Consider the following 60,948-nt stretch of genomic DNA (forward strand, 5'->3'; position numbering starts at 1 on the left):
GCTTTAATTTTGAGGCTTTACTGATTTGTTTCATTCAAAGTTTAAATTTATTATGGATGCTCTTAATCCACATGGTGAAAAAAAAAACATGCAAGCGAAATGTTCAAACCAAAATATAGGGAAAACATGCTTTTTGTTGCATACATATTTCTCGCTGGATACCTGACCACTCTTCTTTCTTCACTGATATAAGAAAGGCCATTGAAATTAGTTTATCTGGCACAGACTGGGGTGAGGACACCAAATTGTGTACTCATGCTATAAAACTCAAAAATGCATGTGCTTATATGTTGGGGTCCATTGACCTTTTTAGTTTCATAAATCATGTTCCACAGAAACAGTACATTTTAAATATATTATTTCCTACGCTGTTATGTAAGCATCATATATTGAACATAGCTGGAGTTTAAAATCTTCAAACTACAGGAGAACATAGAAATAGTACTTTTATTTTAAATTCAGCCACCTTTTTTTCCCCCATTTGTCACATTATCATATTATACTTAATTGTAAAACAGGCATGTTCCGGGGTTGTTTTGAACAACAGTCTGATGATGGTGCAATCTCACTGCACATTCATTTTTCATAAAAAAACAAAACATTTTATGCAGGAATAGGGAGATCTGTTTTTGTTTTTTTCTGTATTTTTTAAGTTCCTGTGTTATTTATGCATCTTGCCTCAGGTATCTGACACACAAACATTAGGAAGATGAAGCTTTGCATCTTTAAAGCTGAATTACAAGACTTGTTTATCTTGCATGTATTGCTGGAGGAAAAAATAAAAACAGACCTTCTTAGTGGATTCAGATCAGGGAAGTGAATATATGTTTAAGGGACTTTTGCCTTTTTTGCCCTTAGAGCTGAGATCATGTTAACGTCTGTTGCATCCAGTGAGTCGTAAACCAGATAATAATGCACGACTGTTTCTTGCATGAAAAGCGCCTCAGCCATGTTTCTTTTTCTGTGCCTGACACCTTTTATTCAGATTTTGCATCTCAGTCAGGGGGGACCAAAGTGCAGCTCGACAGCCACTAGCTGTTCACTCAGTGATTCTGTGCTGCTACTGTTTAAGAACGGTACAAATTTGTCACACCAGCACAGGCGATTGGAAACTGGACAGATGGAAATCTTTAAAAAGTCAAATGTTAGGTGGAAAAAAATAATAATAATCTAGCCTGTTTTACTCGTGTTTTTTTGTTTTTTCTTTTTTTGTAATTCCATAGTCGGTGTCCATCAACTTTTACTGAAAATCTCATTCTTTTAGCTGAGAATACATGCAAAAAACATAGCCCTGTCGTCTTGCAGGAAGACGGCGCTGGGTTCGAATTCAGGTCTGGGGGGTTTTCTGCAGAGGGTTTTGCATGTTCTCCCCTTTCATGTGTGGGTGCTAATCAGGTACACCAGCTTCCTCCAATAATCCAAAATAATAACTTTTATGGTGAATTATCACTCTGATTTGCCCTTTGTTTCTGTGAGTCTCTCTGGTCCCCTTTGATGGACTCACAACTTGTCCAGGATATGAAAAAGATGTGATGAAATCTTGAAAACATAAGCTTTGAAATTTTGAGGAGTTTGCTTCTTCTTTTATTTTCCAATAATTTACAATCGTTTTTATCCATTGCGCTGGATGAAAAGTTAGAGTTTATCTCAGGATAAACTTTTTATGTTACAGTACGCCTGAGTAGCAAAGTCATTGTCCTTTAAAGGTGGACTTTATTGTTATTACTTCCTATTTTATGTAATTTGATTATGGTCTTTTGAAAAAAAAAAAAAAAAAAAAAAAAACTTTATTGCTTTTTATATGCAGAGACATATTTTCATGCGTCTCTTCTTGACAAGGTCATAACTGTCAGGAGCTTTTGGCAGCCTGCATCGAGAAATGAAATATGACTTCAAGCCTAATCCCGGAAATCTCTTCAATGGTATTTTTCTCCGACAGTGAAAAAAGCCCTTTGAGCATATTGAAGGCTAAATAGGCTTTCACACCTTTTAGCCATTAGCATTCATCAACCTTGGATAATGCTTACATGTCTTTACAGTCTGCCACTGTCTTTAGCTCTGTCCCAAATTGATTTACATCCTCTTTGCAGCGAAGTGTCTCTTTGCATACAGTCACAACTGGAGTTGTGGAATTCCCACAATCTACAGATTGCGTATAAGACTGAGCCTTTCATCATTTGAGGCGGGATATTTCATTATTTTTTTCTTCCCTTTTTGATTCCTACTTTATTTCTTTTCTTTCCCCTCAGGGATTTAAGGACATCTCCCTGGAAAGATTCATGCACGGTGGCGCCAATGTGACTGGTTTCCAGCTGGTGGACTTCAGCAAAGATATTGTCATAAAGCTCATGCAGAGGTGGAACAAACTGGACCAGCGAGAATATCCTGGATCTGAAAGCCCACCTAAGGTAATTAAATGTATATAAAATATAATGCAGTGCTCAAATGACCTCAGGGTTGTAATAGGCAGCCCAAGAAGTACCAAGAAAGAAAGTCCTTGGTGACTGTGTGTGTTTGTGTGGCACCCTTCTGTTAACAATAGTTACAATTAACCCCGATATTTTTGATACCCTTGGAAGATTTAGATTTAAAATTATTTTAATAGTTCTTTAGTAGTAAGACAGGCATTCCTACCTTGTGTCTTATTGCAGCAGGATGTCATGGTTTTTACTTTTCATATACTTTTTTCTGCATAATTTTATAGCTTCGCCAAAAAAAGCATCATGCTTCCTTTAAAAAAAGTTGCATTTCTTCCTCTCCCACATCAGTATTTCTATATTTAGATGCAAACAGCTCCTTTCTCTCTTTCCCTTTTCTATTACAGAATAGACCTCTTTAGATGGGTTAGTGACCGGGAGACAAGTGGAAATGCTTATGTTAACTGGGAATATGTCCACTTACTCATCAAAAATACTTCATAACAGCTTTTACTTACCTCCTGCCCTGCAACACATTAACATCCTGTAGTATCAGTAAAAAAATAAAAATAAAACTGTACAGATCTGACATGATGACACCTGTCAATAAATCCAGGGGTTTGTCAGCGACTGACCAATTGTTGATCGCAATTTGTCCGAAGCGAATTCTTCTTATCTGAACTTCTGGGAAAGTGGCCGGGTTTTTCAGTAGGAATGCACTGTGGTCATTTGGTGACCACAGTAATCAGAAAATATGGTTAAACATCATCAGTGGGAAACATACAATTAAGGCACTGTACCAGGGCATTTATAGGGCGGGGAAGAGTTTATTCCATTTCCATAACCCAAAAGGCGTCTGGAAAAATGTACGGTATGGATAAATGCTTGTGGCTGCAGCTGAGTACTACAGTGATCGATGGTATAACCAGAACATGCTCATCTTTATGAAGGTTTTTGTCATAATTACATTGTGTGCTTAGTCTTTAATCAAAGATTAATGTGTCAAACTGCGTCCAAAACAATAAATGTGTGAAGTTTTTTTGTAAATCAGTAACTTTTCAGACAGGTGATCTATTTTATTTTATTTTTTATTTTTTTACCTGTCTTCTTTGCCTTCATGTTGGCTGATATTAATTTCATGGTGATATATTGTGTTTGAAATGTTTTTGTCACTGGTGGCTGTTGTTAATCAGCTAATAATTACTCTCATTTACCAAATTAATTATCATTTGCCAGTGCTGACTGCATAATTTGCGCTGTTGAAATTAAACAATATTTTGTGCACAGAGGTAAATGAATTATGATGGATGGTAACAGAGGAACACGATCATCCGATTTAAATGAACAAAAAAGACTTGCAGTTTGTTTGAGAACTACAAACAAGGGGCATGCAAAGGTTTTCTTTTTCAACATAGCCAGAAAAAAATATTCATTCCGTTGCTCTGCAAATGCAAACAAAAGAAATTTGATTGAACATAAATACAGAAAACCCAATAGTGACAACGGTTGCCTTAAAATTGCCCCTGGCTTTGAAGCTGCTGCTTTAAACCTGAACTCAGTTTGCCTTGGGCCAAAAGCAAAAAGTTCCAGACCCAGTAAAAGTCTGGTGTAGTAATGTCAGCATCTCTGTAACTTTTTTTTTTTACTCTGTGGCATAGATTAGATTTTGTTGAGCTACTTTAAACCATGAAATAAACTGGCTATGTGTCTTGAAATGGGATTTGTGTGCATGGAGGTTTATATGTAATAAAAATGATCTGTATCTTTGCTGCAAATTGCTATATAAGGTATTTCAAAAGAGCAGAATAAATCTTTTTTGAACAATAACAATATTTGTTGTTAATCTGTTGCTATGAGATGAGCGAGTTTTCTGGTAACCAAGTACCACGAAGTAAACATCTTATTTTTACCTTTGCAAAATTTACCAACTATAAATTTGTTTTGTCTAAGCAGATAAGCAGTATTTAAAAGAGCTTGTGTTTTATAAACAATAATATTACATATTAATTTGGTATTAAGAGAGGAGCTTTTTTTTCTGGTAACGAACTGCCATGAAGTGTAACATCAGACTTTTACTTTTGAATTGAATGTCTGTTTTATAATATATTATAATATATTCACCACCAATGACAAAAAAGAAAATAAAAACATTTTAACTTTTCTGAAGAATTCTCCAAATACACAATTCTTGTTAAACAGCAAACAGTATAAGATAAGTAGTATTTCAAAAGGGTAGAGAAAATCTTATGTTTTTTGAACAATAACAATATTTGTTGTCAATCTGTTGCTAAGAGATGAGGGAGTTTCCTGGTAACCAAGAAGTAAACAAATGATTTTTGCTTTTGCATAAGTTTTATAAACAATAATTAATTTGGGGTTAAGAGATGAACGTTTTTTTTTTGTGTTTTTTTTCTGGTAACGAACTGCCACAAAGTTTAAATAAGATTTTTACTTGTGTGTTCAATGTCTGTTTTATATTTACCATCAATGACAAAAAAAACAACTTTTCTGCCAAATTCACCAACTGCACAATTCTTGTTTAAGAAATATAAAATAAATAGTATTTCAAAAGAGCAGAATAAATATGTTTTTTGAACAATAACCATATTTGTTGTCAAACTGTTGCTAAGAGATGAGGGGGATTTCTTGTAACCAAGTGCCACGAAGTAAACATCTGATTTTTACTTTTGCAAAATTTACCAAATGTAAATTTCTTGTGTCTAAGCAGATGAGCAGTATTTCAAAAGAGCTTAAGTTTTATAAACAATAATTAATTTGGGGTTAAGAGATGAGCGTTTTTTTCTGGTAATGAACTGCCACAAAGTTTAAATCACATTTTTACTTTTGTGTTCAATATCTGTTTTATAATACATTATGACAAAAAAAAGAAACCATGTTCAATTTCTTGAAAAATTCCCCAAATGCACTAAGCAATTCCACAATTTCCCTGAGGGTAAATCTTAAAGGGATGAATAAAGTTTCTATCTATTTTAAAGCAATTCTGCTATTTAATAGCTTGTGGTGTTAAATACATCCATAAATCCAAAATAAATCATCAGCTCGTATTGCAGCTAGTAATAGCACAATATCATCACCTTCCTAAAATAATGTCCAAATGCACAATATAACTTTGGCAAAAAAGAGAAAATTATTTTTGACCAAAAATGACTTGGCCATTATGTTAGTAGTTAACTGGTCTCTGAGAACACAAATGTGCAATTCCTGTTGGGACTCATGAGGCAAATACATTCGAATGCAAACTTAAATGGTTAGATGCCAGCATCTACTTCCTAGAAATTGTACAGTTTTGGGTTTTTTTGTCACAAGTGTGATATACATTAAGTCGACTGACTTTAGCTGAAAGCAGAGCTCCGACTGCCGCTCCTTGTCTAATCCTAGGTAAGAACTATTCTCCTTGGTTTTTCTGTCCTGCCACTGACAGGAACAGCAAAGATAGTGTGCTACTATTCCCAGTCTAGATGTTTTCTCTTCATAGTCATCATTTGTCAGTCACTTTCTTAAAGTCCTTTTCAATTTCAAACACATGAAAATAGGCCAACATGGTAGCGGAGCCCTGCAAAGTAGGCATAGTAAAGTCAAAATCAAGGGATGTCAGCCAGTGAGAGAAACTACCCACAGAGAGACAGAGAGGATCTCAGCTGACTTTGGTCTTTTTTTCCTCACTTTCATCTCTTCCTTGTTTCCACCGTGACGTGAAGAGAGCCTGCTGTGTGTTTGACTGCCTCTGTCTGTGCAGCACTGAGAGTCCATGTGTGTTCTTGTTGTGCAACAGCATCTGTGTAACTGCTTCCTTTAACTCTGTCGCCTTTCTACGATGACTTTGTTGATCAATGTGAATGACCTGTAAATGGCTGTACTTGTACGGAGCTTTATCAAGTCCAGAGGACCACAGTGTGATTCAAACTGCACTCAGTCATTCTTGAACATGGGGGTCCTTGTTCATAAGACATTCATGCACAAACACACACCGATGGTGGTAAACTAGATTGTAGCCACAGCTGCCCTGGGACAGTCTGACAGAGGCACCATTTGGCACTCTGACCTCTGACCCACTAAGAGGTATTAAGGTTTTAGGTTGTAACGTGAAAAGCTGAATAAGTTCAAAGCAAGTAATTTTTAACAAGTCACTGTAAGTTTACAGTATTTTAATGTTTTATTGTACTGTACTTGAAATGTAAAAGCTTGTTTAAAGCTGAACAGCAAACAAAGTAAACACAAAACACCTAAAGTGACAGTTTTTTTCTCCTCTCCGTGTTTCTTTGCTATTCCCAGTATACCTCATCTCTAACGTATGATGGTGTTCTTGTAATGGCCGAGGCCTTCCGCACCCTCCGCCGTCAGAAAATCGACATCAGTCGCCGTGGCAATGCCGGGGACTGCCTTGCTAATCCAGCGGCTCCCTGGAACCAAGGGATAGATATGGAGCGAGCCCTGAAACAGGTTGGGACAATTTATTCAATTGTAAACGGGTAAAAGTCAAGAGACACAGGCTATCACCTTTTACTTTTTATATGTTTGGAGTCATTAATATATTTATATTCCCTGGTCACAAATCTTAATAGGTTTAAATATTTTGGATATATCTAGGAACATTGCATATATGATTAAAAAGAAAGAGAATGAAAATGTGACCATTCATACGATTCCTTTTTTTTTTTTTTTTCTCATTGCTCTATTTAAAAATCGGATCTGTGATAGGATCCAGCTGCTGGCTTTGAGCACAGTTGCAGCTGCTCTCCCTGGCTCTGATCCCGATGCTGAAGCTTAGTGGTTTTTGTTTGGACTTTGGCTGCTGCTGTGAATCAAACCAGCTCTTTTTTTAGAAGAAAAAACAAAAAGAAAACGCAGATTTTCTGTGTGATATGCGTTTAAAATACTTCACAAGGATTTAGAAGAAAAACAGGCAAACAGCATCACTGTTCATCCACCGTACTGAACATCAGACATGTGGTTTCTTTCTACACATTTATTCTTTGTTGCAGACTGATGGGGGGGTGTTTCCTGCCTGAAGGCTCCATCATATCTAAAAATGAGACAGAGCCTTACAATTACAGTCTCATTAACCTCTAGAAAACATATCTTTACATGGGTGGTCGTAGGACAGAAATACTTTTCTTTAGTTGGCATCTGATGGTTGCTATGGAAACCTGGTAACTCCTATGTTCTAGTGTCCAGTTCTGTAATTGAAAGCTTTTCCTTTATTCCTCATCATCATTGCGTTTCGGGGCAAGAAAAGCATGGGGGTCCTGGTTCATCTTCGTTTGTCAACTTTATAATTAGTGCCTTCAGTGTAACTAACAGCAAGAATAGGATTAGTTTAAGCCCTGTCATCAAGAAGGAATTTACATTTAGATATTTTTACCCATACTTGTATTTAATTTAAAGGTTAGATTTGTCTCTTAAGATGTCTGTATAAGATATATATATATATATATATATATATATATATATATATATATATATATATATATATATATATATATATATATATATATATATATATATATATATATATATATATATATATATATATATATATATATACGACTGGCTCAAGGTCATAAAATAGGAGACCATGCAGGGGTTAAAGTGCATTTAAATTAATATTTATTAACAAAAACAACAATGGATTGTGGATATCAGTATCAGTGGTGTAATGCAAATGCTTGGATGTGTTGTATGATGCATATGGGAGTGTCAGCAGAGTGGACGCTGACGGCGACACAGAAGACGGAGACAGCCAGGTTAAAGTACTCTATGCTCCAAATTAGCAAATCAGAAGCACCTGTAAAGGGGAGGAATATATATATATAATACTATGCTGCAAAATAAAAATGACTTTATATTAAGAAAGTGAACCCAGATGGTTTAGGAATGTGTGTATGGCAACAGTTGTCATCTGTTGAAAATGCTTCATTTTCTAAGATGTTATTTTGCCATTACCAGTACCAACCTTTATTTCTGCTTTAAATCTAGGTGCGCATTCAGGGCCTTACTGGAAATATTCAGTTTGATCACTACGGTCGGAGGATCAATTACACTATGGCCGTCTTTGAACTGAAAAGCAATGGACCACTAAAGGTAAGCTCTCATTTTGTGTCCTATGGAATAAGGTTTAAAACAGTTGGATTGTTTTATTCTGTGTTTAGGTACTTGCTTTGGAGAAATACACATTACTTGTCATCATATCGAGCTTTGTTTAAAAAAATGTAAAACAGCAAAGTCTTTTTAGAACAAATGTAATAAAAAAAAAGTTGACTTTTACATATTAATTTATGTTTCCTAATAAGTTCGGCAGAATTTAATGTGCTAATGTTTTTTTTTATTTCAGGACCAATATTTTATTTTAATAGTCCTTCATGATTACCTGTTCTACTGAGATGAAATATCATTCTAATCTAACTATCCATCGCAGTGTGGTGGGCTTCACGAGGATTTCGGAGCTCATATTTATACCTTACAGGGAAGCAGGGAACATCAAAAGTTTACAATTTTCTAACTAATGCAAATGTGAACAAAATCTGTCTTCATCACGGCAAAATGTAGGAGGAAAGCACAGAAGCAGACATTTCCTATAAATGATCTTTATTAAAACAAACACACATGTAGGAGGTAGAATAACAAAATTACATGACATTCAAGCTACATAATTATCCCTTTGGCAGCAATGTGCAGTTATTGGAAATTTTTGGCTCATGTTCAATATCATCTATTGCTCTAATGGGAAATTTACAGGAGCAAATCGAATGGCTAACTTTTTGTTGTTCACTTTTCTTTCTCTCCTTAAGGTTTGTACTACGTTTCTACATTAGTCAATTTCTGTTCTCCTTTGGCCTCCTCAGATCGGCTACTGGAATGACATCGACAAGCTTGTGTTGGAACAGGATGGAAATGGTCTTTCCGGCGAAGGCTCACTGACGGAGAATCAGACGGTTGTCGTGACAACAATCATGGTAATGTACCCTGCCACTGCGTCTTATTCCACTTAGGCTTGTTAATGTTTGATATTTTAAGAAAAGCGGTAACCTACTCTGATAATCTTCTGCTGAAAACCCACAACATAAATGTGTTGGTTCCTCCCAACTTGCCTCATATAAAGGGATCAAAAGTGATTTACAGACATGGACAAATTTGGGGTACCCTCAAGCAATAAACACAAAGTACATTTTATATTTTAAATAACTTGAAATTGGCAAACGTTTAACTGGATCTCGTACAGTTTGTCGCTGCAAGTTTTGCCACAATCACTCCCAGTTCTGTAGTAGTTGTATGGTGAAATGCAACCAGTGATTTCTGTATTTCACCATAATGCAATGAGACCTTCACATTGAGAAAGTCAATGTCAGCATGTTGATAGTTTGAACTGCTGATTGCTCAAGCTGTGTCGGGTTTGAAGATAGCATCAGAAATGGAGAACAGAGTGGGAAACTAGTTAAAAACTCCTCTAGCACTAAAATTGAAAAACAAACTATAAGACTCTATCTATGCATAAGATGAGAAACCTTCAACACTGACTTTGGGACAGACAGCGCTATTACAGTTTTTCTCAGGCGCTTTGGTTCATTTCTCGAACCATCCTCAACATTTGCAAAAGAATAAGTGCATTTCTTAAAACAATTTGTACAGAAAACAAAACACAGTGGATTACCTGCACAAACTTGACTCTTTCTCAGAATCTTAAGTTCATCTCTCAAAAACAGATGCTTGTGTCAATGAACATGTCATTGCCTCTGTGTGACACGTCCTGGTTTCGCTGCGTACGGATAAGACGGCCCATTTAATTAGTCATGTTGTCACTGAAACGGTGTGCTCTGTTGTAAACTATGGCTAAATATTTGAAGAAATGCAAATTGTAATTGTGGGAGATCAATGACAAGAGACTGCACGAGACTCACATTTACGCTTTTTACTGTAATTTATTTACACACCAGGTCATTGTGATACAGAAAGGAAAATGCAACACTGCAAACAACAAAGGGGAACGAAAAAATAATGTTGGCGTTCCTGTGGTTTTGTTTTCCCAGACACTTTTGGTCTTACTTTTATTAAGTCCAGTCTAGCTTTTTTGTTTGGCATTTTTCAATCTATAGTAGAGATCCCCCAGATCTTAAAAAATATAGCCAATAAAAATTTAAAATGTGAATGATTTTTCAGTCAGAAGTCATGTACCTTGAACTTGCACTTCAGTTTTAATTGTAATTGCTTTTTGATGGTTTCCTTAGATCTATTTCTGTAAGTCGGATGAAGCTGTGGTAAAATTTCCTGTTGCTTACAGTCCCATGAACCTCCTACATTTAATTAGATAGGCAGTTGTGTTCACAGGAACATGAAATTTCTCGATAAGGGTGTTCTAGCCTCTACTTTTAGCATAATTGTCTGTAATCATTTTTTTGTGAACTCTCCAAAAGCTCTCACATTTGCTTGTTCTGGACCATGTTCAGTGTGGTGCATACGAAAACACCAAACTATACAGCATGGTGTTCATGCCATATACATACATGTGGACGGGGGTAGACTTAACACGTCATTTGAAACATGACTTTACTGCAAGAATTAATTGTCTCTTTTGGGGCACTTAACAAAACAATTCATGCTTTATTGCCATATCTCTGTAAAATAAACAGCATACCTTTATTCAAAAATGTGTATGTTTTTTCCTGTCACACACTAAAGGAATGAGGGGTATACAGAATGACTTTTTGGAGCAATCAAGCATTGTTTCAATACGTTTCAAGGGTACCAGCAAACTTGTCTGTGTCTGTATATTCAAGTTAAGAAGAGGAAAAAGCTATATAAGTACAGTTAATGTACTTGTAGTACTTAAAGTTAAGGTTATCATAAAACAATGCACATTTAAGATTACATCCAACTTTAAAAGACTGTGCCTTTTCGACAAATAATAGAGAGAAACTAACTTGCATTAATGGTTCTACACTGAATAAAAACAAGAAAGATCTGAAAGTACAGTAGAAATATGACTAAAAGGAACCATCTTTCAAGAACATTTCTAAGGCAGCAAAGCCCAAATGAATAAAAAGAGAAATTTTATTGAAAGGATAAACCAACAGAAAATCTACCAGTGCTGAGAGAAGGCGAAGAGACGGCACAAAGATACCAATCTGAGCAGAAAAACAAAAATACAAATGTGGGTCTACAACATACAGATGGAACCCAATATAAAAGTTGTGCAAAAATCCCCCTAAAGGTGGGGATTTTTCAAATGAATGATACCCTAATTGTGTGTCATTCATTTGAAAGTAAAATCCTGAGCTTAGGTCAGTGGCCTGGTCAATTAATGTGACAGAAATAGCAACCACCCATTTAGCCCTCTCCCAACCATGATCTATGATATACATCAAGCCGTGTCAGATACTTTCTGGGAATATCTTTTGGTTAGACTGCTGCTACAGCCGATGTATAAATGTCTCCAGCCGTCTTTTTTCTAACATCCCTTCTCCATTTTTTTTCCCAGCGTCTGACTCCAATAATAAGCACATTAATACCTGTAACTTTGTTCTCATATATTGTTGGGCTTATATGTATGTGACCTTTGTAAGGTAATCCTGCTGTAGCACCAAATTGTGCAGCAGTAAAAGAAGTCACTATCGCATCGAACTTGCACATTGTAAAATGTCAAAGTCTGGAAGAACTTTTTTTTTTTTTTTTTAATCTCACAGTGTGTGTTAGGGTAAAGACAGTGAATTTAATAATATCTAGGTGTAAAATGCAGGTACATTACGCACCAAACACCAAAACCAGTGAGTTGGAAAGGTTACAGAAAAATATATACAAAGAAACCCAAAGTCAAAAAAAGAATGACAAGGACAAAAAAAAAAAGAATAAGGACACTATGAAACTTTCAAATACAAACTGAAAACAGGGTCTGGCTTGCCAACCAGATATTGTGATGGTGGAATAAAAAGGAAAATTTCAAACATTTTCAAATGTCACTGGTATCAAACAAATGAATTAGAAGAAAAGTTGATTAGTAAGATCTCATTCACGCTCTAAAAGTAGCTCCAGTAGATCCCAAAGAATCTATTTTTACCTGCAATGTAAAATATTTCCATCATGGCTTCTTTCCAGAAGAGAATAGTCATAGGAACAACAATTATTCTGCTGAATCCTAAAAAGAACCTCACCTTGAAGGTCAACGGGCCACACGGGGAGAGCAAGTGTGCCGTTGTCGCACCGTAATTTGGCGAGATAAAATTATTGTGTCTGAGCCGTTAAACTCTTTTTATGACCAATCTAGACGCATCTGTCAGCATGAAGGACACACCTACAGATAAAATGTGATAAAATGTCTCTCATACAGCCACACGAAAGTGCAATAGTATGGAAAAAGAAGTATAATAAATAAAATCTACTCTTTATGGGCATCACTACCATTCCATAAATTATCCAGTGCAGTAAATTAACAGTTTATCTCATTGCAACCGCATACTTCATGTATTTTATTGGGATTAAATGTGTTATACCAACACAACTGCAGAATAAAAAGTAAAGGATTCATGTGTTTCAAATTGAAAAAGACTAAAAAGTGTGCCACGCATTTATCCTCTTCAGAAGTCGTCTACTTGGAAGTAGAGACCACTTGTGTGTACTGCATCCTCAGGATAAAAACAGCTGTTCAGAGAAGACTTCAGAGTTTGGTAGAAAACCTTGAAGAACAAACAGTATCATAAAGACGGGGGGGGAAAAAAAGAGAATGCCCTCTGACTAAAAATAAAATCAATCTTTTTGGCTTAGATGAAAAACACTACATCCCCTTTCAGGTCAACTTGATGTTTCATTACGAATCACGATTGCCTGAAATGTCTTTAAAAAAAATCTGATGTTGAAATTTTTCCACTAATATCATGCACCTTATCCACCTTGGGTGCTAGTAAAAACCTGTGAGCACCATCAACTATAATAGGGTAACTTGGGTTTAAAGTAAAAATAACAAGCAAAGACAGCAGGACTGCTGGTTCAGTCTGACCAGTGTCCACCTATCTGATCGCAGAAAAAGGGAGATCAGCTGAATCTGGCTCTGGATGGTGGGCAGCAGCATCACGTGCAAATATGTCACTGAAAAAGTTTTGAACAGTGTGAAGACAGAGCTAAATGCTGCTGGAATCCCCAACGGGAAACGACCCACAGATGAAAGCTGAGTTGAAAGCGATGCCCGTATCATTCTGCTGAAGCAGGACTATTGGCAGAAAGCTCAAAATGTCCATTATCTCAGCCGATTGCATTATATGACGTGAAAGGACAAAGTGACTCATAAGGGTTCATGTTGCTTGTCTATTGCAGAGCTGTGATACGAACAGGATATGTCTGTGACAGAGTGTTAGCACTGCAGCTCACATTAAGCACACAATCTCTACGTTGAAACATGGTGGTGGCAGCCTCATAATGTGGAGATGCTTTTCATCAGCTGGGACAGGGAACTGGTTGACTGTGAAATGACTAAATACGAGTGCCACCCTAGAAGAAATGGCTCTAACCCTGCAGCTAGAATGTAGGTGGAATGGCTCGACTCAAACTCTTCATCTTTTGCCCCCATTGAAGGCCAGACTTGCATCCAATTGAAAATCTCGAGTAAGACTTGAATATTGATATTTCCAGATGCTGTCCATTCATTCTGACTGAGCTTTAGCTATATCGCATAAAACATATAGTACTTTTAGTAGGGCTGCACCATATATCACACTTTATTGGACCCTCAGTGCTATTATACGCAACAGGCATACCACAATGAACCGCTTAGAGTGCAATAAATTACAGTTAATTATTCAGATACGATGAATTGAGGTTGTTTGTCTCTGTAATGTATTGTGACACTTGGTTTTAAATGGAGCAGAGATTTTAAAGGGAAGAGGGCGGTAACATCATTAAAAATGTGCAACTAAGATATTGCAAAGCCAAAACAGCAAGATGTCAGTCAGAAACTACTTTTTAAATAAAACCTTGTTGTTGAGATACAAATCACGTTTTATCCAGAAGGTTCACAGAATCATTATGGGATAATGTTTGCTTTTAGCCCTAAACAAAGTCATTAGGCAATTAATTTGCTTATTGCATATTAATTTATTTTTTACTCGCTCTGGCCTGTGCAGTTCTCATGCGGCCCTAAACTGATTAAAGTCATGGCCCACAAAGGTTGCAGCTGTAATTTCAGTAAAAGTTAGCTTTGTTAAATGAATCAGGAGTCTTGAATTCTTATGGAAGTCGCACTTTTTTTTTCAAAATTCAGTTTCCCAGTCCGCACACTGGCACAGTTGGTAAAACTGTTGCTTTGAAGCAAGAAGGGCCTTGAGGTTTGAGGTTGAGGTTTTTCTGCATGGAGTTTGTATGTTCTCCCTTTGCATGTGCCGCTTCTCTCTGGGTACTCTGGATTCCTCCCACAGTTCAAAAACATGACTGGTGAATGAATTAATGTGCGTGCGTGTGTGTATCTGTGTGCGCATTGTTGTTTGTCCTGTATGTGTCTATGAGTGCTGGAGAGCCCCATGTGACCTGCAGTTCACAATCAGGAACGCCATTGTGTTGCTCTAACACACAAAATTCTAATAACGTACATGGCAAAACACGAACAAGTTCAAAAGATGTGGCAAGTTTTGAAAATGTCTTAGCCTTAAAAGTGACAGGGATTCAAATCAATATACAATCTGAATTTTATTGCCCTCCGTGACGTGTTGGAGCAGATTCAGAGTCTAAAATTCATAGGGAGATGTACTGTGGAGAGAGCTGCAAGGAGACTTGTTAACAGCAAGGGGAAATCAGATCGGGGATAATGGGTTATACGAGCTGGAAAGAGCTGCCAGAGCACAGCCAGGAGGGGGTGGCACTTGTTCAGTTGGAAGATTAAGCTAATGTCTCATTAGTAGGCAAATCTAAAACTGACCTCAGATCACCATTTAGAAATGACCTCCGTCCAGTCCGTTCTAATGGCTTTCGCATAGACACGGTTCCTCTCCACACAGTTTAATTATCCCTCTTTCGTCTATAAATAAAAATAAAAAAAGACTAATTGTTGGATGTGCGCTCATCCTCTGCTTACATTTGATTTCACTTGACCCATCTGCTGCCTTTTATGGTGGCCATCTCCTTCCTGTAAATGCATTCAGTCTTGACTCAATTAGGCATGCAAAGTGATGCAAATGTAAACAACTCAAAAGACGAAGTTTAGTGCAGAGATCAATCTGTAGTTGCTTGAGCTGTTCTATTTGGATATTTTGTTTAATTTAAGATGATTGCAAATGTGACCAAAATGTCGGCACTTTGGGTTTCTGCAAATACACATTAAAGGACACGTGTACAAAGATACTGAGGTGATAAATTTTCATAGCCTCTGTTGATCAGAAAATCTAAAACTGACCTCAGCTACAACCTGCCAAAGCTAGGGGGGAAATCAGAGCGGGGATATATCATCCTGTCAAAGCTACAGAGCTGGAAACCAGCACACTATATGTAGTGGATTTTAAAAGCATTATTATCACCAAATTATAACTACAAACATAATTTGTTGGCAAGTTTTAATCTTTCTATTAACTCTGACCATATTTTTTGTCCCTTCAAAAACATCCCCACAGCATGATATTGCCAACACCATGTTACAGAGTGGTGATGGTGTGTTCAGGGTGCTGCACAGAGTTGTCAAAATAGGCTTTAGCATTTTATACATATAATTTGGTCTCATCTGAAAATTACACTTTCTTGTCCAAGTTTCTGTCTTCATGATTTCGGGCAAACTGCAACTTCTGATGGCCTCGTTTAAGCAATTGCTTTCACCGACCCACTCGTCCATAAGGCCTAGATTTGTGTGTACAACTAATAATTATCATGTCAAGTGTCTTCGTCTACAGCTGTGAATCTTTGCAGTTCCTCTGGAGTTACCATAAGGTTCTTGCTCTTTTCTAATTTATAGTCTCCGTTTGCATTGTTTTGTTGGCTGGTCCTGATCTGGAAGGTTTGCAGTTGTGCTATTGTCTTTATTCTTTATTTCAGATTGTGGATTAAATAGTGGAAACTGCTTTAAAGCTTTGCATATCTTTGTCCTGGACCTGTCTGATGCGCTATGGCCACCGTGATGACGTGTATTCCTTAACGATCTCTAACAAACATTTGAGGCTTTAGCAGAAAAGCTAGATAGTCCAATAGGATTAACAGACTTTAGTTTCTGTGTAAATAACTCTGGGTGCAGAGGATTGTGCTTAAGGGCAAAAGAGTAGAAAGGGCTAAATAGAGACGCAAACTTCACTATTCAGATGTTATTTGTAGAATAAAAATCAAAGCCATATGTCTTTCCCTTTAACTTTCACAATTGTGTGCTACTACATGTTGGTATGTCACATAAAATTATAGTGAAATACACCAAAGTCTGTGGTTGTAATGTGACAAAACATGATAAAGTTAAATGGTTATTAATATTTTCGCTGCATGCAACTAAATTGAATCAAAGTAATTATAATGTATGATGTTAAATGTGTTGGATGTACATGTGATTACTATTGTTGTATCAATGTTTCTATGGCTGTTGAGTTCTTTGGAGTTCGTAAATGACGATGAGTGGCAGATCTGTTTGCGACATTTGTTCCCTCCGTATTTCTGTCCCGCATCTGTCTTCTCTCTTCTTTTTCTGTCCTCTGTGTAGTTTTCTTTTTAGCTAATTTCTCCCCGTTCCCCAACCCATCGTTTATGCTTCCATACTTACATCCCCCACCATATTTTTCTGTGGATGACCTCACCAGGCCAGGCCTAACAATTAGCTCAGCCACCTCCTCCTCTTTGCAGCCTCTGATGATGAGGAAGCCTCTGCTGCGACACTGATCCCGAGTCTGCAGACAAAGCATGGGAATGAAACACAGCCTCTGCAAAGACCCAACAGCCAGACTGATACTGAACCTGTACAGAGACTCTTGCTTTGTTTTGTTTATTTATATGTTGCTTTTTCCCATTGTATGTTACTTTTAATGGTTTCGTCTGGAGTCACTGTTTCACTTTGAAGTGGTTTGCTCTGCAGTGACACTGCCACAGCGCATAGAAGAAAAGCAGGATCAGGAGTCGCCTGGGTTGTGTTGCTTTACCTCCCTCACGAGAAAAGTCTCAGTTGGACGATAAATGAGCAAGCGTTTCTGTAGCATCTTTTAACTTTTGACATTTGACTGCACAATGCCATCCAAGTGTGGAGCAGCATTTTCATTCCAGATTCTTAGCGTGAGTCTTTAGGTCAAGGTATTCACTGTTATATTATTGGTTTCACCCCTGAGTTAAACCTAATAATTATGTGTAAAAAGTCTTTGGGAAAAAAAAAAAGTGTTATATTTCAAGAGAAAGTATGCAAAGTGAGTTTACAGGACAGTGTCCTTCCTCTGGTGTGCATCCTTCACCTTGTGATGCAACTCTCCTTCCATCTTCATTTTTCTGCTCTGTCACTCTGTAAATCCACTCAGTCATGCCTGATCAGTCGACTTGCCTCTTCTGTTTTGAAGACAAGGTTTGAAAAGACACACCAAAGTGAAAGTAACTGCAAGAAAACATAAGTTTATGCTAATTAAAATGTGTTTGACCAAACAGGGGGGCATTGTTAAAAATATATATACCATAATTTATGTCTTAACATAAATCTTATATTGTACTTTTCTGGTACTGATACATTTTTTGAAATGCTACTTTAAAGAAGACATCACAAATGTTTATATGTTTAAATATTCTGTTGTGTTACACTTCATAGCCATAGATGTACTCCAACACGTGTACTTATGAATAGATGAACATTCCTTAACAGAGTGGATAATATGGCATAAGACACATCGTAGATGGCACAGAAATTGTCCTAATATTTTTGATTATTTGTTTTTATGTGTAATCATACTTTTTTTTCTAAATATATTCCAGCAAATACGGTACTATATATATATATATATATATATATATATATATATATATATATATATATTTTTTTTTTTTTTTTTTTTTTTTGGAACGATTACAAAGTAAGAACGTGTTTTATTGCTAGAGTAAAGCTTCAACTTGCTTGGTGCCCAATGTTTTCAGGTAAAACACATAATTTACACTGATTGAATCTTATTTATTAAGAGATGGAATATAAAATGACACAGCAATGATGTGTTGCTACATCAGTTGACTGTAAGCGGCCTTTATTTACATTCCTTCTCTGTTGCTGTTCTTCGTTTGGTATTCTCAACCACAGAACTGACAATTGATGTAAAAGAAACACACTTCTTCCTGTCTTTAATAACCAAGAGAAACATGTTATTTTTTCCCCAAATAAATTCTGCAGATGCCATGAAACGCCAAAAAGCATCCTACCCGACAAATTTCAGAACCTTATCAGTTCATCACACTGCAGAGAATATCCTCAGTGCTGTAAAAGAAAAGCACAATCTTACAATTTTCTGCTTAAGACTCACTTAAACACCACTCCTGCTAAGTGTGTTGCAGTTTTCAATGTAAAAAAAATTGGATTCCTTTGTTTTAAAATTCAAGTCTTTTTTGGCTACATGACCAGCAGACAATGAGGTTGTCAAAATGGGCAAATACGGAGAGATTATATTCCATAATTACAGTAATTGTATAATAAAGCGAGCGCATTGAGAACTTCACTGGCTGAAGCTGTAACTGACTGAATGCCTGGCATGCTCCTCTCTGCTTATCTGCATGAATGTCTCCAAGGCAAATTAAATATCCTGGCAAATCGAAACAGTTTAACATGACAATCTTTTTAAAATGCTGAATTGATGGAGGGTCTGTTCTGGTTGGCAGGTTGAATGAATAGCTGGACAGAGGCGGTTTTGCTGTTTACTGACTGGCCAACTGGATTGGATAACAAGTTCTATCTGTCTTTCTGGCTCCAGTCAGAGTTTGTTTCATGTCTTATCAGCCCCAACCATTTGCTTCTACAAAGCTTGGTTCCCTTTTTAACTCTACGATTTTCCTCCTAAGGTATGTTTTTAGCCACCCCCCCCCCCCCCTGCTTTGTTTCCTTTTTCTTCCTTTCTCTGTATGTTTTTATATACATATGTTCTTCCTCCAAGCTGCTGTGCAATACAAGTTCTCTTACTTTCTCCCTTTTGTTTTTGCATTCCCTGGAGTAATCTTTTTTTTTGTTAGCTTTTTTTTTTTTGGAGGAAAGCATTGACCACCCTGCACCGTTTGAAAAGCACACCCATAATCTATCTTTTCCAATGTCCTCTTTCAAGCTTTTGAACTCATTACTTCTAATCTTGCTGCCTCTTTTCTCTGCTTACTTGAGGCGTCTCCCCAAATAGTGATGCCACTTTGAAAGTCTCCCGCAGATCACATTTTTCCCTCAGAGGCATCTCAAACTGTAAATGCACAGCACTGATGCTCTTAGAAATGGTCCTGACTCCTACTTATACATTTTGTTTTCATTCTTCTCAATTTTTTAAATGTTATTATGCTTTAAATTTCAGTTTGGCTCAATTCCTGTCAATCTTCGACTCAGCTCTAAACAACATATACAGCCTCATATTTGAAATTGACCAACTTATACCTCGAATGCACGCTTTCCACATCTGGTCCATCTCCACATTGTGTTGGGATCCATTCTTTTCCTTACCCGATCAGACCCACTGTAGGACTTTTTATTCTTTTGCATTTTCCAAACACACCAAGCTGTGTCATCAGACATTACAGCGTCCCAGTTATACCTCTTTTTCTAAATGAATTATTTGTTGGTTCAGATTGTGTTTAACATTTTGCTTTGCTTGTTCATATTTGTTGAATTAGTGTTTGCAGTGGAGTCTAGTTATTTACAACACTTTACCAACATTTGAGCTTTAAAATATCAAATAATAAAATAAAAAAAATTGTTAGGCAGTATACAATCCTGTTATATTTTTCGCATTCAAGACAAGAGTTTGAGTTCTGCTCATTATCCCTAGAGTGGTGCTGATGGCTCTGCAGATCTGTTTAAGGGAATTAATTGTTTTGTTGGTCATTGACATTATGATTCATGTTGAGTCAATTAAATGAGCCCCAGGAATTTCTAATGTCTCTAATAATAGCATTTTTGCGGGGGAGGCGAGGAGGGGCTCTTTTCTGTGCGTTTTGACGTTAAGGGTAATAATTACTAAATTTAATGATGATGGCAATGTTGTTTTGGATAATTGTAGTAAATTGTCATAGGAAAATGACAATTTCCCTATGAAAAAGAAAGTCATAATTTAATTCTCACCTGAATAGAAATAAAGATTTGATTTAACAAACTATTTTCAACTGACTTACAGCTGGTTGCATTCATGGTTTCCTTCAGCCATTTACATGTAACTTTAGTTTTGAGATAAGTGTTTAATTTTAAAACTTAACCAGTAAAGCTTATGTGATCACTTAAATAAAGCATTGTGTCATTTTACTGTGCAATGTTAATATAACTTTTTTTTGGTCAAATATATGTATCATATGTAGCTTTCTATTCACTAAAGTAAGTACAAGATATAACATAACCTTCACTTACAGGGTGTACCCTGCATTTAGGGGAATATAAAGACACATACACATTGAATAAACCACACCAGGATCACATTTTTCTAAATTTCTAAAAAAAATAAATTATTTCTAATTCAAGAAATTATTTTACGACTTTGGGCATTCATGCACTGTGTATTGATTTCTGAACCCAGTATGGTCATGTGACCCCTCAGAAAAAAATAAAAAAGGAACAATAATATGAAGGCAAAAGTACCTTGCACTATCCTAATGTAGCAACACATTATAAATTTTGCAATATTTATCTCAATACTGACACAATATACCAAACAGGAACACATATGTTTGGTATGTTCACATCAGTGATGTCAAAGGACTTAATGTTTTACACAATGCACTATTTTTTCACATTTAGCCCGTGTATAACAGTTTTCTAGGTAAATAAAACATACATAAGTCAAGAAAAAACGTAACATAAGCTTTAAAATGTGTTGAGTGGCACTACGTAGAGTCCAGCAGAGGGTGATGGGACTCTCCTTGGTTTTGTAAACAATTATTTACAAACTGACCTGCAGAAGAGAAACATAAGTTGTTGTTTTGTTTTATTTTTTTCCTGTTTTGAAGATTCTCCTGTAGACCCAGTGAAGATCTTTGTTGGGTTGTTTTCCTGCTTGTTTGACCCCTTTTCAAGCATGTCAGTGGGTGATTCTTCCTTGATTAAACTGCTCTTGTGTGGAATGTGAACAATTTCCTGAATGAACTATTCAATCCGCAGCATGTTATCTTTTTCTGTGTGTTTTATTGCCCTCATAAACTGCTTCATGGTTTCAGAGTGTTGGGTATTGCAAAGGCCTGTTTGTTTAATTAGATGAGATTAGTCTCCTGATTAAAATGGGCTTGATAAGATTTTAATAGGCTTGCTTTCATGTGGATTACAGTGTGAACAGCCTCAAGCTTAGTGCCGTAACTCACTGCTTCTCAAAGATGCACTTGTCATTTACCAGACGGAGTCTTTACTCTTTAGAAAACACTCATAAGCAGTGATGTTTGTCTGCGTTTTTCTATTCCTTTAATCTTTAACCACATGCATAAAAAAATCTTCCACCTATTACTGCACATGTGGGCAGACATCTCTCTGTAGTTTTTTTTTTTATCTTTTTTTCCGTTCATTTCTGTCTTCTCAGCTTCAGATTTGTGTTGAGTCAGTGGAGAGTCTCAGTGGAATTATGCAAAATGGCATAAAGGCAAAAACAATGCATTGGAAGACAAGAACTAACGCCTTTTCCTGTGTCATTTTCTTTTAAAATATCACTTATGATGTTTATCTCAATGAAAAAGTCTGTCCCTTTTAGGATTTAATTGCAGCTGCCGTTGCCAACAAAGTGTTTGCAAACATGCACCCTTTTCCCCTTCACCTCTTTCCTCATTTTTCTTTTGCAATGTTAACATCCACGTCTTCATCTTTCTTGACTGTTTTTCCTCATGTGCACTCTTTACAACCAATTTTCTGGTCCTCTCTGCTGATGCGCTCCTCCAAACAGATGTCTTTCTCCCCTTATGCTGATCTTTGTTTAGGAGGGTCCGTATGTGATGCAGAAGAAGAACTGGGAGCTTTACGAAGGCAACGACCAGTATGAAGGATATTGTGTAGACCTGGCTTCAGAGATTGCCAAGCACATCGGAATCAAGTACAAGATCTCTATTGTTCCTGATGGAAAATATGGAGCCAGAGACCCAGAGACTAAAATATGGAATGGCATGGTGGGAGAGCTTGTGTATGGGGTAAGGATGGAAACAGGACAAGTATAAGCTGGATTCGTTCTTAGTCAACTAAAATGTATTGCGCTGCTGTTTGAATAAATTTCAGTTTCACAAATTCCATCTCAGCAAATTGGAACATCAGCGAAAAGTGAATAATTTTAAATTGCTATAGACAGAAAATTACATATATATTAAATAATACACTCCTGATGCACATAATTTTGCATTTTGTTCACGTCTGATAGAGAATCAGAAATCCCATATTCATCCATAACACCAATAAAAAGTATTTCTAAGGCTATGTTAATGCAGCAGGAGTTGATGTTCAATTCTTGATGTTCTATTGTTGGAATCCAATTTTTGTGTGTGTGTTCATTCGTACTACTTAAAGATTCATTGGCAATTAGACTTTGAAGATTTCATGACATCAAAGCGTCATCTGTTAAGTCTGTAAACCAGTAGTGGTTGGATTGTGAAGTGATGGACTTCAGTGATCCAGACTTCTCTCATAATTATAATTTTCAGTCATTAGTCTGTCTTCTTGTGCAAATTATGATTCATATCTCATGTCAAGGACATAAAAGTTGCCTGAAATGCAACATTGAACAACTTTCAACAATTGGATAGATAGCATTTCACATGTCGTATCACATATCATGACCTTCCAAAAATACTGGCCTAAGTAATTTATTTTTTGGCAAGAAATTACTTGGGCCATTATTTTAGGAATGTGACGTTATGGAAATGGCTCAAATTAGTTTTTTGGGGGGGTTGAAAAGATCAGATCAATGGGATGATTCAGACAATTGTAAAAAATCGGATTCAGGTTGGATTTCCTCTTTAAACGTTGCCTAACTGACAAAAAGGAGACTTTATAATGGCCTATACAATAATGGGAAGACTGCTGACTTGTCAGTTGTCCAGCAGACTGCCATTGTCACCCTCCACAAGGAGGGAAGGCCACAAAAGGTCAATGCTAATCAAGCTTGCTGCCCACAGAGTGGGCCTAATAAACCCCACAGAGAATGCACCGTTAGGAGGAAGATGAGAGATGCCAATACAGAAGAGCAGAAGGAAATTACTAAAGCAACCTGGGCGTCCTTAACACCTCATCAGCACCACAAGCTTTGATTGCCTTTTTCTGAAGGACCCAGGCCAAGTTCTTAACACATTTTCTATGCAGTAAATGCATTTAATTTTAAGAAGGATGGCATTTAGGCACTGGAAATCCTTTCTTATGGGTCCTATGTACAATTCTAATCTTCGGAGAATTAATTGAGATAAGTGTGCAGACGTTAGGAAGATGGCTCAGAAATCAACACCAGTATGGGACATCTCAATCATGATGATCTTGCACAGGTCCTATAGATTGCAGAGTTCCATCACATACCAGCAGAAAAAAATGCCAATAACTCTGATGCAGCACATAAACTTGTCTCAAGGCTTCCGTCTCCTTAGTAACCATGTTTGGTTCCCACAGAGATGCTGTGTCATGGAGTGGCTATTTATATACGGGGGATTTGCCAAGCTCATTAATTACGCCTTTGATTTCACATAGCTGCCTGAATGTCAACTTTACTGTCATGCAGCAGACAATGTCAGTTATTGTTTAGGGGAGTGAAGCACAGAAGGAGCTCCAGAACAGCGACTGAATCAATTACCCTCCACAACTTGTAGTGGAAGGTGACTCAAAACGGTTGCATTGATTTATCTGTTTTGAATCTCCCAAAACACTCACTGTCCTTTAAAGATACTCTCAAACCTACTCTAGCTCAAGTATACACACATTTTCTTGTGAATTAATGTTTACTTGTGGAGTTGAGTCTTTGGACTGACAGAAATGTGAGCAAATCGTGTTTGCCCTCCTTGGCTTTTCAAAGTTGGGAATTCACAAAGATGGCAGTCTGCTCAATGTTTGCAGCTGTTTTCCTCAGTATGTCTTGTCTTAGTGAATTAGTGCAACAAAATTCACAGAGACGTTGACGAAACACATGCAGATGTAAACATGACCATCAAAGCCTGCAGAGATACGTCAGAAGTTTGATTGAGTTTGCAGTTGTCCTCTCTTCAACCCATAACACGGACAGAGCAGAAGTGATCAGAGAAAATATTTTACTTTTTTTTTTTATGTAGCAATTTATTTGTGTGACTTCAAGTCCTGACAAAATTGAGCCCCTCTTCAATAACTGACAACTAAATAGAGGTGATGTGAATGCTTTTATTGTCCCACCCAAATCAACTCCACGTCGCACTTTCAGAGCAATCTGGCTGTGTTGAAAAACACACCCAGCAGGTAGCTTTATTTTCTTTTCTTTTCAGGATTTTCTTTTTCTTTTGTGATCCAAATTTCACTATTTTTTGACAATTCAATGCTATTTGTATTCTTAGCACTTATTAAAAATAATTTTAATATTATTCCAAATTATCTAAGTAATAAATAATTGTATTAAATTAAAATATATATAAAGCATACATTTTTAAACATGCAAAAAAAAAATGGGTGAACATTCGCTGAATGCATGTGAAATAATAAGTGTTGAAATGTGTGCAAGCAGCTTAGAGAATCAGTTTTGTCAGTGCAGCTGTTTTTAGAGTGGACATGCCTTTGTGTCAAAGTTTAGAATTGGAAAGTTGTCCAATTTCCTGTTTGCACAGATTTAGAACCCACAAATAATTTAATTTAACTTATCTTGAACAGTTTTACTAAAAAAAAAAAAAGGTCCCTGATAGTTTGGTGGAACATTTTATGAGTTGTCCACTTACATGCACCCATTTTTTTTGTAAATGGCAGTTTTCATAGGCCACATTGTGAAGAATCCAGGTAAATTGAGGAGATTTAAAAAAAGTCTAATGTAGCAAAACCTTCTATATTTAAATACATGATTGTCCTTTCATTCTGTGGCCTTTAGTCCTCAGTGGAAGTAGTAAGAAAATGCAGCTTTAATTATTCCTTTATCATGTAATAGAGAGGGGTGTAGAGCTCATTTTTGCATTCCCGGCTTTATAAATACTACAACCAAAAGTATTGGACTAAATTTGAATCATTTCCCAGAATAACAGCATTATCAGTCAATTTATTTTCTATTGTTACTTCAGCTGCTTAAGGGTCAAACCTTTGTTGAGTATTCAAGCATTGAAAATAGACTCTCATAGAAAATGAGAGTCTGTCAAAGGGCCTAAGAGTATTGTTTAAAAACTTTACACTTTTGCCCTGTAATCAATAAATGAATAAAGACTTAATACGCTTGTCAGTTTTGTTGAATGTTTAGAAGATTTGCTTTGTCTCATGTGGAGAATGGTTTGTCTTTTGCAGCAGTTTGTGGCTTATAATGCACATTAAACCAGTAGTCTGTCAGCCTGATAGTTAAAGACCATTTTAGACCAAATGCTCCATGTTGATTCAGTGAAGTATAAAGTGAACTTCAGGCACAGAAAAATGGACAACATAAAGTTTAAAGTCATTATTTTTCATTGTTCATTTTCCGTTTTTTGTGTGAAAACAGTTTGGAAAATTGCAGCAATTCCAAGCTCCTTACTGTAGTCATAAAAACAATATTTCTCCTCCTGGAAATGCAATATTCACTGGGGTTTTTATACGATCAAAGTGGATCTTTTACACCAATATTGGTTATTTGGGCCAGAATGGCTTTTCATATCATTAATTATTATCACCATCTTCTATTTTGACTTTGGATACTTAGAAGACCTTTGTTCTGCAAGAGCAAGCATTGTTGTATGCAGATGCCAGTTAGACCTTGAGACTCATTTATATTCTGGATGTGTCCCTCTCCGGCCAACATACTGTATAAATTACTCCTGTGTCATTCTGGGTTGCCCTCTTCTTCCTCTATGTCTTTTTAGCCTCCTCTATTCCCTCATCTGCAATACCACGTCTGCCCTTCCTTTACTCTGTGTTCGCTGCACATTCCCTTCCATTTATCTGTATTATATGTAATCTCTGAGAAGTTAATTGTGCAATAATGTGACTGATATGAAGTCCCTGGCCCTTCCCTTCTTCTTTGCAGAAAGCAGAAATTGCCGTGGCCCCACTGACCATAACATTGGTGCGAGAAGAAGTGATTGATTTCTCTAAACCCTTCATGTCTCTTGGAATTTCCATCATGATCAAAAAGCCTCAGAAGTCCAAACCAGGTGTCTTCTCCTTCCTGGACCCACTGGCCTATGAGATATGGATGTGCATAGTGTTTGCTTATATTGGAGTCAGCGTTGTCTTGTTTTTGGTAAGTAATTCATAGAAACTGAGCTGAATTGCCAGACTGTAGCGCATGGGTTATTTAAGGCGTTGGATCGTAGATGAAAAAGAAAGTTGTACATGAAAAACGGTTTATAATTCAGTTTGATTTCTAGACAGAATAAAGCGTTTTACTGCGGTCGTCTTTACAGTTTTACAGCTTATTTCTGTTTAACTCACTTAAATAAAAAAAGCACAGGTTCACCAAAAGAGGACAATAAGTTGGTAAGGTGAGAATTTGGTATAAGCAACATAGGACCATGGGTCCATAGTCCACCTTATCTTGCTTAAAAAGTTCAGGTTGGTGCAGGTGGAATATTGGGGTTTTCTCGCAACGGTATTGTTGCTGTATCAATCTTCTGATGGCTTCTTCCTCTCAGTAAATGCACATTACCAAAAAGTTAAAACCCTCTCGAGCTAAATGCTTTAATATGACGATGCTTTCACTGAACCCAGTGACCTCAGAAGTTACGATCTTATGGTATCTGGGTTGAAGCAAGAGTTGTTGATGTGTAGCTGACAAATCTGTTTAGCAAGTCTGTCTGCATCAAGTCAACATGAATCAAGATCTCAGAGGAATGTTTCTGACACCTTGTTGAACCTATCCTTAAATACCTGAAGCAGTTCTGAAGGAAAAAGGTGTCCAACTCAGTCCCAGCACGCTGTCATACCGAGATGGATATGAGTGCTTTTCAGGTACCGTCTTATTCAACAAATGAGAATATGGATTCTGATGAGGCTCATATCTGAGATAAAAAGCCCTTTTTGAAAATAACAAGCCTAGTATGATGTTGCCACCTCCGTGTCTGCTTGTTCAAGACATTTTTTTTATATATTAGCCAAAATTACATTCTCCAATGTTGGCTATAGTATTGAATATGTTGTTCAACAAAAACGTCTCCTCTTCAGTTACACCTTGATAACACATGGTAATCATCCCTCTTTTTTAATTGTGCTGTCGCAGTTAAAAACACACGTAAATCATCACGTAATTCATCTGGTTAGAGTGAAAACTTTGATCCTAGAAATTAGCTGACACTTTTCTGCCTTCACTGTTCCAGGTAAGCCGCTTTAGTCCGTACGAGTGGCACGCAGAGGAACCAGAGGAGGGTGCCGCTGAGCAGGGCCCCACTGACCAGCCTCCAAATGAGTTTGGCATCTTTAACTCTCTGTGGTTTTCTTTGGGAGCCTTCATGCAACAAGGCTGTGACATCTCACCAAGGTTGGTGTGCTTGAGATTGTTAATGCGAATCTGATTGACTAAACAAAAGTTACTATTTAAGACCTAGCACCGAATTTGTGCTTGAGTGGCAGCCCCCCGATTTAATTGTCCAGTTTATGTTAATATTCCTTCTCAAAATAGAAAAGACACTTTAATCTTCAGTTTAAAGTTGGTTAAAAACTGTCTTGCTTCACAGGCGTTAAGCAAGCCCGAATTTCAACCACATTGTTCACGCTATATTTGAACAGGATGTAGCCTATGGGCTAAAAACTAACATTTTCCATGTATTTTTGGGGGAGTAAGTAAAGACTGGGCCTAAATAGACCCATCCAAGCACTGGATGTGTTTGACTGTTCAGTGTGATTCACCTTTCTCTCCACTTTCTTAGCTTCCACTGAGCTCATCTGACTCACCAACAAAACGTGTCCTACAGACACCGAAGACTTTCTAGACACAAACAAACACATGAAAACATGCTCCCACATGCAAACAACCCCCCCCCCTAAAAGCGAGAACACCCTGCATACATTTCAGCCGCTGTGTTCGTACGGGTCCTGTGCGGATGAAGATTTCGCAGAATGCTAGGTGTGTATGAATTTTTAATACGCCAAGGAGGAAGCAGAGTCCAGCTGTATTTTTAGAATATTTATACGAAGATAGCATTTTATAATTGATAACCTGAGAATGCAGTTTAGTGAAATATTCATACCATGCTTCTTCAGGACCTTTAGGGAGCAGATCTGAGGAGAGAGGTAGCAGCAGGGAACACTTCACACCGTAACTAAACAAAATGCATTTCATAATCACACCGTTTCTGTATCACTCCCTATCCTGTAAAATAAATTACAGCAAATTAATAATGCGTATGGCAAATTGACCACTATTTCTTTACACAAACCTATTAGTTATGTAAATATAAAATGTTACTAAAAGTACTTTATGATGACAAGATTGATTGCCTCATCACCAATGTCATAACCGAGTGGCACATAGATTTCTGAATGAAGTTATGCAATTCAGATGGATCTCCTTAAAAGTAGTTGGAACATTTACTTTATTCGGGCCATTAATGTCACCACTGGGTCTGTGAAGGTCACACGGGTTGCTGGTGATGCCTTCCTTTTAGTTAATATTGGGTTTATTGTGACGTGATGATTCAAAAACGTCACCAACAATGACATTGTTTTGGTCATGTGTCGAGGTGTGAATAGCTCTGAAACGACTTGAGGAGACAAGTCAGTGCTGCCCGGTAGAAGATAGAGTATTAAAGCATGTTGTTCTGTGTTTTGGATTCTTTCGGTCTTTTCTCAAACCAGCCGTCTTTCCAGTTAAAATTATGTTCACTGCTATCTTCAAAAGACTGTCCCGTCCCTCGGTGCACATTAACAGCCAAAACTTCACGCAGTAAGTTTGTCCTGCTAAAATGCCACTCTGCAGAGTGTGTGTCTGGATGTTTTATTGTAAAGGTGAACCCGGGTTAAATGGTATGTTTGGATCGTCAGGTGACAACAATCCAAACGACTCGTGTTACCTTAAAGGCACCGTCTGTGACCATAACAGTCTTATTAGAGTGTTTGTTCTGAAACTTTCAGCTCATGTTTGGAACTGAAAAGGCCTTTTACTGAAAGATAAAATGTCTTTTAAGAAACATTTGAGGATTCGGGCTTCAACTTCACCTCTAAATTCCTCAAACCTAAGTCTAACTAAGCATCGGTGTGCTGTGTTGTACAAACTAGTCTGATATTTAAAGGCCCCACTTTACAACTTCCAGGACTAAAAGGATATGCTGCTAACATTTTGGACCCAGATGCCACGCTACATCTTAAACGGTTTAGTGGAGTCCAAACCTTGAGGCTTCAAAGCCGTTTATGGCAGCAAAAGTGGGACCAAGATAATATTTGACATAATTTCATTCTTGGCTGCTTTATACTCATTTGGAGTCTTTAGCTCCTTATCAGATTCTCGTTTTGTTAACTCTGTTACATATCCTCTGATCTCAGTTAATGTCTCTGTGTATGTTTTGCTTGTATTACCGCTGTTTTAAACTTTGTTCACTGTTTTTGTCTGCCGTTTACATGTACATCATTGTTTTTATTAAAAAAAACAAAAAAACTATTTGGACCCAATGCTGCCGGCCTATCCACTGCCTACATTTGGGTCTCATAAAAGTACAACTAACGATGACTCCGTTTTCAGTGTCAACAATCATTAATCTTTTTTTCTTTTATTCTTTTCAGCAGTGTGTCCGAGAAATGCACAGAATGTTCAAAAATGTTATTAAAGATTCCCTTTTCTTTATTTTTTCCAAAGCTAGATTATACCAAACATTGCTCAGTCATTTCCACTGGATCTTCATTAGCATTTCTTTATTGAGTAAAGAACAAACAATTTTCCAGCAGCTGCACAAACTTTGCTTTCTTCTTCCTCCTCTTTTGCTCTCATCCATCTCCTTCACAGTCCTGACACCTGTCGTCTCTCTCCTCTCCCCACTTCACTGAGACTGACAGGCCAATTCTAACCTCAGCACACTAAATGAAGCACACTCACATCTGCTGCAGGCGCACGCACACACACACACACACACACACACACGCACACACACACACACACACACACACTCACATAAGTTGCATACACAAACACATTTAACAAAACCACACAGAAGAAAACGCCCACTGCTCAGTTTCACAACTTTTCAGTAGGCTCATGTGCACTTCCCTGTGACTTAAAGGCCCTGTTCATAAGCTACAGCTGTCACTGCGATAATGTGATACTTAACATGAAGCCAGCGTTCGTCATATAAATCACCGAGCTCTGTCAGTTCCAGTACAGCCCTACTCTTGCATAGCCTGGGATTACTGCGGTCTTAAATGCCAGATTACGTTCTGACAATGAGAAGTCTGTCACTTACATGTTTGTCCTTCTCTGCTACTTTCCTTTTTTTTATCTACTTGGCTTTTTAAATGAGGCAGGATGTTTCAATGTAAATTAAAGTCTAAGATGTCTCCTTTAGAGTGACGGCTCGTATGATTTATCTTGTGGATGTTTAATATATAACAAGCCCCAGGAGACAAACCGTATTGGTTCAACTGATATCAAAGCTGCGTTTAGCAACGTGGCTCTGCTCCCAGGATAGTGGAAGCATGCACTGGTGGAAGCGTGCAGCGCTTTTTTTATTTGGATGGGAAACTGTCTTCCTACAAACATATTACAACTATTCAAATTGTTTATTGATCGGAAGACTTACTAGTCCCAGAATGCACTTGTGTTGTCAGGAATAGTGGAACATTATAGAGCACTACATACACTACTGGCTTTTTTTTTTCTAGCAACGTCCCTCTTCTTGCTAACATTTGAAGACTGGATTTTTAGTATGCATCACTTCTTGTCATGTCAACGGATTCTCCCACTCGAGCCATCGATTTCTACCCTCCTCTAGAGTTACCTTGGACTCTGATTAATGATCTCCTTTTGAGGCTTAGGTGGACAGTCATGTCTCGATAGGTTTACATTAATGTCATACTTTTTTTGCCATTTTGGAGGAGTATTGTGCTGCGTGAAAGGTTCAAAGCTTTGAAAAAAACATGAGACCATTTCAAACTGCAAGACGTCTCCTCACTGCCAGGGAGGCAGACATACTCTTTTCATTTTCTCTGCCAAGACCACCTTAATGGCTTGAAGCAAATTGCAAGCAAGATTTCTTCTTGTCATTGTTAAATAAGCATCATATTTAAGAGGCAAATTTCTAATGGTCATCTTTTTGGGAGAATGTTCTTTTTGAAGAAGAGGATCTGTTCAGTTCCTCCATCTGCAGATTGCGTCTCTGATTATTGCCTGGTTTGTAGGTGTACGGACACCTTACAAAATTATATGAATTAATGTGTTTTTTTCCAAGTGTGGCCTATCAAGAATTGGAAACAACAAGGCACCAGTACTCAAGACAAGAGCTTAAAAGTCACTGTGACACAGTCAGTGACAGAACACTTGTTGTCCTTTGCAAGCTGCTGAAGCATTTTTGAGCAAACAGAAGTGGAATTAGCTCCTCTTTCATTGATTCTGTGCTTTCTATGAGAAGCTAGCTGCGTTTTGATCTTACTAGAGTTCGCAGTCACTTTCCCTCTTGTGCCTTTGATGGTCCATGCACACACACACACACACACACACACCCACACACATGCATTCAACAGCAGCACACGATTCTTCACTTTCCCCTGATAACAGTGGTGGAAAAAGACTCCAAGGAAAGAGATGTAATCAAAGGGAAAATTGACTGGTTTTATGCAGATCGCAAAGATTAGAGGTTTCTGATAGCTTTCACTTTCAGCTTTGACTTTGTGGATTTTTTTTGTTTTGTTTGTTTTGGTCTGAGTTGCTGCTGCTTCACTAAGCCACACAGTATGTTTGTATGTTTGTTACCCCTTTCTGAGCTCACCAAAGCAGATGAGGGCATGTGTTTCATGAAGAGGCATAAAACTACATGGTAAAAACGAGAATATGTTGGCCTTTTAGGCTTACAAGTAGTGTTTTTTTTTTGTTTGTTTTTTTTTTTGTTTTGTTTTTTTATGGGAGTGTATGAATGATTTTGACAGGGAGGTTAGCTTTTAGATCAGGGATTCTCAAAATCTCAAGTGTGATTCCCACTGGGGAAAAAAAACAAAAAACTTCCAGGACAATACTGAGCAAATCTGTTTTTGACAAGCTTTGCAACTCAGAAGCTAAGAACATTACCAGTTATGGCATTCTTTTCTTAGACCTAAGCAGCAGAGGTCTTTGAAATGTATTGTAATGAATATTCAAATTTTATGAGAAACTCTTAAGTTTCGTATGTATGCTTGAATCAGGAAGTGAAACTGATATCTTGCACTCCTTTCCAATTAATTGGGCAAACAATTTTCTGACACTGGTAGCATTTCGCATCCTTGATTCAAATGTTCTTACATTATTCAGAATGACACCATAAATCTGTGGCATACATGCCTATTATTTTAATTTAAGGCAGTAATGAACCTGGTGTAGTAATCATCTCTTAATCTGAGGTGGGGTTCATTAGTGAAACCCAGTAAAAGCCAACCTAATGTTTCACTTTTAGGACAGCACATAATAGGGATATGTTATATTTTACTGGCATACTTAAAGGGCATTGTTTTTTTTTTATTTTATTTAATTTTCATTCTCATTAAGCTTTAAAAAATCTGCTTAAAACCAAATCTACTCAAAGTATTTTATGTGCTGCCAATGAATCAAACATTTTTATTTCAGAAAATATTAAAAAGCCTGGCTCATTTGATATATTGCTGCAGAAAGGAAGTAAAACTGGCATCCAGACTTTAGGCGTAAATTCGTGTGATGGATGAGCCTTGGAGGCACAATGCTCTTGAGATTATAGCCTTTGAAAAGGAGCCATGTCATGCATATCATAATGTCATATCATTTTTCTATCTCCTCAGTTCATTTCCTCTAATCCCCCAGTCCCTTGTTCACCTTTGCAAGCAGGTAAAATCACAATGTCAAACCTTACATAGGCTCCAGTCACACAAACTTTATCACAAGTTAGATAGTAGGCTCTATTTAGCTCTAAAATTCAGTGCTGCTTTAAAAGATATAATGAGCGCACAATTGCTACATTTGCTCACAATGTCTAAATAGAACAGAATTATCAAATAAAATTGTATTTTTATTTGAATAACTTAAACACACTATCATACTGGATAACAATCTTCAGATATCATAAAGTAGTATTGCAGGCTTCAACGCAAAACTGTGATAATGGAGTTTTACCATTAAATGATCTCTTTACTAAAACCCTGAATCTTCTAGGAGGTAAAAAAAAAATGTGCTGTCGAGCCTCGGAACGAGTTGAATTGAGTGGGAAAGAAATTCAAACCAATTTCTCCCTCTAGATTTCTCTGACAGATCCCTGGCAATGAAACGAATGAGAATGGTCCATTCTCATTCTCATTCAATACTCAATAGGGTGAGTATTGAGAATGCAGCTTAATGAGATTCTCTCTGACCCGGCTGCAGGAGTCTGCCGCTTTCTACTCAACTTTCAAACTATTGAACGCTGCTAAGGGAATAGGAGTTTTATAGATTCTTTATCTCCCCTTAAATATAAGAACCGGTAAAGGATTTTACTCCTGTTCATTGTGTCATGATGAGTTGCAATATTCACAACCACATCCACCTGTTTCCTTAATCTCTTATTTCAGTTTTCCTTTGTTATCAAAGTACCGTATTTTCCGCACTATAAGACGCACCTAAAAACCTTCAATTTCCTCAAAAGCCGACAGTGCGCCTTATAATCCGGTGCGCCTTATATATGGACCAATATTGAGCCACAACAGGTCCAGCAACGGACCTTACCACAGGGGCCGCGTTTCATTGGCTAATGCCCATTTTAGGTCACAGTGCAGCTACCACGTGCGTGACCGTCTCACAAACACAAGCTACAGTAGTAAACATATGCTAATGTACATTGTGGACCATCAAAACCATGAATGCCGACTTACCCAGCCTTGCAAGAACAATAGGCATCAGTGATCTTGTCCACAGCTATATTTATGCTGAGGGTGTGAGGATCTGCTGTTTTCCTCATCTATCGGTAGCTTTTAGCTGTGACGCGCACAATGTTGGAGGCATCCAGTGGCTCAAACACCTTGATGTCGTCCAAAAAAGATGACATGAACTTGTTGGTTCCCCTGTCCATTGTCGTGGCTGATATGTTGTGAAAATCCGGCAGAAATGCTACGCTAATTAACTCAGATCGAAATGAAAGACGTCATGTTTACACAGACATGCAGTAGGCTGCTTACGTAGTTGGTCCACTACGGTAAGCAGCCGCCAACTTCTTTTTCCCCTGTAGAAGAAGTAGTGCGCGGTGCATGCTGGGATAGTTGTCAGAACACTGGTTTGTTAACAAAGTTTGATAATACATTTAAAGGGGGGGAGGGGCAGGGGAAGAGAGACAGAGACTGCAGCGGCAGCGTGTCGGTTGGTCTGTGTTACCCAGAAAGCAGTTGGGCATAATATCGCAACACCAACACCGTGAGTGAAACAACGACTGGGCCAGCCTACTATATAAAGTACTCGGGGACCAGTTCTTTATAAATGTGGATGTGTAATAATAAAGTATGAAGCGTCTATTCTATGCGCCTTATAATGCGGTGTGCCTAATGTATGAAAAAAGTCCTAAAATAGGCCATTCATTGAAGGTGCGCCTTATAATCCGGTGCGCCTTATAGTGCGGAAAATACGGTATCATGGGATGGATTTACTTAATTCTTACTTCACCGTCTTAAGGGTTTGAACTATTTTTTGCTCAGCGTGCAGCAAATTGTGTCATTAAATAGTTGTTTGTCATTGGGTGTTTGACGGACACCACTATGCGGTCAGGGATTGTGCTCTACATCACTGCTTTATTTTACACTTTCCCTGGAAGTGGAGAGGCTGTTTCTTTGATCATATGAATGTTAAATTTGACATTTACAGAGAATTTACGAGGGAACAAAGATAACAATTCAGGCTTTTCAGAAGACCTCAAACAAATGAGCTCTACTTTTTTTTTTTTTTTTAGCTTTCTTTGCTCTTTCGGTCACAAATTACTGGGGTAGATTGGGTGATCATGACCTTTTTAAGCCTACACTGATAAGGTATTGTTTAATTCTGCTTGTTTCATAGTAGTGTATGTGCCGGTTCGCCATTGTTTGTATGTGTGTTAAGTTACTATCACAGGTCCATTGGTATTCAGGGTGGGTCCCTCCCTCTGTGCTGCAGTCAGCTCTGCAGTCTTCAAGACACAGCATCAAACACACCCTCATGCACCTCTACACTTATTTTTTTATTTTTGATCTATGCTTCCGTTTTTTTTTGTCTGGGTTTTTTTATTCAACTCAAATGTTTGCTCTTTCAAATTTACATTTCTTCAGCGATTTACCATGCCTACATATTGCAGCGCCAATGCCTGCATGCAGGAAAGTGACAACATTTTATCTGTCCTGCAAACACAGCACAACATTCTTCGTGCACTTTTCTGTTCTCGTGCCTCTCCATGATGTGATGGCTGTCGTCGGAAATGAGAACATTCACCCATATTGACCTCGCATTACCACGGTGACCTTGATAAGACCACCAACCTGTCAACTCTTGTTCCACGTGCTTCGAAATGATCAGGGCATTTGACCAGGTTGATAACGGTCACCCTTGTCAAATGCAAAGGCGGACAGGCAAAATGACAAATAAGCAGAATAAAAAATATTGTTCCAAAAGTTTATGAAATTGAAGAAAGCCTACTGACTCTGAGAGACCCATTTGTTTGGAGAATGAGAAGTGGGAAACTGATCGCAACCTAATATTATTCTCAGGAGGGCTGGCCGTGTCTATGAACATCTGAAATTACAGCCTTCTGCCTTTGAGGGCTTCTGTGTGTATTCTGGGGTATGTCAGCTACTTGCTTAGGAGCAATTATGCACTTGTGAAGTATGTGTGTTTTATGTGTGTTAGTATTTTTAAGCATCATGTGACAGGATGGAGGAAATGTGTGTGTTAAATACTTAATGGGAGCAGGAGCTCCTGCTACTGGCACAAGTAGCTAACTGGAGAATTGACTAAGTAATAAATATTAGGCCTCAAGGTCACTGACTGAAAACCTGCAGCTCATATTGACTCATTTCATTTATGATTTACCTTCTGCATTAATCTCCTGAGCCTTTCCTGGTGACTGATCACTGCTGTTATTTCCATATTTGCCCTCCAGCTACTAATCTTTAATCTGTTAATCATCTTTTCCAACTAAGTCTGTTTGCTTCCTTCTCCTCAATCGAGCTTGATTTGTTGGAAAGTGCTTTAGCTTGTTTCAATCAATTTCATCAGTTCGCCTTATTTCGCATCAGTGGTTGTTGTAAAGGGAAAACAGAAAATGGAAGTAGCCGAGAAGAGTCAGAGGATTTTCCTTCAGCCTTTCTGAGTTATCATCATTCACATGTTCGTGCTTTTCCAATAACAGTAGTGAAACTTAATACATGTGTGTTGACTATTGATCTCTGACATAATTTTTTTCTGTCCGTTGCCCAACTACACTGGTCATCCCACACCAAATAAGTCTAATGTTGAATGAATTAAACCTGTAAATGGAAATTTTACCAATTGCATAAAACAAGAATACAAGATGTTCAATATTTACAGTTACAAAAAAATAAACATGGCAAAAAATATCTAAAGCTAAACAATATCGCCGAAGAACAGAAGGTAAAAGTATATAACGAGAGGAGAGATTTGAAATGTTACACAGCAAATTCGGAAGTGTCAGATTTCCAGTGCAGGTGTTATATGTTAAAAATACAGTGTTAATTCCACAACATGAGTGTTAGTTTCCCTAACACTCACTAAAGAGGTCCAAAGAGTTAAACAAAAAGCAATCCAGTCCAGTGTTGATTTCTAAGTCAACACTCAGTCTGAGCTCCTCCCACAATTGTAACATATTTGTGACATCACATCAGGGAAGGAGCAACAGGCCCCTGGCCTGGACCTACAAGGGGACCACATGGGAGGTAGCACAAGCTTTCTGGGATCCAAATTTTCTTTATAACATCTGATGAGAACTTTAAAAGGAAAGCCCTCCCCTGTTGAAAACTGAGTAGATTATATAGTAGGGTGCCCCGTTGTTGACTCATGGTTGCTAAAAACCTTACCAGACTGACTGATTTTAGTGACATAGTGGGTGTAAAATATTGAATAAAATATTGTGCCACATGACTGGCTTTATTTTCACTATTTAACTTTATGACACACAAAACTACAAATGAATTGTCTTTATTGTCTCCAGGTGCATTCTGGGTAAAGCTTGTCACCAACGTCATCATCAGTCTTCATATCTGGGTTGTCCTTAACCCCTGCGCTACCACAGTACACCCTGCCAGTAGTATTTCAAAACTGAGATTTCTATGTTAATATATACTTTACACTGTTCTGTGTTAGATTAACACATTCATAGTGTTAACTTTTGACAATATACACTAGTGTTGGGTAGATTAACACTGACGTGTGTTTGATTTCAACTACTGTGAGTGTTGCTTCAACTCTATCACAAATAACACTTTCAAAAGTGTAACTTCTACACCATCCAGAGTGGACCAGTATAGACACTTTCAAAGTGTTGAATTTAACTCTGTAGGAGTTGATGGAACACTTCCAAATTTGCTGTGTAGGTCTATGAAAACAAAACAATATTGTAGACAATATTTTTGGGAATAAAAACTGTTATCCAGCTTTGACTTTACCAGTCGGAGTATTTTACACTTGAGACTTTTCTGGGGTTCATAATAATCTCTTAGATTATGTGCACCAAATTTAAATCCCACACTGAGACCAAGTGAGCAGCGCATTAGCAAAAACAAATGGAAAAACACGACACCAAATTGCCCAAGCTCAATAAGCTGGAGGAAATTCTGTCCCAAAGTGAACTGGTTAAATTTTATTCCAGCTTAATGCAGAGGAGACAGAAGTGAAAGTTGGATATTTGTGCTTAACTCTGCTCAGTCTTTGACACCCCCATAGAGTCTGTTTCTATCAGGTTATCTTGTGGATTTGAGTCATGAATTGAGTCAAACGGGGGCAGCACATTGTGTAAAGTTGGAGCTGTCTTTCATACACAGACTTATGACTTCACTTGGATTTGAACTCTTTGACTTTAAAAGACTTGCTATCTTACGCCAAAAAGAAAATATCTTACAAAGGAAAAGCGCCTGGCGAGCGGCAATGGATCCTTGTCAGACGTGCAATCTAGCCCACTGTGCGCCCCCCGCCATGTGCCAATATTTCCTCCTCTTGTTGCTACAACAAGCATGCTGCATCTGCCATTTTGTTTACCCGCTTTTCTCTTGGATCCTGCGATGACGGCAAAGACTCGACGGTGGTGGAGAGGCCCCTCTATCAAAGCAGGGAGGTCTACGCAAAGTTGGAGAAAGAAAAAAAAAAAGGTTTTAGATTTTTAGTCCATATAGAAGCAAGTGTCTCAGTCTGATGGGCTGCATTAGCATTTGTCTGTGATGCCAGAAGTGGCATAAATGTGTTTGTTTTGATTAGTATTTAAAGTAAAAACTACATCAGTACTAATTTTCAAAATGTTTGAAGTTTCTTTCATTTTGGTGATTGTTCTGGCAATCTTAGAGGTCCTTTTAAAATAAAAAGCTCAAAACTTTTATGTCACTGGTAAAATTGCTTTTGGAAGGTACTAAGCAATGCTGACGTACTTTAAAAAAGCACATGTCGTGTTTTGTTTCTAAAAAATAAACAAATAGAGTAGTGTTAACAATGTTGAACAATAATCATAAACATGACTTCCAAAATGGATTGTCCAGGTCTTGAGCTCGGCTTCCTGAATAGATGCAAAGCTTTTGTTTTTTTTCTTTTTCGCTTCTGAGGAAAAAAGAAAGTTTGATTGGATTCAAACTCAGAAGAAAAAAAAATCCTGATGTGAAAACCAACATCCTGGGAAGCTAGCCAGTCAGGAATGGATGCCTGGCCAACCTGGAAGCTGCGTCATATTATTGGCCAGTCAGAACTTTTCCAAATGAAACAAGGACATTTGAATAAAAATGCTGTCTTCTAATGAGCGCTTTTCACATTAGAGGTATTTTAAATACATGTCAGAAACGGCTTCACATTATAGATTTTAGACATATTTAAAAAATACAATTGAAGAATATAAAATACTGAATCTTCATGATTTTGTGTTTTTGTTCTCCAGGTTGCTTTCCATAAATAAGAGGGTAGACTGTTAGAAGATCCTTGTTATTCCAAGTTTGTGAGAAAGTTATTTTATAATCTAGAATGGGATTTTAAGACCAAATAGTTCAAGAAAGCAAACTATGAAAAGATCAGAGTCCATGGATTTGTCCACTCCACCTTTCTTCGATCTAATTTATATCACATGCTTTGTTTTCTCTCTTAACTAAACGACTGAAAGTGTGAGTGACTTTAAAGCACCTTTTGTTGAATCTCCCCAGACTACCAACAATAAAGTAGCAAGTAACTCCATGTATATTGCTGGTGGGTTCATCAGACAGTGTAATGAGTGATGAATCACCTGCAGTTCTCCTATTTAAAATAAAAAATAAAAAATCAAGCCTAAAATAATTTCCAGTCATTACCCAGCAAAACAAGCACAAATGAAACAATATGCACACTTCAGTCAGCTGATAAAAATCTGGATGCATGGGATAAGAATAAAAGTATTGCCCAAAGCAGAGTGTGTGAGAAAGAAAGCCTGGGAAAAAGAAGTCTGCACAATGCCATTAATCTTCCACACAGAGAATTGGGGAGGCAATCTGTTGGCTATCATAGATGATACATGACCTGCTATAGGATGATTCGCCTGTTGCATACCAACTCCAAAACAACTCATGGATGCGGCACACACAGCAAAGGCATCCGTTCCAAAAATACACTCCATACTGGCTTATGGAGGAAACATGCGGTATTGAAAATGAAACCCAAATATTCTCAAACTTTACTCTATGGCCATAGGATGAATTCTACTTCCTTATTTGTATATTTTTGTTAATAGATAATCATATATAAAAGGAATTGTAAGTACCTGGAGAAAAGCCAGATATTTACAGGATTTGTGAAGTATGTGCTAAAGTGGTTATCTTTAAATTATAGTGTTAATCTTTCAATTATAGGGCAGCCCAAACAATCAGATAGCTGATTGATAATCAGCATTAGGTCATCAACCAATTAGAATTTGTCTGACTTTCGCCACGGGCCTTTCTCTTAGATTACACCTGCTGTTTCCCATCTTGCCATGTATGATTGAATACTGAAAAAAAAAAAAAAACGTATCTTGCATGTGTCTAAACATGAGGACATTGAGTGCGTTTAATGGAACATCGAGTCCGAGTACAATAAGGTGCACCACATTATTTCTGTGTTGTGCGTTTTTATGCTTTTTCCACTTGTTTTCTTGGAATAGTAAAAACAGAACAAGTCAACGTGTTCCTCCTGTCGTCGTCCTCCTCCCCCTAATATCTGACAAGGTTATCCATTTTATCAAGTGGAAACTGTTGTTTTCGTACCAACGTTGAGCAAATTAGCGACGGAAACCATGTTTCCCCATCTGCTGAGGACATCTGTACTTTGGGAAGGTTGCTGAACTTTTCAGTTCATTTCAACATCTGTAATTTTTCTTGTATCTATCGTTGTTTTAGTGAGCATCTGTCTGTGTCAGTCCATTCCAAAAGTCTTCTGCAAGTGAAATAAAAACTAACCCTAAAAAGAAAATATTCTTCAGGGAGTCATCAAAATCTTAGACTGGTTCATTTATTCATATAAACGGATCAATACCTCAGAGCCAAGTCCTATCAATTCAACTTTGTGTGTCAGGAAGTGTTAATAAGAGGTTATTCTGGCCTTTGAACGGCAACAGAAACCAGCGTGGAAAAGAGATAATTTTCTGCGTACACAGAAGTTAATACACCTCCCAAATTCCTTTCCTTTTCTCACTTCAGCACAAACTCATCAAAACCAAACACGACACACACACACTAGTGAATTCAATCAGGTTGAGGATGTTGCTAAATTACTAGCTGTCCTTTAGTTTAATTAATATTTAGTTGCATGCAAGAGCATGCGATACACCTAAATCTGAGGAAAGGGGATTTAATCAAAGTTTTTGTGTTTAATCGTTAGTTGTACTTTCAAAGGAGTCCCCTTTTCAAATAAAGCGTTTCAGCAGTTAACGTCTTTCCCCCGCTTACCGATCAAAAAGAACTGCATCTTGTTCGTGCATTTAAAGCAGGTTCTCCCGTGAGTAATTGTCTCTTTAAAGACTCCCACACCTACCTGATGGCCATATGGAAAAAAAAAATGCATATATTGTATCCAAAAGCACACCACACACAAGACACCACCTATTCAAACAGCCGTCTTTACCGAGTCAAACGATGAAGAATCACTTGCTATTATTGAGACTCTTATTAAATTTAACTCTAGCAATACTGCTTTGTCCTACAGGCAGCACTTTGTGAATTCATCAAGCCCAGTTACTGTGAATCCGTGTTTGAATTAAATGTACAACTCATTTTGCAGTGCGCATTAGATCAAACTGGCACCTCTCTCACCTCATTATTATCTTTACAACTGGTGGCTTTTTAAGATTTGTGCCCTTACTAGTTCAGCGTTAGACCTTTAATATAAGTTTCGCCCACCGAAATGTTCTCCACTCTCTCTTTGATTCTTTACTGAGCAACAGGGGCGTTGCAAGATATAAAGCTGTGGTGTGGGGCGCGATCTGAACATGAATGAAGCCTGCACTGAAATGTTTTCAAATGATCAAACACATTTTAATATCGGAAGAAGAAAAAAACAACCTGAGAAAACGGTTTATTGAGCATGAACAGCCTGAGCCCAAGTGAACTCGAGCTTAAGGAGACAAACTGATAACTTAGACAACATCGTCCAGGATTGTCTGGTAGAGGGCAGAATACGTGGTGTTCTCCTTCAAACACCTTGTCGACCACATGACTAATATTTCCTTTTATCCATTGAAAAAATGCTGTAGCCTCCATCCATCACCCCGTTGTCGGGGTGACGGATGGATTTTAGGCTGGCTTTTGTATTTTGGTTGCTCCGTGTCACATTTATTCTCAAGTGTCTTTAGATTGGAGCACGATATGCTACTTTTGGACATCTCTTAGCCCATTTGATGTTTTTTAGTGAGTGATGTCCTTGAAATGGATATTCTGTCTATCTTATTACACCCAAGTTTGCAGATGCATATTCAACATTTCCTAAATATTATGAGCTTCTGTGAAGTTTGAGATTTTTCAGCCTTTTCATAAAACCTCCTTCCATATAGTCAGATGTTCCTGTAATCTTTAAAAGTGGGCTTTTAGGTATTATGTTTTAACAGCAGCAACCTTTTTGGTTGAGTTTGACTGTGAATAGTGATGGTACACAGAATATGTGAAGATATTTAATGGGAAATGTGCATTAGGAAAGTGTGTATAACAAAGCCTTTGCTGACTAATGTTCCTGTCTCCTTCCCATTAGGCGAGCAATGTATTTTACCAGCTCCACCATAAAAACGTCTAAATGTCTGTCTCGCATTCCTCGTCTCCTCTAATAGACTTGGTTTTGTTTGCTCTCTTCGCCTCTTCTTTGTATAAAACAAGTTCATGCAACCAAAAGAAAATTTAACGAATTGCCACTTACTTTAGCCTGCAATTGGTGCATGAAGAGACTAAACATAGAGAAACAGACTGAGAGAATGAGGTGCGGAGTGTGACGGCGCAGTGCCCAGATTGCAATCTGTTTTGTCAGGCCTGTTATTGTTGCTGCTGAAATGCTTTTTAGGCCTGAAAGACAATTACTTTGGCAGCTCCAGCAGGTTTACAGCCATACACACTTTAGTATTAAAAATGCTTGTGTAAAACAGGAGCACACTGTCTTGCACATCCTTGACAGAAGAATTAGATGTGATGTTTTTTCTTTTTTTTTCCATTCTGTCTCTAATCTTATTTAAATCTTTTTTATCACTCTAAATCACCTTTTACCTTTACCATCTCCATCTCCCTCATCTATTCTATCAAATCATCTCCTTTATCTGCCTAATCTCTTCACTCTCTTTCTCTGGAAATGCTTTTCCTCTTCTTCCCTTTTCTCCCTCGCTCTCATCGCTCCCACCCCCCTCACCGCTCTTTGTAGGTCACTGTCTGGACGTATTGTCGGAGGTGTGTGGTGGTTCTTCACTCTGATCATCATCTCCTCTTACACAGCCAACCTGGCTGCTTTCCTCACTGTGGAGCGGATGGTCTCGCCTATAGAAAGTGCAGAGGACTTGGCTAAGCAGACAGAGATAGCCTACGGGACACTGGATTCAGGCTCCACGAAGGAGTTCTTCAGGGTATGGACTCTCTGCAGACTTAACTTTGTCAAGAGATTTTGTTCAATGTGTTTATTTTTTGTTGATTTGAGTGCCAGACAAATAAATCCAAAGTAAACGCAAAAGGTAGTTAATTTATTAACCTTTTTAAGATAAAACTTGAGTCAAAAGTAATGTGACTGATTTCCGTGTCTTTAATTTCGTCAGTAAAGATAAAAATCGTAAGATGAATGGGTTTTTGTTGACCAGCCGTTCCACAAAGATTTGGACTTATTTTCATATTCTGTCGACTGGCTTGACAGCTTTTTTCTCTTTCTAAATTAAATAATGACTTCAATGGGTGTTTTTTTTTGTGCTTAGTCAAACCTATGTCAAATATAAGCTTTTGTCTCTCTTGAACATTAAAGATGAAAAATAACATAACATGTTAGACACTATAATATATTTCCATCCCTATTTGGTGTTTGCAATTATGCTACAAAGACAAGGATATTACCCAAAATACTTAAGACAAAAGTTTTCAAAATGTTTTTTTTTTTTTTTTGTACTTCTAAGAGGTCTACTATAAGATAGATTGCTGTTTCTTAAATGGGCTGGGAAAACATATGTGAAATTGGTATTGCATGTCTTTGAAGCTTTCATGGTAACTCTTTGGGTTGAACATAGGAAGGATTATGTGATATAATTAATTTTTTGGAGCTTTAGTGATGAAGCGCTTATATGCTTTTTGTTTTGTTTGCTTGTTGGTTTCAAGAATTCATTCCCATGTTTAATGTTTGCCAACAGTTTATGAAGGATTCCTGAGGAATCCTCTCAATTATAAAACACAGCTGAGCAATGTTTATCAGAGTCCTTACATTTAATCACTCTCCCACCAAGTCACACAGAGTTATTAACTTCCTAATTATCATCAGAGTAAATTATACAGGAAATTAAACTATGTAAACGAAGAAAAGAGGAACGTATAGAGCTAAATGCACTGCAGGGAGCTCGTACGGGAAACAAAATTAGGCGGAAAGTAAATTATCCCAGAGAAAAATCACGACGCCTTTTGTGCCATTTTAACAAATGTATTATTGATTCGTGTCCCACCAACATTTGATAACACCAAAGTGAATACAGTTATGAAGTTTTTTTTTTTTTTCTTGCTGACAATAGCAAAAATCTACGATAGCATTATACACTTTGACCCCAATATCCTCCATCACTTATGTATGTGCTTTTGTGCTTATGCGCTTCTATGCTTCTGAAGGATATGTGCACTGGTATTTTTGTTTGAGAATGTTGTGTGTATGTGTATATGTGTGTGTGTGTGGCGGTGGCTGAAGAAGGGGGCAAGGAGAGGGGTTGGTCGAAGAGCTAGTGGCAGATAGTTTTTACTTCTCTGAGCGGCTCTCGCATCATCAACATAACGAGCGTGCCGAAATCTGTGGAGGGTGAAAAAGCAATTTAATCTCCCACAGCTGAGGGGGATTCGCCACCACCATTAATTATCTTTGAGTGTGTGTGTGTGTGTGTGTGTTTGTGTGCGTGTGCGTGCGCTTGTGTGCTATGGAAGTGCAAACATGCATGTATGCACATTTAGCTAAATTGTATGAATAGAGTTGACATGCGGGTGGATGTTTGAGTGGCATGTAAAATGCATCTGTTCCCGTGTGTATTTAGAAAATGTGTGCATGGGAGGCCTGAAGGTGACTTGGAGCATCCATTTCCTTCTTCACAGCCACAGTCATTGTTAAAGAATTTAGAAAAGCCACAGTATTTTGTCACACATCTACCCCTCTGGGGCTAGACAGTGTTTTGTACGTGCACAGAAGCTTCAACATTACTGTCTCCTCTGTGTCCCGGACATTACACAGACAGATGAATGAAGGGGCTGCAGAGGATGACGAGAATTTATGATAGCTTCCCCTGGCCAGGGTGAAAAATAAAGGCAAAGGTTGGGGAGAAAGTCGGGATATAAGAGAGAGAGAGGAGGGGAATATTGGTCCTCTTGAATGTGAATGGCATTATTATAGGATAGGTGTTCGTCACGCATCATCAGCACGCTGACACACACACACACACACACACACACATACACCATCCCCTGGTGCTGGTTTCACTTCCTCAGGCCCTGGCTTGTTACTTGCAAAGCAACAAGAGTAACATTTAAATACCAGGAGAGGAAGAGAGGGAGAAGAAATCGAATGCTTGTGGAGGATGCTTGTTATTTTCACTCATGAGTAAACACAATTCACACATTTGGACAGAAGCAAATAAGTTCTCTCGAACACATATAGACTGGTGAAAAGAACCGGCTTATAGGCGGACGGACACCGACGGCTTTATCACTCCGGACAGACGCCTACTGAAAGACTCCTCCGAATGTGTAGCTGCACGATTAGCATGCAACTGTTGGAGTCATTTGAAGTGAGACTGATGCTTGACTTTTTGAGAGAGATATAGTGTTACATTCAAATGAGATTATGAAAGTCATTATATGCCAGAGCATCAAAATGGTAGATGGATAAGACAGCCTTCAGTCAGCAGTGTAATTTTATTCAAAATTCAAATTGTATTCCAATCAGCTCTAACAGTTTGGGAGTACAGCATATAAAGCTGTAGCAATAAATCCTGAGCTTTTAAAAATGCATTTATTACATAAGCAGCACTAAATTATACCTCACTGTTGATACATGTCATTTTGTCAATTTATTAAAAAGCATCTATTAAATTCAACAGCAGCTTTCACTTTTAAATATTTCTGCTGTCTCAAATACAGAAAATACATTATAATGATTAAATCCATAATTTGATAAGCAGCAAATGTTGTAACCTATATGGAGGGGTATTCAGAAATAGACACAGATTCAGTGGAAATAATAGCTGTTTTAACATAAACATCTAAATAAATTCAAAAACTAATTATTCCACTGTAGACATTAACTGTTTTTCTTTTTTACGTCTGATAAGGAACAATATATGTTGTACTGTTAAATGTACAGTCAGATGTGAAGGTGTTATCGATCCTAGAACCAAGTTGGTTGTAAACAAATGGCTCTTTGTTTACCTCATGAGGTCGTTTTTACGCAGGATACAGCGTTGTACCACAGCGGAGCCTTGTGTCGTACAGTAGGCAAAGTTTTACAAAAAAAAAATGTGAATATTATATTTGACAAGTAAAAGCTCCCTGTTTGTGTGCAGTGCTGTCAGCTGCAGTGCTGGTTCTGTTGTGTTAAAGCTAACACCAACTCTTCATCCTGCTGGTGAAAATAAAAACAACAAAATCAAAAAGGAAACAGTTGGTGGCTTGCTGTGATACAGAGAGAGACGTGACAACCGTATTATAACGTTCTACTTTCAGCTCAGTTGGGATCTGGGAGCACAAATAAGTCTTAGCAGGCCGACCACAGAGTCAAAGTATTATTTAATGAATTAGTGACTGTTTATGGTTTGAAAGTCCCATGGCTGTTTAGATCAGTCTTGCTATTGAATCAAGGGTTTTTCCCCCCTTGATTAAAAAAAACCTGATTTATTCCAGTAAAAGCCTTCTGTTTGTTACAGTGCCTTGAAAAAACGTACACGTGTTTTTATTATGATTTTATGGAAGCATTATGAAGGTAAATTAAGCCTAGTGACTCGATCTAAACCAAACCGTCCAAGTCATGATTGTCTGTTCAGAGTTGATTTCGAGTCTTCTACAGGTTGCAACAAGTTTTATTCCAAATTTGTTCTGTTTTTGGCTTTTTTCATCTTCCCATTAGCTCTGACTCGTTTTGAACAAAGCTATCCCCACACCATGATACCACCACCACCATGTTGCAGTGTGGGTTTTTATGCAGTGTTAGATTTCCACCTCACACAGCATTTTGCGTGTAGGTAACAATTCGGTGTTGGCTTTGCCTAATCAAAGTATGTTCTTCTAACATGTTTGCTTGCTCCCATACGTGGCTTACGAAAACTTCAAAGTGCAACTACTTTGCACTTTATTTTGCTTAATGGTGGAAACTGATTTTAAAAATATTACTTAATTGATTAATTGTGAATTATTGAATTTTTTAATCAAAAATATATATATTTTTTCAGTTACAATACATTTCTTATAATGTCATAATGTCATGACATTAGGATTCTAGTGACGTATCAGTACCTCAACTGAAATGGTAAATAGATTTCTAGGCAGGAATTTTTTTTGGTTTTATTATTTCATATTGACACGTTTTTTTTCCTTTATCTTCATAATAAGGGTTTAAAAAGCACCCAACATAAAGATTTTTCAAATGTCTAATAGCCACAAAAACTGTAATCTGCATCAAATTCTGCATCTTTACCTTTGTGAAACGATGCTTTCTAATGTGCAAATAACCCTCGGTTTCTCCTCTCACCCGCTCCACCCCAGAGGTCCAAGATAGCCGTTTACGAGAAGATGTGGTCTTACATGAAGTCCGCAGAGCCGTCCGTGTTCACCAGAACCACGGCAGAGGGCGTGGCGAGAGTGCGCAAGTCCAAGGGGAAGTACGCCTTCCTCTTGGAGTCCACCATGAACGAATACACGGAGCAGCGGAAGCCTTGTGACACAATGAAAGTGGGAGGAAATCTGGACTCCAAAGGATACGGCATTGCCACACCGAAAGGCTCACTGTTAAGGTGGGTGGAATAGTGTAACAATAGGAAACAGTAGCAACACTGATACTGTACTATTGCTGCAAAATTCCACCTACCCTGCTGTGCCTTTTATCCCACACAGATCGGACTGTCACTGCTGTCAGGTGGCAGGTTTTTTTTTTTTTTTGTTTTGGGGTTTTTTTAAACTTACAAATCTATAGAACTGCAGTAATGATCAATCATAGTTTTTTTTTATAGAAATTAAACTACAATGATTATAAATTAACTAACTTTATGCATCAGTTTTCACTTGACAGCAGTGACAAATAAATGTTGCAAATTTAAAAAATTATATCATCATGCTTTCTCATTTGCTTTAATTTTTCTCTCTTTATTGTTTTCCTTTATTTTTTATTTTTTTGTATCGTGTGTAATTGTTTCCGTCACTGTTTCTGCTGTACTCGTCCTTTTCTGCCACCTCTCTTTTGATTTAGGCATGTCCCCTTCATTTTTCTGTCCAGTCATACATTCATCTCATTTGTGGTTCTTACCTCTGTTGCACTGTCAGCCATTCTTCCTTTTTTCCCCATAGGGCCAACTACCAGGTAACTTTGTACATTTGTCTGCTGTCTTAAGTGTGTTTTTCCATGATGATGATTATGATGATGATGATGATGGTGATGTTGATTAGAATAAATAATATTTAAATGTATTCACAGAAATCTGCCATGAGGAGGGGTAGGACCTCAGACTTCTGGCACTTTCTCCAGAGCCACAAAGGGGGGAATTTATAGACAATCAGGAAACATAAAACTGAGGGGCCTGGTCAATGGGGGGACTAGTGAGTAAAACTAACAAGGCTTCTTGTGCTAAATTGCAAAGTCAAAATTAAAATGAGTATTTTTATTGAATTTCTGGATGAGCTACAACTGTAATTTCTTTTTAAAGAATGCCAGATGAAAACGCCAATGTTTCCATAAAAGTTTGATTAAAATTAAAAAAAAATATGTAAGATAGAGGAAATGAATGAGAAAGCAATTGAATTCAACTACAGTTGGTCATTTTGTTTTGGCTTTATACCCCTTTTAGTCCTTCACTCCTCTGACTTATTGGCTTGAGTTCACAGTAAGAGCAACCCAGGATTTTATTTCAGTGTGACATTAGTAAATCTAATTCACTTGTCAGGTCACGATGTGAACATTACAAAGACTTTGGGGTACATTGTGCTTCGCAGCAAACTCAAATCAGAAGTCAAAAACGGGTCCTGATTTTGCCTCTTCATCATTTTGCCTTTGCCATTTGGATCATTCATGCAAAAAAAAAAAAAAATATATATATATATATCTCAAACTGTGGTAATTTTAGTACTTTTCTTTAATCGTTAATTATCTACTTTGAGAAAATGCAGTTTTCCCATTTATCTCAATAATTCATATACTGAACAGAAAAACCAAACGATGCATACTGGTTTCAGTATTTTGGATATGAATCGACTAGAGGACCTGAGAAATCGTACTTTTTTGTGTGGACGTTACTAAAATAATGCTCCTCTTCGTAAGAACATTTATTTTATGAACGACCCAGGTAGTTTGTGCAGTAAGAAAAATGAAACAAATATGCACATCCAAGCAAATTTTTATAGATGGCGATCTACCTCTTGCCCAAACTGTCTTCTTTTCAGCACTGCTTAACACCCGTCTGTCCTCAGAGGAGCAGCTCATGATTAAATGAAATATAAATTCAAAAACCATCGTCGAAACCTAAACCAACCAATCACACAGGAATCACCGCTATCTGCAGGGCCATGTAAATTCACAAGCCTTAATTTAATTCATATCAAATGAAAAACATTTGACTTTTCAAAAACATATTGAATTTTATCATTTATGACCCTGTTTGGAAATGTACTAGCTGCTACAGAAAAATAAAAAAAGGAAAAGCTTTAAAGTTGTTCGAATGGTAATAAAATCTGACCTAAATGACCTGATTTTTGTTACCCGCTCTATATGGGGGGAAAAAATGTGAAGCTACAATTTTAAGTGGGCTTTCCACAATACCACAGAGGCTATTGATGTAAAATCACAAATAAATTCAGTGAGCTGCAGTTTATAGTTTTATTTTTAATTTAACAGTATTAACATAGCATTTTTTGTTATTAGATGACAAAACTCCTGACAAGCTTAAGTTTGTAAACTAACAGATGCAGAAGTAAAGGAGCATAAACTGCTTTTGATTTTATAGGGATCAGTATAAGCATAAAGATACCGCAGACTACAGAACTATAAAGCTTACTGTAGTAAAATCCCGACACAATTTTGCAGCACACACAATGTTTAGTACTGTGTAACGTTGTGCAAAAAATTATTATTATTATTATTATTACCAGGGATCATACACTGCTAACATGGCCCTGAAAAACTGTATTTTTCCTTCTAAATTCAGTAAGTTTCTATGTCTCACTCTAAATCAACTGTATTATTGTACAGCTTTTGTAGGCAACATTTATAGAAATGTTTTTTTTTCTTTTTTTCTTTTTTTTTACATATGTTTAAAATCTGTCAACATGTCTTGACAGTATAATATGAGACACAAAATCTGTGAAAAAACTCGAGCTCCTCTGCCTCCTCCCTGTGGTCCTACTGCCATCTGCAGAAATACACCCCCTCCTGGTTAAAAACAACCAATCAGAGCCAGGAGGATGGTCTAAACACTGTCAATCACACTCATGTATGCACTGCTCACACCCTCTCTTTTCTGCTCTGCTGTGCTACAGCTCCTCCCATAAGTTAGCAGGCCAAACATGGCCACCGATGACAAACAGTTTTGATCACATGTGAAAAAGAAAATCTATAGACATCATTTTCTAATTGATTATTAAATTTGCTTCAAACTGGATATGGCAAGACCTTAATTGAAATTATAAACCCAAAATTATCAGGAGATGAGCACACAAACAAAGCCCACCAGTGGTTCTTTTTCTAACTTTACTCAGGTTGAGTCGTGTCTGTGACTCCATCCACCACCCAATATCAAGGCTGACGTACTGCTATGAACTCCTTCTCACGGCTACTACAAAAAATTATCCATCTCATCCCAGGGAGGGAACAAAGAAGTGGGCAACCTCGTTCTGCAGCCAACTTACTCCTCTGAAGAGAAGATTTTCAGATTGGAGAGCAAACGTCTCTGTCCAGTGTTCAGATACTCCTGTGATTCCCAGTTCACCTGGTCCTGTTAAATTCTCCCTCTTATGTTCAGAGCGAGGAAATTATGGGGCATACAACACAGTAATCACTTCAACAGTGCCATCTAACACTCCACAGCACCTTGAGAGTGTTACCAAGCACTCTCTATTGCCCCGGTGCACCTCTCTTTTTTTCTTGAGGACTCAGAGAAAATGAAACGACCTTTTCTTCAACCGCACAGGTTACCAAAGGCAGAAACCCTCCACACACACAAAAGAAAGAACAATAACAAAATTTATCCTCTTTGCCCAACAGAGGGAGCATGAACTCTTTACAAGAGATGTGAATGGCATATGGTGACCAAGTATGACACGGCTTCACATCAACATGTTGGAACTATACGCAATATTTAAAAGAGTTCATGCCCTGTATGATCATTCACCACGTCTTGGTAAAGGAAGACAACTCCTGAAGCTTCACAGACTAGCCAGGAAAAAGTAAAGTGAAGTAGCACTCGATTTCTAGCGATTCGCGCAATGCACGTAGCAGGAAATCTGAACAGATAGAGCAGTCTTTTGGGAAGCCCTCTGTACCAAGAATGGACGCTGAACCCTCAAGTGGTGCTGCAGACCTGGCAGAGATTACAACGGGCTGTGGTAAAACTCTTCACCTCATGGGAAAATGCTCTATGCCCCAGTGGAGCATCTCTTCCAGATGCTCCACTGGGCATGGACGTGCTGGTACACTCATGGCCGAATGTGTTGCTCTATGTGCTGCCACGTCTCAGCCTAACATCCCTAAGGCGAGAGAACAGGGCTTGACTTTGATTCTGGTGGCCATTGAAACCCTGAGTGGTTTCAGCAGAACCATGGCCCCTCCTCCTTCTCAGGGACCTTCGATCTGAGAGATTCATGATCCACATCCAGATCACCTGGCTCTCTGGACAAGCTGGCTTTTAAAAGGTGGAACCTGAATGCAGCAGGTCTCCCTCCAGACGTGATAGACCCCACTCGAGATGTAAGCATTTCTTCTTCTCGCTCTTTTTACAGTGGTTAATTGCAAGTTTTTGAGAACCGGTGTTGCGGAAAGACATCCCGATCCTTTTCAGTGTTCGGTGCTTCCTGCAGAGCTTATTGGAAAAGGGAATCCCTTTCCAACTATTAATGCCTATGTAGCTGCAGTTTCAACTCATCAGGTAGAGTTTTGATGATAAATCTGTGGGGAAATGTACATAGTGAAAAGCTTAAACCAAAATGCAGGAGTTTTAAATTGTCTATATGTCGATGTTTCCCCACAGAGGGAAAGTACTGGAAAAAATTTGACCAACTGCTCTCTCTTCTGCTCCTCCATCTGTTTTTGTCATCATTTGTCAAATTTTCTCTGCAAAAGGCAAAACACAAACACTACTTCAGTCTCAAGTCCTGTACTATAACTCCCCCCCCCAAAAAAAACTTATATTGTGCAAAGATTTTCAAGACCCCAGCCTCCCTGCAGTTCAACTCCTATTGGAAAAAAAAATTGCTTTCCATTTAAAATAGAGAAGTGATTGACAGGATGTGGATATGTTGCTGTTTGAGCCTAATCATTGAAACTATCCATGGTTGTCTCTGATTTCTGTCAGTTGATAGGAAGCACTGTCTTCCAGTCATGTGGCAGAGAGAGCCTGAGTTTGAGTCTTCCTCTCCTCCTGGTGTGCTGTTCGCAGGACTGAACTGACTTTATGATGTTGCTGACAGGCATGACTACTTTGATATTTAATTTTTCAGCAGATAAATGTTCTTCTCTTAACTATAGCTGCTGTTATATGAATAATAATGAATACCTGTAATGTTTTTTATTATTTCTGATTTTCATATATGTTTCAACTATTTTCCTCCATACCTTCTATGTTGAGATGTCACAGCTTGTAGATAAGATCCCCCAAAGAACACTGTCTCTCTCTGAAGCTGAAGTATTTTCATTTGGAAATCTTTCAGGAGTATTATTTTTTTGATCAGGCAACAACTATTTCAGTCACAGCATTGCTTGAAATGTAACCTGACCATCAGGTTCTGAGATATGTTGTCAGGTGTGCGGTCAAATCGGCAGACTAAGAAACATCTAGGCTGGCACTACAGTAGAGATCCCATTACATTACTGTATCAAAAAAAAGGAAAGAAAAATAAATAGAAATAATATTGCTACATGAAACTAAGCTAAAACAAGTGAGCTAGTTTGGTTTAATTTAACTGAGGAAAAAGAGGTGTATGTTTTGTTTTCTTCTTTTTAATGCGGTTTATGTAAACTTCTGGTGTCAGCTGTACACCGTACATTACACGTAGATAATTCTAAGTTTATTTTGTTTACATGAGACAAAATTGCTTTGCATACAGTCTAGGAATGTCAGATTATTTAGCCTGGTCCCTGTGGATTTAGTTTGAAGGTCAGTTGGCTTGGTACTGTGGGAAGGACTGCTGCAGTTCTCATCCGTGCAGCTCAGCAGAGAAAACTGAGGACCGGCAAAGACGGACAAGAGCACCATCAGCAGGCTGCAGAAATACGGTTACCTTAGTTTACTCATATAGTCTGTAACCTCTGACGATGCTGAGAAACAGTAACAGACGAACCTGGAAAACTTTGCAAGCTAGTAGAATATGGATTCAAAAAAAACTCAAACAGTAGGAGACAGGGTTGTTTGGGGTGCATCTCTCCCCACTAGCTCACCTTTACGCCTTAAGCCCCTCTTGATTTATCCTTCCCATTCGTCCTCTCCTCCTTTTTCCTCCTCTCCTTCTCCCCCCCTGGCTGTGATTTCCATCTATCTTGTCTGTTTGTCCCTCCATCCTCTGCTCTGACCAAACTATGTTATCTGTCCCTCCTTTTTTACTTAAAGAAACGCGGTCAACCTGGCCGTGCTAAAACTCAACGAGCAGGGCCTGTTGGACAAATTGAAAAACAAGTGGTGGTATGACAAAGGAGAATGTGGCAGCGGGGGAGGGGATTCCAAGGTTAGCCCTCTCTGTCTGCCCCACCCGCCCCTCCCCAACTACTCAATGACAGGGGCCGCTCACAAGCTGCAGGAGCTTGTGATGGCCCCGTCCTTGGAGAGTGTGACACATGCATCTGCCCCGCCGAAAGGTTTATGGAGCATACAGGGAAGGAAAAGCCCTTCAAGATATTCACTTGCAGAGAGAAAATATTTTATAGAAACAGACGGAGATTAGCATGCAGTAAGAAAGCCCTTATTTCAAAATAAGTATTTCAAAAAGTATCTATTTTTTTCTGAAAGAGTAAATTGGTTTGACTAAATTCCGAAAGGTAGAAATTCAACAAATCATCGAAAAACTTTATTTTCTCATGGTGCATAACGTATTATTAATTTCGCTATTGACTTAAAATGAGAAACAGAAGAAAGCAGTGACAAAATTTAAGTGATTAATACTAGCACATAGAGAGCAATTACTGTGAAGACAGGAATATTTCCCCCCCGGTGGCTGCTCTGGGAATAGGAGAGAGAGAAATTAATCAATGTTATGAGGACTGAACTTTCAAATTGTATCCAGTCCTCAACTGTGGAGCTGTTGTACTTGCAGATGTTAATTAGTTAATTTCTTTATATCAACATTTATTCTGCATCTGAAGATGAGGGCAGCGCTTTGAATTATCTAAGTGTTTATATAAAAACTACATCATTTCACATAGTAAAAAAAACAAGGAGGAAATTATTTAAATAAATGTAAGCGACTTAGAACTAACTTTATAGTTAGCCATTCTGTAAAGACAGACAGGAAAAGTTGTTTACTCAGTAAAACTCATTTTAAAAATTATTCAAATATCTGTGGTTTGCACATATTCAGAAGAACTTAGCTAAGATAAACACATGTTCTTCACACTGAGGACCCTACACTATGGGTTTTTGTTAGCTGCATGTAGCAGAGAAACCAGTTTACACTTTTAATTTATATAATTGTAACACACTGGCAGTGTCATAATGATGCCAATAGTTTGTCTATGCCTTCATCAAAATAATATCAGTGTGACGGCAATTAAATGTATTTTTATTTATTAGTACAATATAGAGTTGGGGCATCACCAACTTATGAAGACGCACCAAGATAAGTTAGATTAAACGTTTTGGAAGTGTGCCTGTGCCGAGTCGGATGCCAGTCTAACCATTAACAGAAGGTGTTGCATTAGTTTACTCCATATGCAAGAGCTTTCTTGGCAAACTCTGAATTAATTACAAACTGGATCAAATTTAGAGCTAACCAGCAGAAAAACTTAAGCTGAAATAATTCAGCAATACTACATTCACAAAACTGTAGCAACTAATTAAATCAAAAACTGATCTAAATTGTCAGTTTATGAAATCTTAAGCTTCGTAGTTTAAGTTGGACAAGTGTAGCTCTCTCTCTCCTAGTAGCAGCTTAGAGCTAGCTTGATGCTACCTGTCTTGATAGTATTTTCTTTCTGGTTCATTGTGGAAATTAGCAGGGGCAGAATGAATGTGTTACTGTGAGTGACAAAGGTGGGTCCCACTCATATGTATGTAGCTCGACTTAGCTCCTTGTAGCCCTCCCACCCCCCAGCCCCTCCTTAAACGAGCATACACACATGTACTCAGTGGGATCCAAGCTAGGTCACTTGTAATATATGTAATCAAAGTTTTCTATGTGACTTGAGATGTTCAATGCAAATGTGAAATACCATAATAACATAAAATAACATGACCTATGATGTTATTTATGTTATTTTTACACGCAAAGAACCCCGGTAAACCTTGCAGTTTTGAAACTGAGCGAAGCAGGCGTCTTAGACAAACTGAAAAACAAATGGTGGTATGACAAGGGAGAGTGTGGACCCAAGGACTCTGGAAGTAAGGTCAGTCTCACGCTGCTGTGGCCTGCAGAACGCTAGCCTAAAACTCATCTTGAATGCGCTACAGATTACTGCAACTACTGCCTTAGAAGTACCTTTTTTCAAAACTGTCTTAATTAGACCAAAATAAATGATAAGCATGCTTGACATACAATTTAATGGTGATTTCTTAAAGTGGGCTATTTTTTATTAGACTGAATGAAGGTTCTGGTTAACCCCAGACCAGAGTAATAGCAAATACTCTTCCAGTTTCTGTAGCAATCTGCGGCAACCCCATCTTCATTACAGTTCCAGTGGTATCAGAAATTCCCACCATTCATAATTTTTGTTTATTCTCATTTGTTACTGTAGATTTGATGTCTTGAAACAAATCTACTCTTGGGAGTAGTGCTGGTGTATTATAGTTATTGTCCCTTGCTTTTGTTCTTTATATTTTATCAGAATAGAATAACTTTACATTACTTCTTTTCTTTATTGTAAGGGCTTAAAATACACTTTCAAAGTTTTCTTTCACTCTTTGCGAATATAAAATACTGAACCATTTAAGTAGATGCTACTAGGCCTGTCACAATAACACATTTTGCTGGACGATAAATTGTCTCAGAAGTTATTGCGATAAACGATAATGGTGTTTTCTTTACTTGAGCATTTTCATTAAATCTATTACATTACATTTGCAATGGATTACAAATGTAATGTATTCCTACATTTTAGAATGTATTCTAAAATGTAGGAATACATTTTAGAATACACAGAAGAAATCACCATTAAGACATTTTAAATATCCAAAAATAAGTAAAGAAAACAACAGAAGCAACAAATGAAATAAATTATGAAGTCTCTGGAAACAAAACTGTCCTTCAAAAGTGGCTATTTAAAACCAAAGCACCAAACCGGAGACTTTTGACATCCAGATTTTTATAGAAAGAGAGAATAAACAGAAAAATGATAAATCATGCAAATGGAAATTATGGAGTTTGTTTTAATTTATTATGCGATTGATTTATTGCTTATTGTGACAGGCCTAGGTGCTACTAGAAAATATTACTCACATTAAGTTCCTAAATGCAATAAACCCCTTAATATCTTGTCATGATTTGAACACCAACTCCAATTAATTTTGTGGGATGTTTTGCAATAGAAAAAAAAAAAGGAGCATATACCTGTGAAGTTGAAGGAAACTGACAAATGGTTTTCATCATAACTTGTAATAAAAATGTGATGTGTATTTGTACTTAGCCTCCATGAGTCTGATATTATGAATCTGTGATTGTAGCAAAAGTCAAAGTATTGACTGATCAGGGCTGAGTGCATATGCACACCACACTATTTCGTGTTGTTTTTTTCTAAAACAAATTTGAAAACTGTACAATCTTCCTTCCACCTCACACTGACCTACTACATTTTGTCAATTTGTTAGATAACTCCTAATAAAATACATCGAAGTTTGCATTTGTAACATGACGAATATAGAAATTCAAAATATGTGAACTCCTTCGTAATGCAGGTAAATTCACTTTGAAATAGTTACAAATGTAGCCAGAAGGAGCAATTGAATTGTATGCACCTGAATCTGAAATTTTTTTCCATATATGGTCAGAAAAGTCAACAAATATAAGGAGTAAAATGATAAACATCTCAATTCTAACTGAATGAATAGCCTTATGTAAAATGAGTTATCCCTAACACATTTAAAACTGCAATATGTAACTTTTTTTCATATTTATTAAATCTGTTACCATTGATGACATAAAGATAATCCTAACAAATATGTAAAAAATATATATTTTAGAAACGTCACATACTGCAGCTTTAAAGAATATCCTCTTTTAAGTCCATGAAAAGCATGCTTTAAATCAAACAAAACCTAACATACTTTCACCTTATATTTTTACGTCGACATAGTTACATCTCCACTCATTAAAATTATTTTCAATTTCTTTTTTCGTAGTACTAAAAAAACTTATACAATCTGAAAACCTTTGTAGGTTTCTAAAATCTTGTGTAGGTTACTGTCTTTTATTGACATGAAAAGGAGGTTCCTAATTTTATTCTCATAAATTTTGAAATCCGTTTGTAGCTGTACTTATGTCATAAATGTGTTTTTAAATGTGTTTCGTAGTGTTTGTGGTGGCAGTAGTGAAACTTGTAGCTAGTCTGATGTAATACTGTGATTAGTCCTATTACTGTAATGTTTTTGTCAGTAGCATAGAAAAGCTTAGATCAACAGAATATTTGTTATTTTGTCTTATCTTCTTTTCTCTAACTCACTCTTCCTTATTCTCTCTGTTTCTCCCCTCGTTTCACCTCCTCCTACTCTGATCACTTTGCTCACTCGTCCTCCTCATGCGCCCTCTTCTTCAACTTGTCTTGCCATTCTTCATCCATTCAACCTTCTGTCTTTTTTCACTAATTTCTCCTCTACTCATCCACATCTTTTTTTTTTTTTTACAATCACCCTGACTCCTCCGTCCTTCCCTCGCTCTTCCGTCCTGCAGGACAAGTCGTCTCAGGCTCTAAGCCTGTCCAACGTGGCTGGAGTCTTCTATATCCTCGTGGGCGGCCTGGGTCTGGCCATGCTGGTGGCCCTGGTCGAGTTCTGCTACAAGTCACGGGCCGAAGCCAAGCGCATGAAGGTGGACCTTAGCCCCCCCCACTGCCCCAGCCCCTCCCCCAGCACCCAGAATCTAGCCACTTATAGGGAGGGGTACAACGTGTACGGCTCCGAGGGGGTCAAGATATAGGGGTAGGATTTAGAGGCTCCCATACATAGGTGGGGTTATGGTGGTGTTGATCATGGTGGTAGTGCTGTAGCGTTTGTTTTTGTGGAGGCTGTCGCGCCACGTTCTTGATGTGATGAGGATGTGGTCAAGCATTGTGGAACCAATGTACCATTTTTGTGTTTTGGCTGTTTTACTTTTGTTTGTTTGTTTTTTTGTTCTTTTCTTCTTTTTTTTCTTTTTTCTTTTTACTTTACTAGCCCAACATTTTTCTTGGATTATTTATTTATTTTGGCTTTAAATATGGTTTGTGCTTCTTTTGTGATTGAAGTTAGATATGTGTCACCAAAACTTGGCTCCATTGTCTTTGGCTGCAGATGATGAGGATGATGGTGATGATGATGGTGATGATGATGAGAATGACAGTGATGGTGAAGCTCTTGGCTCATAAACAGACAAGGCACCTGCATTGTTATTTTAGTACATTTATAACGATAATTGGATGAATCAGGGATGCACAACTCCAGTGACATAGATTACCTGCTTGATTAAACAATTCATTTTTTAATTCATCCATGTATTTTCCTTAAAAATATAACTCGTTACTTATCATAAGTTAGATGTATGATCTCTTGTGCAAAACAGAAACGATATTACATCAGTACAGGACAAGACAGCAAAGACAGTTTCCAAATTAAACATTAAAGTTTATATTTACCATTATAGCAACAATAAATCTGGAAATATTGGTAGTAATTATCTATTAACAATTGAAATTATTATTTTTTCATTGTTGAACGGTCACAATGTTAGAGTTTATTTTCATATCTTACCAACCTGGGAGCATAACCTTGTTACCAAGGTTCTCCTCATTAAAATTTGTGACTGCTTCTGGCTACAAATTAATTAGCTGCTGTGTGGACAGCAATTATCATGAATTTGTTTCTGAATAGACCATGTTTAGATGACCTGATAATGTGACTTGCATCTAATGGAGGAACCTTTTCAGAAGATATTTAAACCTCTGCGGGTACTGGACTTTATAAAAAGGAAAACAACATGACCTTCAAGTCATCATTTTTGGCATTGCTGTGGAGGAAAGAAAAACACAAAACAAAAAAACAATTAATTTAGGACAAGACTTGTCCTCTGACAGCTTGAGGAATCCCTTTGCACCACCGGATTCTAGTGAAACAGCTAATTTAATCTGTTTTCTTTCTAGTATGTCATGTCAAGCAGAAGCTCCTAAAGGGTATATAATCTAATTTTAGCAACTTTTCAACTATGTTCAGATCTAAAATAGTCATAGTTGAAACCAGATGTTTATGTACACAAATTGTTTATCAAGGAAATAGTTAATATCCTACGTACAACAATAGTCTGATCTGGATCAGACATTGTCACCTATATAAGGAAGAAAGGAATAGATGCATAAGGTACATCTTAGTTGTCATAAAAGTGCTTTTAAAATACCTGAATTTCTTTGAAAAGCGATAACATGGCCGATTATAATCTATTTATTATTTGTGTTTTTAATAGTTACTGGTTTTATGGCTCTAAATTATGCTATATGAAGTCTTGTAGGTAAAA

The 60,948-nt window shown here is 37.6% G+C and overlaps 1 protein-coding gene across 1 annotated transcript; it reads left to right on the top strand.

The window, feature by feature from the left end:
• Nucleotides 1-1,886: 1,886 nt before the first annotated feature.
• Nucleotides 1,887-60,031, top strand: gria4a (glutamate receptor, ionotropic, AMPA 4a). Its single transcript, XM_088012128.1, has 12 exons — nt 1,887-1,922; nt 2,250-2,408; nt 6,711-6,878; nt 8,415-8,519; nt 9,281-9,391; nt 22,473-22,679; nt 26,684-26,899; nt 27,972-28,132; nt 43,652-44,033; nt 48,394-48,641; nt 54,654-54,768; nt 59,137-60,031. Exons 1-12 carry the CDS (start codon nt 1,887-1,889, stop codon nt 59,380-59,382), a joined length of 2,154 nt encoding a protein of 717 aa, XP_087868254.1. The 3' UTR covers nt 59,383-60,031.
• The last annotated feature ends 917 nt before the right edge of the window (nt 60,032-60,948 follow it).

The sequence above is a fragment of the Poecilia mexicana genome, unplaced genomic scaffold (genome assembly GCF_051168715.1).
Source record: "Poecilia mexicana isolate PSO_F unplaced genomic scaffold, ASM5116871v1 scaffold_13, whole genome shotgun sequence".
Taxonomy (NCBI): Eukaryota; Metazoa; Chordata; class Actinopteri; order Cyprinodontiformes; family Poeciliidae; genus Poecilia; species Poecilia mexicana.

Bases quoted from the DNA above. Each gene is read 5' to 3' on its own strand.
- gria4a (XM_088012128.1), top strand. From the start codon at position 1,887: ATGACTTCAAGCCTAATCCCGGAAATCTCTTCAATG. The intron at 2,409-6,710 runs GTAATTAAATGT...TGCTATTCCCAG, and splicing joins GATCTGAAAGCCCACCTAAG to TATACCTCATCTCTAACGTA. The intron at 22,680-26,683 runs GTAAGGATGGAA...TCTTCTTTGCAG, and splicing joins TGGGAGAGCTTGTGTATGGG to AAAGCAGAAATTGCCGTGGC.